Source organism: Lithobates pipiens, unplaced genomic scaffold (genome assembly GCF_037356315.1).
Source record: "Lithobates pipiens isolate NorthernLeopardFrog02 unplaced genomic scaffold, aLitPip1_a1.2 Scaffold_28, whole genome shotgun sequence".
Taxonomy (NCBI): Eukaryota; Metazoa; Chordata; class Amphibia; order Anura; family Ranidae; genus Lithobates; species Lithobates pipiens.
Window position 1 is genome coordinate 45,581,501 of NW_027507789.1, and position 62,769 is coordinate 45,644,269.

A 62,769-nucleotide genomic window follows, 5' to 3' on the forward strand; every position below is an offset into this window, starting at 1 on the left:
GTGGGGGGCTCTCTGGGGATATATACACACACGTATATTACTGTATATACATGTGTATGCCCGCCCAAGAGTATGACTTTCTTTACTATGCTGCTATGGGCTCTAGCCTCAGATCTTTTGTAGACCCAGCAACACCACTGTCTTGAACTACAAAACAGCTACCATATATGCTGTGAAGATTCTGTAGCTCAGCAAAAGACAACTAGGCAGGGCTGACACCATTTCTTTTTATTTTAATCCACATAATGATGGATTTTTAATATTTTTTTGTACTTACAGGGTCTAAAGGAATAAAACATTGTAAAATGCGTATCTGTCTAAGATATACTGGATATGAGTTTTTTGTTTGCCCAGACTTATACCTGACGGAGTATTACTATTTTGAGGGTAGAAGGACTATGGCAAATGTGTGTAGTTTATATAGGTATTAGGCTCATGTTTACAGCTGAACTCTATCAATATAAGAAACAAATTATTGCGACTCTGTAATCATTAGTACATCATTAAATCACCCCAGCAATACGGTACTTGGGGGAAAGGTAGGTATTTTACTCCCAGTGTTTTTTTTTTTCTTATTGTAATGCAGCTTCATGGCACATGGGATTGGGTCCTAAGTAAATAAGTAGACCTCACTTGCTGGCTTTAAGTGGTTTGGGCTTGTGGATAAAATGGAAAAGATTGCATGATATAATGGTATGGTATAATATACATATAATATATATATATATATATATATATATATATATATATACACACAGTTAGGTCCGTATATGTTTGGACACAGGCACAATTTTCATACTTTTGGGCTCTGTATGCCACCAGAATAATAAAGATTCCAAATGCAAATACCAAACTTAGGATCAACTCAGTCTACCTGACCTTGGCTTGGTATCAAAAGAGCCCCTAATTTTCCACTTCTTAATAGGTGATTGAAAAATCCTGACCGGCATATTCAAGGCTTTGGATATCTTTTTATATCCTTTTCCATTTTTGTAAAGTTTCATTACCTAGTTACGCAGGTCTTTTGAATGTTCTTTTCTACCTCCTCATTGCTCAGTGTCTAGCCTGCTTAGTGCATCCACATGAGAGCTAACAAACTCATTGACTATTTATATACAGACACTAATTGTGATTTAAAAAGCCACAAATGTGGGAAATGAACCTTTAAATTGCCATTTTAACCTGTGTGTGTCACCTTCTGTGTCTGTACCAAGGCCAAACAGTCCAGGGTATGTAAACTTTTTATCAGGGCCATTTGGGTGATTTCTGTTATCATTATGATTTAAAAAGGATCCAAAAAAGCAATCTGATAATAAATGGCTTCATGTGATTGCTATCCTTAACCACTGAAGCCACGGACCAATTTTCAGCCAAAGGACCAGGCCCCTTTTTGCTATTTGGCACTGCGTCACTTTAACTGACAATTGCGCGGTCGTGCGACGTGGCTCCCTTTTTTTCCTACAAATAGAGCTTTCTTTTGGTGGTATTTGATCACCCCTGCGTTTTTAATTTTTTGTGCTATAAACAAAAAGAGTGACAATTTTGAAAAAAATGCAATATTTTTTACTTTTTGCTATAATAAATATCCCCAAAAAAATCAAAAAAATTTTTTTTCCTCAGGTTAGGCCAAATACGTATTTTTCTACATATTTTTGGTAAAAAAAAAAAAAAAATCAACAATTAGCGATTATTGATTGGTTTGCGCAAAAGTTATAGCGTTTACAAAATAGGGGATAGTTTTATAGCGTTTTATTAATATTTTTATTTTTTTACTAGTAATGGCGGCGATCAGCGATTTTTATTGTGACTGCAACATTATGGCGGACATTTTTTACACATTTTTGTGACCATTGTCATTTATACAGCAACCAGTGCTAATTAAATGCACTGATTCCGGTGTAAATGACACTGACAGTGAAGGAGTTAACCACTAGGGGGCAGTGTAGGTGTTATGTATGACATTATGTCTTTTTCTTTATTGTAGGGGTGTGGCCGGGCATGTGACATCACCGATCGTTCTTCCCTATAAAAGGGAACAGACGATCGGTGACAGCCACACAGGGAAGCACGGGGAGAGGTTTGTTTACACAGACCTCTCCTCGTTCTTCAGCTCTGTGACCCGATCGCGGGACACCAGCTGCGATCGGGTCCGCTGGTCCCGCGGTCACAGTCACGGAGCTCAGGACCGGGTCGGGAGCACGCCGGCGGCCGCGCGCTCCCGACCCACGGGTGGGCGCTTAAAAAGCAACGTACAGGTACGTGCTTGTGCCCAGCTGTACCATTCTGCCGACGTACATTGGCGTGAGGCGGTCCTTAAGTGGTTAAATAAAATACTTTTTTGGCATGATCAGTCATATTTTCAATATTAATGACAAAATTTCACAATTTCTGCCAGGGTATGCAAACTTTTGAGCATGACTGTATATACACATATATACGGTAGCTACACACACACACACACACACACACACACATATATATACAATTATATATATATATATATATCTGTTTAAAGGTAACCGGGACACTTTCTGCGAAGTAAAAAAATGCTTCCTAGAAATCTAATGCTGAAATTAACATAAATGTATGTGTGCAGAGCACAGGTTGGTGTTGTTGTATCACCTAAATGCTGTTCACTTCTATACAGCACATCTTTATTAAATCAGAATCAATCCTCCAGCTCACATTCTATAGATCCCTTTCCTAGTAACTGCGGCGCAACAGCACCCCCTAATGACGCGTAATAATGAGCGCAGCGCTCACCGTCTGTCATGTTAAAATCACCGGGGACAGGCGCTGACACTAAACATACGAAGTTATTCCTGCCTGTCAATCCAAAAAGCAACAGGGGTTATAGAGAAGGTGAGGTGCCGCGCTCTCGTATTGGAATGCTACACATCTCTTCAATCTCAGATCCAGCGTTTTCTTGGAATATTCTTTTAAGGGGAAAAAATGGCATTGACTCTGTAAGATGTAAAGCAATATAAAGAACTAGGAAAATAGTCAAGGAATACTCCCGCGCTATCACTATTACAACAACAAAAAAAATCTAAAACGGAAAAACTGCTGCAGACACCGATAGGTGAATCCGTGACCAATGTAGCGTGTGTATAATGACTGGTGCTGCACTGTTATAGGACTGTAGTGTGACCTATGCGCCACAGGTTATAAAGTAGAAAGTGATACTAAAACTGTGCACAAGATGGCAGTAGAAACCAAACGGGCAAAAAAACAAAAACAGCCTTCAAAATGCAATTGTGAAAAACGATATACATAGCGAATAAAAATCTTTTATAACAAATAATGATAAATCAATCAGCGCTCATAGGAATAAACATCAACATCTCAATAAATAAATAATGTATCTAATATAATCCTGGGATGTAGCTGTGAGGAGTGAAAAGTGGTGCTCCAATCTTACCCACTTGCTTACCGGGCACTTAAACCCCCCCTCCTGTCCAGACCAATTTTCAGCTTTCAGCTCAGACGCACTTTGAATGACAATTGCGTGGTTATGTAACACTCTACCCAAATTAAAATTTTATCATTTTTTTTCCACAAATAGAGCTTTCTTTTGGTGGTCACCTCTGTGGTATTTATTTTTTGTTAAAAAAAATGTAAAAAGTATTTTTTTTTTAAATATTTTGTCATAACATTTTAAAACAGGTAATTTTTCTCCTTCATTGATGTACGCTGATGAGGCGGCACTGATGGGCACCGATAGGTGGCAGTGATGGGTACTGATGGGTGGCAATAATGGGCACTGATCGGTTACACTGATTGCCAGCACTGCTAGGTGGCACTGATTGGCTCAACTGGTGGGCATTGATAGGTGGCACTCATGGGCAATGATAGGTGGCACTGGTGGGCACTCTGGGCACTGGCAGGTGGCAATGGCAGGTGCCATTGGCAGGGGGTACTAGTGTGCACACGAGGCATAATTGCCGTTTCGTCTTCAGGACCGATGCCCATTGCAGATGAGCCGGTGATTGGCTTTTTTTTATCCTCACGCTGAAAAAAAAAACATTACCAAGCTTTTGTTTACATCGTGTGATCAGCTGTCACTGGCTGACAGCTGATCACATGGTAAGGGTCCGGGACCAGCCCCTTACTCGGTTCGTTGATCACCCGAGTCTCAAGTGATGCACGGAGCGTGTACAGGGGAGGCCATCATATGACGGCCTCCTGGAAATTCAGGTCTGTGCTGTGGAGGTCATTCAGCTATAGATTGGACGTCAAGCGGTTAACCATGGAAACTATGAAGTAAGTAACATGTGTCTCTTCATTCCATGCAGTGATACCTCTATGTGAAGTGGCCTCTCACCTTACTGCTGTAAGGTAACACCATGTGAAAAATCAGTAATTCCAAAATCCTCTGTAGGCCTTTGCATGGATAGCTGGTGGCTTCTATATGCTCTCTATTTCTTTTAAGGGTCTTCCTCCCACTAAAGCAAGAATCAGTGCTCGGTGGTGGATGGTGGCTCCTCTATACTGGACTTTCACATTCACCCCAAGAGGAATGCAGAGGAAAGAAGGGGAAGACCAATAGTGTAGTACTTAGTGTAAAATTTATTGATAAAACCAACACAGAATGACAGTCACATTAAGCAACATGAGACACGGTATGTCATCCACGACACGAGCGCTGAGTTTGTCTCCCGCGTCACTTCCAGTGCGCCTGTAAGCCAATCCCGATGCGTATCATTATGGGTCACCTCTCTTTCTCAAAAATTATAGAGCTGGGTTTGCTGTGTGATCTCTGCTGTATATAGATCAGTGTAATATTTAGCAATACATCCCGGTATTCTCCACTTCAAGTTTGAAGTTTGGGGCAATTTCAGACATTTTCTTACTGGTTTGGGTTTTACATTTTGTCAAGTTCTTTCACATCTGACAGCATCAGCAAACGTTTAAAGTGGTATTACAGTGCGGTCGCAGATGGGCTGTCACATCATCCTCATATAACACGAGATCAAAGTACAGCCACGCAACAAGTCATAGGAAAACAAGGATGGATTAAGAAAGATGATTGGTTCCTATGCAGAGCCCGTACACACAATAAGAAGATCGGGAAAAAAATGTCATACGACGAACGATTGGCTGATTACCCAATCGTTAGTATAGTGCTTTCGACAAATGAGTCCGACTTTTCGGACAACAAAAACTGAAGGTGCAGGCTAGAAAAATCTTATAGTACGTGAACACAACAACCCGAAGTAGTACAGTGTCGCCCGAATAAAATTGGAAGAGCAAGACTACACATGCTCGGAAACTAAAGAATACAACACAATACATGACATCACTTCCGAAGTAGTATTCTGTCGTATGAGAATTTTCATAAGTTGAGTAATCCCTTCATTTTCAATATGAGACTAGCATGCTAAAAAAAAAACGGACAATCGTTCATCCGATATTCTCTTCGCGTGTACCAGGCTTTAGTACATCAACCTGTATCTGCTCAGGCTCAAAATTCTCTACTGGTGGGCCAGCAATGTAATAAGAGGGCATGTTCCATTTCAGGATGTTGCATATGACAGCTAAAAGCCACGTGAAAGAAAACTCAACCAATGACTCTGCACACCTAATGGTCGAGGTTGCACCCCGCTGCAGTTGCAGTGGCCAATTAAAGTGACTACGGCATGAGAAAATTCTGGGGGCTATCTTTGCTGATCTTGCTTTGAAACATTTAGCAGCCATGGTGTCAAGCTAAGTTTGGGTTCGGCTTCAACGTTTTTCCAGACTCTTGCCTGGAACAAGTACAGAGATCAGGAATTTTGACACTCAAGAAAGGCAGGCACGCTATTCAAAAGTATAGAAGAAAGGCAGCCATGCAACTAGGATTTTAAAGTAGTCTACCAATGTCAGTCCTATACTATTTTCCCTTCATGCACTGCCAATGTAAGCCCTTGTACACACGGTCGGAGATTCCGACAACCAAATCCGTCGGATTTTGTCTGTCGGATTTTGTCCGACGGATCTTGTCCGAAACTGTTGCATGCACACGGTCGGACAAAGTGGTCGGAAAATCCGATAGTTCAGAACGTGATGACGTAATTTCGTTACGATGGGACTACGTTCAGGCTAGTAGCCAATAGCTTTGATGTAGGAATTTGATCTGAGCATGCGTGGCACTTGGTCCGATCAGAATTCTCTACACATGATCGGAGTATGTCCGACCAGACCAGTTTGTCGGAAAATATTTCCAGCAAGTTGGAAAGTTTGGTCTGACGGATATTCCGACGGAAACAGTCCGATGCATACCACACACAGTCGGATTATCCGACAAAACGGTCCGATAGGACACATTCCGACGGATTCTCCGACCGCGTGTACAAGGGCTTAGTCTGAACAAGGCATAAATTTCCCAACTGTTTGCGTTCACCCAGCACACATTTAGGGAAGGCCACCTGACCAAACTGAGCGATTGGCGGAGAAGGGCCTTAGTCAGGGAGGTTGCCAAGAACCCCAGATGGTCACTCTGACAGAGCTCCAGTGCTTCTCTGTGGAGAGAGGAGAACCTTCCAAAAGAACAGCCATCTCTGCAGCACTCCACCAATCAGGTCTGTATGGTAGAGCGGTCAGGTGGAAGCCACTCCTCAGTAAAAGGCACATGACAGCCTGTCTGGAATTTGCCAAAAGGCACCTAAAAGACTCTCAGACCATGAGAAACAAAATTTTCTGGTCTGATGAAACAAAGATTGAACTCTTTGGCCTGAATAGCAAGCGTCATGTCTGGAGGAAACAAGGCTCCGCTCATCACCCGGCCAATATCATCCCTACAGTGAAGCATGGTGGTGGCAGCATCATGTTGTGGGGATGGTTTTCAGCGGCAAGAACTGGGAGACTAGTCAGGATTGGGGAAAAGATTAATGCAGCAATGTACAGAGACATCCTTGTCCTTGATGAAAACCTGCTCCAGAGCACTCTGGACCTCAGACTGGGGCAAAAGTTAATCTTCCAACAATATAACAACCCTAAGCACACAGTCAAGATAACAAATGAGTGGCTACTGGAAAACTCTGCGTGAATGATCTTGAGTGGCCCAGCCAGAGCCCAGATTTGAACCTGATTGATCACTGGATAGATCCAAAAATGGCTGTGCACCGACGCTTCCCATCCAATCTGATGGAGCTTGAGAGGTCCTGCAAAGAAGAATGGGACAAACTGCCAGTGTCCATTAGGGGCTCCAGGTGCCGCTCCCTCTCTCCATGCCACCCTCTATATGAAAAATGGATAGATTAATGCATAGCGGGCACTCCCAATTCATGCGTCCGGCCCTTTTCAGGATGCCAGGCGCCTGAATTACAGCAGTGGGGGTGTTTTTTTGAAACACCTGATTAGAGCCATAGGCTCTCATAGGCTTTAAAATAGGGTGGGCTCAGAACACAGAGCATTGCACCATGAGCTCACCCAGGTGTTACAGCAGAGAATTAATATTTTTTTCCGCCCCCCCCCTCCCCCCCCAAAAAAAAATGACCACCAGTTGCCACTGGAAACTGAACAAAAATAGATGTGCCAAGCTTGTAGCATCATTCTTAAAAATATTTGAGGCTGTAATTGGTGCCAAAGATGCTTCAACAAAGTATTGAGCAAAGGCTGTGAATACTTATGTACATGGGATTTTTTTCGTTTGTTTGAAATCTTTGCAAATTTATTAAAAATGAACTTCTTTCACGTTGTCATTATGGGGTATTGTTTGTAGGATTTTAAAGGAAAATAATATATTTAATCCATTTTGGAATAAGGCTGTAACATAACAAAATGTGGAAAAAGTGAAGCACTGTGAATGCTTTCGGGATGCACTGTATATGCACATAATTGCATACTAGGGAATGAGATTGAGTTTGGTTCAAACCTGGATGTTAGCTGTCAGGCTGATTAATTATTTTGTACATATTGATGAATTGGTTAGAGTTTTATCATAGATATTTTTATATACTAGGTGCAATATATAATTTATTGTTTTTACATTATTAATGAATATGCATAATGCGAGCACGGCATCTATCAGGCCAATATTGCTACATGTTTTCTGGATTTACTATAAGACAGCGCATCCTTTTTTTTTAAAGTGGGAGTTTTAAAATAAGGATACTTACCCGCCCAGCGCATCCGCGATGTCGGCACCCGAAGCCGATCTCTCAATCGTCTCTCGGGTGCTGCCACCGCCATCTTGGGTATGGGAATCAGGAAGTGGAGCCTTGCGGCTTCATTTCCCGGTTCCCTACTGCGCATGCGGGAGTCGCGCTGCGCAATAAGGATGGTCCCCACTGTCTCTGTGATCCGTGTGTTTCCCAGCAGACAGCGGGGGACCCGCAGGAAGTGACGTAAATATCCGCAGATTCTGCGGATATCTATGCCGGAAGTGGGTGCAAATACCTGTACTGTACAGGTATCTGCACCCCCCTCCCCCCTGAAAGGTGCCAATTATGGCGCCGGAGGGGGGGGGGTTCCAATGAGCGGAAGTTCCACTTTAGGGTGGAGCTCTGCCAATTTCATATTAGTTTTAAATCCAGATTCAGGGTTGATTTTAGCAGTCTGAGTTTCCCTTAGTTTAAATAGTGTAAATAAACTAATGTGCAAACCAATATGGTGTCATTTCAGTGAGTAGCTGCCAACATGAAATAAGTGTTCCCAAACAATTACAATGTAATAAATAAATAACGTGGCACTTCCTCAGGCTCGGTTCACACAGGGGGCGACACGACTTGCCGCGCCGCGACCTGACAAGTCGCCCCCGTTCTGTACTACGGAACCGTTCTAAGAGGAGTGACTCGAGTCGCTCCGACTTAGAAAAAAGGTTCCTGTACTACTTTTGGGCGACCTCGGGCGACTTGCATTGACTTCTATACAGAAGTCGTTTGCAAGTCGCCGCTGAGGTCGCGGCAGGTCGCGGCGCGGCAAGTCGTGTCGCCCCCTGTGTGAACCGAGCCTCAATATGTAAATAAAGTGAAAACAAAACTAAAATAAATGCCTGAGAATATACTGTGCATATTGTGAATAAAGTGCAAATATCATTGTCATAAACTAGATGTGACCAGAACTGTGTGACTGCGACAGAGTGAACCAGACATAAATAGGTGAAGGTAAATTTATTAAAGTAAATGCATATAAATGTGAACACGCCACCAATACAGACTGAGTGAACAAACCAAACAACGAGACAGTGAAGATAAACAAACCAGCATATGTAGCAAAAGGGAGTACCAGAATCGTAGTCAAGCCAGGCCTGGGTCATAAATAGGAGGTCAGCAGATGGGGGGACAAGGAGAAAGGGATCAGGCTGCAACAGGTTCAGGATGCAGGATGCAGGATGCAGGATGCAGGATGCGGTAAACAGGTCAGGGCACAAGGACAATACCAGGGCAAGGTGTGTGTGCACTTGCCGAGTATTTATACTATGGCTGCTATCAGTCATGTGATGCCTGGCTGCAGAAGGTAATACCTGCTCCACACTGCCAGGATCCCTCCACTGGTGGACGCCAGTACTGCGGACCAAAGATTACATAATTCCAGCAGGAGACACCTGCTGGTGGATCTCAGTACTGTACGCCAAATGATTGATATTACCAGCAGAGGGAACCTTTCCTGGCAGTACCCCCCCTCGAAGGAGCGACCTCCGGATGCTCCAACTAGCGGTTGCTGGGCAAAGTCCATTGCGTCAAGCTGGGCCATGAGCAAAGTCACATCAGGTTGGTTAATAAGTACGTCAAGCTGGATATCAGGCACAGGAACCTCAAGCTGAGTAGCAGGCACATCAAACTGGGCAACAGGCACATTAAGCTGGGCAGCCAGCATGGGCACATCAAGCGGGGCAGGTGGCACATCAAGTGGAGCAGCAGGCACTTCAAGCTGGGAAGCAGGCACTTTAAGCTGGGAAGCAGCCACAGGCACATCATGCTGGGAAGCAGGCACATCATGCTGGGCAGCAGGCACGGGCACATCAGGTTGGGAAGCGGGCACTTCAAGCTGGGCAGCAGACAGGAACACCTCAGGCTGGACAGCAGACAGAAGCACATCGGACCGGGAAGCTGGCAAAGCTGACCAGGAAGCTGGCACATCGGACTGGAAGGCAGGCAGCGGCACGTCAGGCTGGAAGGCAGGCAGCAGCACGTCAGGCTGGAAGGCAGGCACTAGGACGTCAGGCTGGAAGGCAGGCACTGGGACGTCAGGCTGGAAGGCAGGCACTGGGACGTCAGGCTGGAAGGCAGGCACTGGGACGTCAGGCTGGACAGCAGGCACATCAGACTGGAAGGCATCGGACTGCTAGGCCGGGACATAAATAGGTAAAGGTAAATTTATTAAAGTAAATGCATATAAATGTGAACACACCACCAATACAGACTGAGTGAACAAACCAAACAACGAGACAGTGAAGATAAACAAATAAACCAGCATATGTAGCAAAAGGGAGTACCAGAATCGTTGTCAAGCCAGGCAAGGGTCATAAATAGGAGATCAGCAGATGGGGGGACAAGGAGAGAGGGATCAGGTTGCAACAGGTTCAGGATGCAGGATGCAGGATGCAGGATGCAAGATGCAAGATGCAGGATCAGGTAAACAGGTCAGGGCACAAGGACATTAGGACAATACCAGGGCAAGGTGTGTGTGCACTTGCCGGGTATTTATACTATGGCTGCTATCAGTCATGTGATGCCTGGCTGCAGAAGGTAATACCTGCTCCACACTGCCAGGATCCCTCCGCTGGTGGACGCCAGTACTGCGGACCAAAGATTACATAGATTACATAATTCCAGCAGGAGACACCTGCTGGTGGATCTCAGTACTGCCCGCCAAATGATTGATATTACCAGCGGAGGGAACCTTTCCTGACAATCATCCAATGACTAATGATATAATAAAGTGCAAGAAATGATGAAGTGACGTGATCATTGACGCAACGTGTCAGGAGGAGCCGGGTGACATCACTTCCGGTCGCAGCTCCGATGGAAAGTCTCTGCTTTATATGAAGCTAAACAGTTTAATTTTAAGTGTAAGTTCTTGCACTCAAGTTTTGCATGGAGCACTTTATGAATTTTTCCGGAACTTTACTCATGTTCAAAACATACATATATTGTTTGTATGTTATTTGGTTTGAGCATCTGCACTTTAATATATCATTAGTCATTGGATGATATTTGCACTTTATTCACAATATATTCTCAGGCATTTATTGTAGTTTTTTTTTGTTACATATTGAGGAAGCGCCACATTGAGGAATACCGCTGCTAAAACAACGGTAAAGTGGCACTAAAAATAGCACCGCTTTACCGCCGACGCCGCTCCCACCCCAGTGTGAAAGGGGCCTAAAAGCGACCCAGTGCAGTATCGCAAAAAATGGCCTGGTCAGTAAGGGAGCAAATCCTTCCAGGGCTGAAGTGGCTAAACATTATGCACAATTAAAGGAACAAGATAAATTCTACAATACATCTGGATAAAATTAATGTGCGATTATGTATTGGTTGCATATCTGAAGGCATAGATGAATCCAAAGGATTGTAGATACCCCCATATATAAAAGGGCCAATGTACTCGCACAGTAAGGAAGAGTCAGTGGATTCAATGAGGTAATAAAACAATATACTGCAATGGGTACATTGTACACATATATGGGGATGAAAGACTGTGCATCAATCGCATATATGCGACTTAATATACATGCAGGCATAGTTATACTGAGCCTAAAAGAACGGAAAGGATTATATATACCAACATATTTAACCACTACAATACAGGGCACTTTCACCCCCTTCCTTCCCAGCCCAATTTTCAGCTTTCAGCGCTCTAGCGTTTTCAGTGACAATTGCGCGGTCATGCTACACTGTACCCAAATGAAATTGTTATCATTTTGTTCGCACAAATAGAGCTTTATTTTGGTGTTATTTATTCACGACTCCGTTTTTTTTTTTTTGCGATATAAGCGCAAAAATAGCGGAAATTTGGAAAAAAAACAATATTTTCTTTTTTCTATTTGAAAAGAAATCCAATAAAATCAAATTTTGTCATAAATTTAAGCCAAAATGTATTCTGCTACATGTTTTTGGTAAAAAAAATTCCGTTAAGTGTATAATAATTGGTTTGTGTGATCACGGACATATGTACGCAAATGATCATGTACATATGTGTGCAGGTGATCACGTACATATGTGTGCAGATAATCATTGGGACATGTGATTTTAGTGGGACATATGTGGGGGACATGTTTTTATTATTAGGGACATGTGTTTTTATTATTTGGGGACATGTATGTTTTGGGGACATGTGTGTTTTGGGGACATATGTGGGGACTGGGTTTGTACTGTGTGGTGTGTTGTGTGTTTACACTACACTGATGATCAGTGAGTAAAAAGCTGTAAAAAGCAGCCCATACTCACTGATCATCAGCCGGCTGCAGCGTTCTGCTCTCCTCTCCTCAGCGGTGACTTCTGTGTGAGGAGAGGAGAGCCGATTGCCTAGCAACCGGCTGTTTGTTTACATCACATGACGGCCGTGATTGGACACGGCCGTCATGTGATCAGGAGGGCCAATCACAGAGCCCTCCTGCCGATCTGAGATGTGCCGTGTCCGGGTGACACGAGCACATCGGGATCGTGCCGCTGCGCGGGCGCGCGCGCGCGCGATCCCGCTACTCCTGAATGACGTTCCTGAACGTCCTATCAGGAGTAGACGGCTCCCACCCGGCCGTATATATGCATCGGCCGGGTGGGAAGTGGTTAAAGGGCCAGTACCTTGGCCTTGTAGTAAGTGAGAAAAGGGGAGGGTGTTAACTGGCTGCCTCTTACACAATAGGGAAAGCCTGTTAGGAGTAGACATCAAAGATTAATAATAGCCGGGCATAATGTTACAGTTGTAAATAGCTATATATGGCTATAAAGGAGTTACGGTATCATGCTAATCTCCAACTCCTCATTCTTACCTCCTGGAGATAGCACATGGAGGGCAAATATCCAATACGTCTCCCTTTAGCAGAGACGCTGGAATCTTTCTGCCTCAGGAAGGCTACCCGGAACAGCTTCAATGATCCAGACTTTGAGGCCTACTGTAGATTTATTGTGATATTCGGCAAAGTGCCTGGGGACACTATGCTTGTCCTTCTCAAGGAACCAACGGTGTTCTCCAAATTGTTTGTGCAATGTGCGTATGGTTCTGCCAACATAATAAAGGCCGCAGGGACAAGATAAGCAGTATACCACATATTCAGTTGAACATATGTAAAATTCTTTGATCTTATAGGTAGAGCAAACTATTTTTGTCCATGTTGGACAAAGCCACAAGTGAGACATAGGGGTTGATTTACTAAAGGGAAATCCACTCTGCAAGTGCACTCGCTGTAGATCTGAGGGGAAGCTCTGCTGATTTTATCATCCAATCATGTGCAAGCAAAAATGCTGTTTTTTTTTATTTTCCTTGCATGTCCCCCTCATATCTACAGCAACTTCACTTGAAAGTGCACTTGCAGTGAACTTGGAGTGCAAAGTGGATTTGCCTTTTGTAAATAACCCCCATATTTGGCTTGTGACATTGATACATGGCGACAATGGAAAAGAACTTTAGAGATGGTGTTATGTGACTGTCTGTTTTGAGTTTGCTGGGAGCTATTTTCCCTTTTATATTAGGTGCTTTCCTGTAGGAGAACTTGTGTTTAGTAGATATACATTCCTTCAAGTGGGGGTCTTGTAGTATGGCCCAATATTTACATACAATATGTTCCATATGTCTGTACTGGTTATGGAGCTGGGTAGTGAAACGGATACTATTCTGCTTATTCTTGGTGATACTCCTGGAGGTATTAATAGCAGTGATGTATGTGGTATGAGCTTCATTAAACCATTGGGTAGCCTTTTTCAAGGAATTTCGAGTTTCCCCATGGATCTTATACTCAGCCTCTTGTGTGCAATTGTGTCTTAGCCTACAAAACTGGCTTTCTGGGATATTGCTAAGCCAGAGAGGACGGTGGCAGCTTTTATAATGTAAGAACGAATTTCCAGCAGTGGGGTTAGTGTCATTTCTCGCATGTATCCAGCCACTTTCATGATATAGGTCCAAGTTCAAAAAGGCTCTGTGTACAGAGGTGAAAGATAACCCCATGCAGTTTTGGTTACAATGGGAAACAAAATGATCTATATTGGCAACATCAATCCCAGACGATTATAAAATCATTAATGTACCGGCCACAGAAAACTATATTGGATGTGAATGGATTGTTGTTCTAAATAGGTTGCGTTTCCCAATGGCCCATCATCAGGTTTGCATAAGAGGGGGCAAAGCTAGGTCCCATGGCAGTGCCATAAAGTTGAAGGTAATAGTCATTGTTAAACTGAAAACAATTATGTGTTAAGCAAAAAAATGTGGCATCAAAGATAAATTGGGCCTGTTTCAGGTGGATTGATGAGCCCTCTAGTAGAAGGGATTGTCAGGCAATCATGCCAGTATTATGAGGATCTGAAGTGTATAGTGACTGCAGATCTAAAGATAGCCAGGAGTAGGTGGATTCTCATCACTATGGATTGACTAATTCAAGTAAATATATGCTGTCTCTGATATACGATGGTAGGTTTTGTACTAATGGCTGTAAAAAGTAGTCCATATATTGTGAAAATCCACTTGTAATGCTGTTCATAGAGGCAACAATAGGTCTGCCAGGAGGGTTGGTATTATTTTTATGCACCTTAGGAAGGTGGTAAAAGTAAAGTGTATGATGGTAATCTTTAACTAAGAAGGATGCTTCTTGTTTAGTAATAATATTGTCCCTAAGGGCCAGGTTGACCAATGTGGTGACTTCGTGGTGAAGTCGGTGAGTGGGTCATCTCTCAAATTCATTATAATGCATTACCACACATCCACTTTATCTACCCAGATGTATTTTATTGTAGAATTTATCTTGTTCCAATAAGGGTCGGATCATACAGGGGCAACACGACTTTTGGAGGCAACTTGGATATGACTTGGGGCGACTTACAACACGACTTTAAGTCGCCCCAGGCCAGGCGACTTTTGCCGTGGCCAATCAGAGAATGAGCTCTCAAGGGGGAACTCCACGCCAAATTTATTTTAAAAATTTGGCGTGGGTTCCCCCTCCGAGAGCATACAGGCCCTTCGGTCTGGTATGGATTTTAAGGGGAACCCCTACGCCGAAAAAATGGCGTGGGGGTTTCCCCCAGATCCATACCAGAACGTATCCGGCACGCTACCCAGCCGGCCAGGAAAGGGGGTGGGGACGAGCGAGCGCCCCCCCCCCCCCTCCTGAGCCGTACCAGGTCGCGTGCCCTCAACATGGGGGGTGCCTTGGTGCCGCGCGGCCCCCCCACCCCAAAGCACCTTGTCCCCATGTTGATGAGGACAAGGGCCTCTTCCCAACAACCCTGGCCATTGCTATCTTCTGCTAGCTCTTTTACTAGTGGAAGAGCCCAGCTTTCTTCTTTGCCGCCGCCCTCTTTTTCCGACTTCGGGGGTCTTGTCCTCCTCTTTGGTTCTTCTTGCCGGGCCACCGCGCCTTCTTCTAGCTCTTTTACAAGCGTTGGCCCGGTCTTCTGTCGCCACTGCCGCTGTCTTCTGTTCTTCTCTTCAGGAGCTGTTGCCTCGTCGCTGTCTCTGCTCACAATGACAGGGACGCGGCGTGCGGCGACATATATAGGGACATCCCGGATGATGTCCCCGCCCATTATGATGTCCCAGTCCCAGAGGATGCTGGGACTGTGACATCATAAGGGGTGGGGACATCATCCGGCGATGTCCCTATATAAGTCGCCACATGCCGCGTCCCTGCCATTGTGACCGGAGACAGCGAAGAGGCAACATCTCCAGAAGAGGAGAAGAGAAGAGAAGAACAGAAGACAGCAGTGACAGAAGACTGGGCCACCGCTTGTAAAAGAGCTAGAAGAAGGTGCGGTGGCCCGGCAAGAAGAACTGAAGAGGGGGACAATCCCCCCGAAGTCGGAAGTAGAGGGCGGCGGCGAAGTAGAAGAAAGCCGGGCTCCTCCGCTAGTAAAAGAGCTAGCAGAAGATAGCGGAGGAGTCCGGCGAGAAGACCCCTGAAGACGGAAGAAGACCCCCGGAGCTGTGCAATAAACTATTTTAACCCTTGTGTGTTGTTTTTTTTTTTACATTTTTTTCTACAGGTGAATGGGTAGGGGTACATTGTACCCCATACTCATTCACATAGGGTGGGGGGCCGGGATCCGAGGGCCCCCTTATTAAAGGGGGCTCACGGATTCCGATAAGCCCCTCGCCCACAGACCCCAACAACCAACGGCCAGGGTTGTCGGGAAGAGGCCCTTGTCCTCATCAACATGGGGACAAGGTGCTTTGGGGTGGGGGGGCCACGCCGCCCCCATTCCTCAAGGCACCCACCATGTTGAGGGCACGCGGCCTGGTACAGCTCAGGGGGGCGCTCGCTCGTCCCCACCCCCTTTCCTGGCCAGGTAGCGTGCTCGGATAAGGGTCTGGTATGAATCTGGGGGGACCCCCATGCCGTTTTTTCGGCGTAGGGGGTTCCCCTTAGAATCCATACCAAACCTAAGGGCCTGGTATGCTCTCGGAGGGGGAACCCACGCCAAATTTTTTAACTAAATTTGGCATGGAGTTCCCTTTTGAGAGCTGATAATTCTGTGAGATTCGCCTCCGTATAGACGGAGATCCGACTTGGTGGCGACTTCCATTGAAATCAATGGGTACCAGCCGCCTACAAGTCGGATTGAAGTAGTACAGGAACCTTTTCTGAAGGAGCGACTACAGTAGTGTGCATTAAGACGGCTCTCATTCACTTACATTGATTTCTACATGTTGTGCGACCTGAGGCGACTTGAAGTCGGATCTGAGTTGCCCCTGTGTGAATGGACCCTAATTGTGCAGAACGTTTAAATGTTCTTAGATATATGCATGTGTAACTATACCAGTGGACACACTTCATACTCAGAACTCAGATTTTTTTATATAGTTATTTCTATTATTATTATTTTGTCAATACCTGCTTTTATTTTCACTATCACTGATACCTGAGCCAAAAGCAAACAATTCCTTTCCTCTTTTGGTAAAAGTTAGATCCAACAATGTATTCAGACCGCTGGCTTTTGTAATATATGCCTTCAGACTGATTTCTGGCTCTGTGACATATAGACAGGCAGAGTTTACTAATTAGACCTCCCATTTAGTCCACCCTCCTCCTCTCGATTCCATACACTGGGGCATAGAGGTCTGATGAAGGAGGGAATTGCTCGTGCTCCAAAACAGGTTTCGCCTCCTTGACGTCCACTCCGGCCTATACGTTCCAGCGAGCTTCCAGAACTCCATCGGCTATCTTACTTCCCCCTCTCCTGTCACAGGTGCGGGCCAGCTCTCTGTTTTTAACCGCTTTTTAAGAATAAATACTTGTTTACTGCTTTGGCAATGACAGCTGATCACATGACATAAACCAAAAAAAAATCTGTAATCCGCTATTTTTCTGCTCGCACTGACAGTTAGCCGATCAAGAGCTTTTGTCAGAGGGACAGTGGTCCTGAAGTGGGTAAGACATCGCTCAAGTATCTGCGCCTGCCAGTGACACCCATCAGTGCTACCTCATCAGTGATACCCGTCAGTGTCGCCTCATCAGCGCACATCAATGAAGGAAAAAAATCACCCGTTTGCAAAATCTTATAACAAACTATAAAACGGTTGTTTTTTTTGTTTTGTTTTGTTTTTAAACGGTGTAAAAATAAAAAAGTTAAATAAATTAGAAAAATACATTTTTAAATGCACCCCGTCCTGCCGAGCTCACGTGCAAAAGCGAACGCATATGTGTGTAGTGCTCACATAGAAAAACTGTGTTCAAACCACACATGTGAGGTATGGCCACGATCGCTAGAGCAAGAGCAATAATTCTAGCCCTAGACCTCATCTGTAACTTAAAACCTGCAACCTGTAGAATCTTTTTAAATGTAAAACAAAAAATTACATAAGTATTCCCAGCATTTGCCATGACACTCAAAATTTAGTTCAGGTTCATCCTGTTTCCACTGACCATCCTTAGATTGATTCTACAACTTAATTGGCGTGAACCTGTGGTAAATTCAGTTGATTGGACAGGATTTGGAAAGGCACACACCTGTCTATATAGGGCCCACAGTTAACAGTGCATGTCAGATGCAAATTAAGTCCAAGGAATTGTCTGTAGACCTCCGAGACAGGATTGCATCAAGGCACAGATCTGGGGAAGGGTACAGAAAAATTTCTGCAGCATTGAAGGTCCCAATAAGCACAGTGGCCTCCATGATCTATAAATGGAAGACGTTTGGAACCAGTAGATTTCTACCTAGAGTGTGCCGCCTGGCCAAACTGAGCGATCGGGGGAGAAGGGTCTTAGTCAGGGAGGTTACCAAGAACCCGATGGTCACTCTAACAGAGCTACGGCATTTCTCTGTGGAGAGAGTAGAACCTTCCAGAAGAACAACCAGCACTCCACCAATCAGGCCTGTATGGGGAAGCCACTCCTCAGTAAAAGGCACATGACAGCACACTTGGAGTCTGCTGAAAGGACTCAGAAATTCTCCAGAGTATTGAATAGCAAGTCATGCCTGGAGGAAACCAGGCATCGCTCATCACCTGGCCATTACCATCCCTAAATTATAAATCAAAACCAAAAACACTGCACTATCTTAAACAAAAAAGCCGCTAACACACTAAAAATTGATATTTTAGTTCAAATAACATATAGGGAAAAAAAAAGTGTTGCGCTAAAAATAAAAAATAAATGTGTACAGATCCGAAATAGTGTCTATCTCCTATATAACAGATCCGAAATAGTGTCTATCTCCTATATAACAGATCCGAAATAGTGTCTATCTCCTATATAACCTGTGTGAGTATGAAATTATCAACATACAACCCAGATAATAATTACACCATTTCCATTGTGCATATATACATAGAAGAGGAAAATATGCAAAAATAAGTCCCTTAGTGAATGCTAGTACAGTCTTTCACAGAAGGTCAATCAGAAGTCCCCTTTAGTGTAATGAAAAGATGAAAATATCCTCCAATCCTCCGATATGTAGAGTATATACACCCTTGTGTCGACACCACCACCTGAGACAGATGTAGGCTTACCGATTGGTTCTTTGGGCACGTTATATAGACAATATCCTCCTCCTGTGGATTTTTTGAATATCAATGATAGGGGCATAGTGTTAACATATAAAATGAGTACCAGCAGAATTAACTTTTTGGATCTCGAAATAGAGTTGGTCAATAATAAATTTGAATTTAAGACACACTTCAAGCGCACAGACCACAATGGTTTTATTCCCATAGACAGTTGCCATCATGTCGTGGCTAGGCTCGTTTCCACGAAACCAATTTTCTAGGCTCCACAGAAATTGCACCCAGATAGATTCATTTATGACACAAGCTGAGACCTTAAAACAGTGGTTTATGGATAAAGGTTATGATACTAGGAGTTTGGAACTTGAATTACAGAAGGCCACTCTAGTAAGTAGGAATTCGCTTTTAGCTATTAAGCCCCCACGGGAGCCCAATGAAAGTTTTAAATTGGCCATGTTGACATCCTTCTCGATGCAACATGGACAAATTAGGGCTATAGTAAATAGACACTGGGACATTCTTAAGAATGATTCTGTACTGGGCTCTAAATTACCAGAAAAAGCAAAGGTGCTTTTCAAAGGAGCTCCTTCCTTACAAGGCCGTATTGCACCCAATACTATAAATCCACCGGTTCGACCTTAGTTTTTTCATAACTTGATTGTTTTTTTTCCCTGCAAAAGATGTGTAGTGTGTCAACACAACACAATAAGTAGACACAAAACCATGGAGTTTAGGTCAATTGTTACGAATAAGACATATAACATCAAAACATTCTGCACGTGTGGTAGTCGCCATGTGGTGTATTTATTCACCTGCCCCTGTGGCAAACAATACGTGGGACGAACCACAAGGACTTTCTCGATCAGAGTGGGCAAACATATTGCTCTAATCAAAGCGAGAGATACCAAACACACTGTCCCTAGGCATTACAAAGAGTTTCACGACAGCAATCCAAGGGGAACACAGTTTGTTGTCAGACAGGTATGTGCCCCCTTGGAGAGGAGGAGCCATGACAAGAGGGGTGTCTCGTTTGGAGACATATTGGATATATGAGCTCCAGTCCTACTCCCCGTACGGTTTGAACGTGGAGTAGGACATCAATGCCTTTATCAACGAGGCTTGATAACATAGGGTAGTGATGGCCAACCTTGGCACCCCTGATGTTTTGGAACTACATTTCCCATGATGCTCATGCATTCTGCAGTGTAGTGTAGCATCATGGGAAATGTAGTTCCAAAACATCTGGAGTGCCAAGGTTCGCCATCACTGACATAGGGGGTTAATATTCCAGTATGTGATCTTTTTGATCACAAGCACATTTCTGCCATATTTTTTGTCTCGTATATGTTCTGAGTCTGTTTTTACTATTGGTGCAATTTTTATTTAATTTGTATAGCTTATCAACAAATATGTTTCTTGTATGTTGTGTTCTGGTGGGTCTAGTCGCACTTCCCGTGTCAAAACGAGTTACATCTATATAAAGGAATTAAATAGGGGTTTGGGAGATAGGTCCTTTGGGGGAATATAATGGGTACGTGAAGTATAGGTTGTACTTTACATAGATTGTGATGGGCAATGTACATTTAAGCATTTCTTTGTTCGGTACCATTTGATGGCATTATAAAGCCGTCGATTACGTCACGTCCGTTATTGTGGTTATTTGTTTTGCATTCCATCTAAGGTCCGGAAGTGGCGCAACTTCCCACTCAGCGTCACGTCCGGGAGCGCGGACGGACGTTCTGCTATTTGCGTTCCATGTTAATGGGATCCGGAAGTGACGACGAACGGTGAGTCGCATCACTTCCGGGTTAACATATGAAAGGCGGGACATGTTTCTTTCTCTCCCGTTATGCGGTCCAATATACTATTACGTGTCTGATATGAGGAATCACCGTGCAATTAGAATTACTAATATATAGTTAATGAGGGACATTAGGTATTACATGGGAAATTTGGATCATAACTGAGGATATAAAATTCCAATAGGAGAAATTTAGTATGAAGCTCCAAACAGAGGCTTGAAACACACGCCACGCGGCCATTTTGGCCTAAACCGGAAGTGACACTGGAAGGCGGAATTCTGACCCATGGGGCTCATTTGTTTATAAAAGTGAGTATTGCAGCAGTGAAGGGACACCCCAGACAACATCTAAGGAGATGAAACGCGTCGGGCGGACTCCACTGCTGCCATTTTTATGTGAAAGCTCTTAATCAACTGCTTGAATGTAAGTTTAATAATCCTTTTAATAAATAGAATTGTCTTACAGAATTACACTATTTGGCCCTATTCTTCTATCCCATATGTTCTCCCTGGGGAGTGTGACCTGTTCTTTGATCGGTGTATACTGGTTCCGTGCGATTTGGCTTCGGAAGAGATTTACATCATTTAGTTCCAGTGTTTGTTGGCTTGAGTGCTCTACAGTCACCTTCGATTAAAGCCTTTTTGACCCTTCGGGCGTATGTTTGCTTGGGGCAGAGATGTTCGGTAAGCCTACATCTGTCTCAGGTGGTGGTGTCGACACAAGGGTGTATATACTCTACATATCGGCGGATTGGAGGATATTTTCATCTTTTCATTACACTAAAGGGGACTTCTGATTGACCTTCTGTGAAAGACTGTACTAGCGTTCACTAAGGGACTCTTATTTTTGCATATTTTCCTCTACTATGTATATATGCACAATGGAAATGGTGTAATTATTATCTGGGTTGTATGTCGATAATTTCATACTCACACAGGTTATATAGGAGATAGACACTCTTTCGGATCTGTACACTTTTTTTTCCTATACATTACCATCCCTCCAGTGAAGCGTGGTGGAAGCATCATGCTGTGGGGATGGTTTTCATTGGCAGGAACTGAGAGGCATCCTTAATGGAAACCTGCTCCAGAGTGTTCTAGACCTCAGACTAGGACGAAGGTTCATCTTCCAACAAGACAACGACCCTAATGACACAGCCAAAATAACAAACAAGTGGGTACAGGACAACTTTGTGAATGGCCTTGAGCAGCCCAGCCAGCGCCCAGGACTTTTTAATAAGTTTGCAAAGATTTCAAACAAACTTCTTTCACATTGTCATTATGGGGTATGGTTTGTAGACATTTGTGGAAAATAATGAATTTAATACATTTTGGAATAAGGCTGTAACATGACAAAATGTGAAGAGCTGTGAATACTTTTCGTACTGTATTTTGCCCCATCCATTTTTTACAAGTGCTCCAGCCCCTGCTGCAGAGAAACACCCCCCATAACAAGATATTAGCACCTCCATGCTTTACTGTAGGAATGGTGTTATTTTGATGGTTAGCTGTATTGGATTTCTGCCAGACATCGTTTGGTGATCAGGCCAAATAATTAAATTTCAGTCTCATATGACCAGAACACCTTTTTCCCTGTGGTCTCAGAATCTTCAACGTGCGTTTTTGGCAAAGCTCAGTTGTGACTGTAGGTGGCCTTTTTTTTTGAAGAGTAGTTTTTTTTCTTGCAACCCTCCTATACAAGCCACATTTGTGGAGAATTTTTGATAGTGTTGTCACATGCACAAAATGACCACTGTTTGTCATAAATTCCTGCAACTGCTCCAAAGTTGCTGTAGGCCTCTTAGTAGCCTCTGTGACCAGTTTCCTACTGTCTTTCATTAAATTTGGAGCGTCGTCCTTATCCAGGGAGGGTCTGTGTTGTACAAATACCTTCCACCTCTTTGTGGACTTCACTGTGCTTCTAAGGTGTTGATAAAGCCTTTGACTTTCTTTTTTTTTTTTTTTTTACCCATCTCCTGACTCGGGCCCATTCACAACTTTCTCTGTTCATTTACTCTAGGGGGATATAACAGAGTACAATTTACCTTATAATGCATGTATTATTAGGTTACATTCCCATAGACCTGGGGAGGGTGCACATCCAAATATAAGTTTCATAGGATAACTGGATTTCAGCTTTAAATAAATCAAAACAGGGCTCACCACTACACAGATTCAAGTTTCTTAAAATTGTTACATCTTCCTGTTTTCCACAATCTTGCACCACAGATGGCCTTGTGTATTCTAGTAGGCACTTGTTTCTTGCCAGAATTACTGGTCACTGTTGCCTGCTTCCTAGGAGCCCGGAGACTGGTCACTGTTGCCTGCTGCCTTCTTCCTAGGAGCCCGGAGACTGGTCACTGTTGCCTGCTGCCTTCTTCCTAGGAGCCCGGAGACTGGTCACTGTTGCCTGCTGCCTTCTTCCTAGGAGCCCGGAGACTGGTCACTGTTGCCTGCTGCCTTCTTCCTACAAATCTGTGGACCAGATGGTCAATGCAGGCTGCTTCCCAGCCGCATGGACGCGGCCCACCGCCGACAGCTTCCCAGCCGCATGGACGCGGCCCACCGCCGACAGCTTCATTCTTGCACCACTGACATAACCATGTATTTCAACTGTCTCTAAATCGGTTATTTCTTTTTTCACAGCATAACAAGGACGTTACAAAAAGAAAATCACATTTCGAAATATACTTTATTTCATAGGTGAGAGCGAACGTGGTTTCAAATTAATTGGAAATGTTATATAAACAGGACATACAGGACTGCAAAATACATTCACTCCATGAACATAGCTAAGAGTTGTGCAGCCATTCACTGTATTGTATGTCTATAGTCTAGAAGTTACACGCATAGCTTTCAGACAAGGCCTGTACATCCTATAGGATCAACCATTAAAAGGGGTTTCTTGGCTAAGCAAAAAAGAGGGGCAATGGTTCCATAAAAATAATAGGAATATAGAGACTTTTTATTAGAAAGTGCAAACTATTACTGACTGTAGACATAAAATTTGAAAAACAAAACACATTATTTCAAACTAAACAGTAACATCACTGACCTGAAGGAAGTGAAGCTTTATTATTATACTAATTTACCACTTTCACTGCCAACAAACTATAAAGAGCCTCATTTATCAGTGTGTGTGGGGTCAGAATGCTCCCATGCTGCACCAGGACAGTCTGCTTGTCCCTAGGAACCAGATTTTCCAAAACCATTATGAAGCATAAATGGAAGAATAAGGTTGCTATAGGTGGCAACAGTCTGAGGCACACTGATAAATAGGACCTCAGTTATGGTTTCACCATGGCAGCGCCAAGCACAAGGTAGAGTGCAGTGATTGGTAAAGGCTCCCAAATGCTTGTAAACACGGTATGAAGGTTCAAGATATGACTTTGATCAGCGTCTGTGCTGCAGTCTCACGACAGGCCTCGATTTCCTCAAAGTGTGTGCTCTCATGACCACCAACCAGACACTTGTTTTATCTAACCTGCACCCGAAAAAAAAAAAAAACGGATGCTGGTTGGCTGGAGAACACAGTGTAGTGTGAAGAGAAAAAATAAAAAATAAGACAGGAAATGCATATTACAGAAAATTGGAGTCTTCATGCTCTGGGATGTGAACACAGCAGTAGCCCATCTGACTCCTGCTAGATACAAGTTCAAGAAAAGACAAATCAAATCAATGACAGTGAAGCTGATAAAAACTCAGCTTCACAGCCCCTGAACTAGTATCTAGCTTGCGATTTAAAGAACGGTTGCTGTTGTGGTAGGTGGGACTGAAGCCACCTCTTCCCTACATAAAAGAAATTGAGTCTCTGCCAGGAGGGGGAATTAAAAGGCCATTGATGACCACATCTACTTTGAAATTGCACAAAAAGTTTTATCTATGAAAATGGAGGCAAAAGTGGTGCTATTACCCACAGCAACCAAATTTCCAATTAAAAAATTGACTGTTTCTACAGTCAACAGCTCTATTTTGCTTTCATGAATAGGCCTCAAAACCTGTTGAGTTGACCAAACTTAAGCTAGCTTATTTCACAGAAGTAAATGATAAAGAACCCAGAGGCTACTGCAAAAAACACACATGCGGTGCAAACAGTAAATGGAACAACCAATCAGATACCAATGCCATTTAAATAGTGCAGGTGAAAAAAAAAAAAAAAGGACAGGACAGAAGAACCTTATTGACTGCCATAGACTTTTGATGGACCCAGTGACTAATACAGCTGTTGGTTTTGTCCTCCTGCGTAGCCTGTGAGGAAATAACCCACTTAGAGGCCTGTGCAATATATTACACTCCAACTGGAATATGTACATCTAGATTTTATATACTGATAGAGGAATACATAGGTGAGAACACAAGATGTAACGTGTAAGATCTGCATGTAGACTTCAGAATCTGTATAAATATAGCCACATGACATACTGACTACATATTATACACGGATATCACTGCAGTTCAGATGAATTGCATTCTATAGTTTGGATACAGCAGAGTAACAATAAAAGCAGAGTGCCATAATTTAACTGCACTTTATGAGAACTGAGCTAGCTGTGCCACAAGGGGGAGCAGTTCAGGACTATCAGACCAATATATGTGACATTTGTGGGATCCTCACATAATAGATGGCTACACTGTACTGAAAAGCTGGCATATTACAGAGATAGAAGGCATCTGTTTGACAGGAGAATCAATGTATACGAATGCAGGGAAGGAACAGAGTTCGATATTTATAGAGAGCGTAGGCATTTGAGGCCAAAGCAGCTATAAGACGACGTGATCCGGGAGTCATCAATGATGGGCAGTCTGACTTGGATTAGCCAGATGCGGGGGCTTTACAGATCTGACATTGTACTGAAAAGAAAACTAGTTGTCATTTCTTAATCAGGCTGAACCTAAGCACCGGCTCTGTTCAGTTTGTTTATCCGAATGCGCATTCCAGGCTTTAGGCGTTAGAAAGAGAAAGGGGGAGAGAAAGAGACATGGAGTCCTTTTCTGTATCCCCTCCCCCTTTCTTCCCAGGTATGTGTACACCCAATGCAGACAGGTGTCCAGTCTATATACATGTGACATCTACACAGCAGCCCAGTTCTCCAGTTCTCGCATGTCATCATCATCCTCCTCTTGCTTCTTCTTGGCTAGAAAAAAAAAAACAGAATGTGTTATTTGATGCAAGTACTTTAATAATAAAGACTTTACTGTTCAGTCTTGCAAACGCCCCCCCCCCCCCCCCCCCACCCCCTACCCAAACATCAGTCATACAAGTGAAAAGCTGAATATACACAAAAAAAAAAAAAATTCTTCAGATTCTTTGCTTTAGATTTACCAAAACCATCTGAGGGTGTAACGGAAATTTGTACGTTCTGTATATAATTGTATTCTATTTTGTATGTATTGCACACATGGCACTAATAATGTTTTCATTACATCAGGGGTTGACAAATTTGCTTGGAATCTAGGAGCCAGCTAAAAAAGTTAGGAGCCAGGTCCGTGACGGCGATCTGGACCTGTCCCTGGCCTGACATGGAGACGAGTGAGGGGAAGATAGCAGCGCCGCCGCCCACCTGTCTCCAAGTCATTGCCCATAGCTCTTAGAGGGACATTTTTAAATTGCATTTTAGTGTAAATATGAGATGTGAGGTCTCTCTGACCCCAGATCTCATATATAAAAGAGGACCTGTCATGCTTTTTTCTATTACAAGGGATTTTTACATTCCTTGTAATAGGAATAAAAGTGACACACATTTTTTTTTTTTAAAAGAACAGTGAAAAAAATTAAAATAAAAGTTAAAATAAGAAAGAAAAATGTTTTAAATGCGCCCTGTCTCGCCAAGCTTGCGTGCAGAAGCGAACGCATATATGAAAGCGGTGTTCAAACCACACATGTGAGGTATCGCTGTGATCGGTAGAGTAAGAGCAATAATTCTAGCCCCAGACCTCCTTTGTAACTCAAAACGTGCAACCTATAGAATTTTTTAAACGTCGCCTATGGAGATTTTAAAGGGTAAAAGTTTGTCGCCATTCCAAGAGCGGGCGCAATTTTGAAGCGTGACATGTTGGGTATCGATTTACTCGACGTAACATTATCTTTCACAATATAAAAAAAAAAAATTAGGCTAACTTTACTGTTGTCTTTTTTTTTTATTAAATAAAAAATTTTTCCCCAAAAAAAGTGCGCTTGTAAGTCCGCTGTGCAAATACGGTGTGACAGACAGTATTGCAACGACCACCATTTTACTCTCTAGGGTGTTAGAATAAATAATAAAAAAAATGTATATATATATATATATATATATATATATATATATATATATATATATATATATATATATATATATATATATATTTTTTTTTTGTTTGTTTTGTTTAGGGGTTCTAAGTAAAGGGATGGAGAAAGACTGGCAGGCAATCCGATTAGCATTGTTGGTTGTAATTCCAACGGCCACCACAAGAGGGCGCCAGATTCCAGAAGGAACCATAGGATCACAGAAGGCCTCAAAGCCGGGGGCTCAATTACCGGCCACCTGCGGCGCGGCCCGACGCGATCGCGCGGGGGGGGGGGGTCCACGGAGACGGGATACCCCCAGCTATGCTGCCCCAGGCGCAAGGTCGCTGATTCTAGTCGCCAATGCGACCTGGCGACCGGGTTTTGTCGAGCACTGCATTACATGTTTGCATTCTTTCGAGTCCTGATTAGAATTAGCCTGCCTATGTAACGCCCCTTGTTACCATAAATGTACAATTGTAATATTAATGTGCTACCTACATAATCATGTGTATAAAAACCTTAACATGCGTCATAATAAAGAAGAACAGTTATTTGGAAAGATGCTGAGCGTATCTTTTGTGTTTGTTCCTTATTGTAGTAGTTATTAATTTGGAACCACTAATCAATATGAGGATAGGAGTTGCCTATCTATAAATATCCAAGTCAAGGGCAAAGCCAAACACTTTAATTTGTATGCAAATCAGGCAGGTCCTTGCACTACATAGTTGAAGGTAAATCTAAAGGAAATCTAACAACAAAAGTTGTATAGTGTGTATCCAGCTAGGAGTGCTGATAGAAAATAAAAAAAAAATACTAACTATTATTAAATGATACATTGTGGATGGGATGTTAACCCATTGAAAAGAGAAAAAAAAAAAAAAAACCTTGAAACTGGTATGTGTATAAATATACATAAACCACACATACAATCGTAAAAGTCATAAAAAAAAACAAAAAAAAATAAAAAAATTTAAAAAAAAAAAATTAAAAAAAAAATCTATTTATACACATACCAGTTTCAAAAGTCCCCCCCCCCTTATTTCATTAGGTTCACATCCCGTTCACAATGTATCATTTTAATAATAGTTAATGGTGTTATAATTTTTTTTTCTTTCAGCACCCATATTCTTATTCTTTGTTCAGCACTAATTTTTTTATGTAAATATTATGACACTCATTACTATTGACTGTTTGGTTTTAATTATGACCCCATGGTGGGGGCATTGCATTGATGTCAGATCGACATGATAATCTTATGTCCTTTCTAGCTCTGATGAAGGGGGAACATAGACCACTGAAACACGTTGGCTATTTCTTGATTTGTACCCCTGGCCTTTAACGAAATAAAGTTGTATCTGGCCCTTTGAGCAGTGGCGTGGCGCTTACATTACACTACAAGCCGAGGAGATTGTGGAGATCCTCTGGGGCGTAGAAATAACCTGCCCAGAAACCAAATCATTCACAGCAACATTAATACATAAAAATAAATAAAAATTGGCAGTTAATCAGAATTTTTACCACCCCACAACTGCCCATCTACAGAATTACACGGTGCCAGAGGGGCAAGTTCATATCGGTTGCAATGCTTTAAAGCAGGTTTCTCAAACTGGTAGCCCTCCAGCTGTTGAGAAACTACAAGTCCCATCATGCCTCTGCCTGTGGGAGTCCTGCTTGTAACTGTCAGCCATGCAATGCCTCATGGGACTTGTTTCGCAACAGCTGGAGGGTCGCCAGTTTGAGACCCCTGCTTTAAAGTTTGGCAAAATTTAACACTGCAAGTAATGGGATAGTGCTGCAGCCATGTGCCAAACACAGCTTTGGCATTTGGGGTGCAGTATTTCAATGTAAAATCCCCACTGGGATAAAAAAAAAAAAAAAAAAAAAAAAAAAAAAGAAAGAATGGAAAGAAAAGAGGGCGCAGCAGCCTAGTGCATTATTCCACACATATATTGAAGATAAAAAGTATTAAAAACTACTCACAAACTTGTGATACACGTATGCTACAAACAGCCATCCATCCATGGCTCGAAAGCCCTGGAATCAACAGTCTCCAGACCCTGGGAGGACCACGAAGGGGACCCTGCTAGCTGACACATGTCAAAGGATTGTCCTTCCTCAGATCCTTAGGCAGGGACGGACCCCTGCGTGGTCCTCCCAGGGTCTGGAGACTGTTGACTCCAGGACTTTGGACCCACGGATGGATGGCTGTTTGTAGCATACTTGCATCACAAGTTTGTGAGTAGTTTTTAATACTTTTTATCTTCAATAAATGTATGTGGATGGCCTTCTTTTCTTACCAGTCTCCAGATATGTCAAGGACACCTTGAGTCCTAGAGGGCAGAAAAGCCTGAAGCACTACCCCTGGCAAAGTGGACCTCCGCTTCCACATGAGCTAGGACATCATATTTATTCGCAAGAGTTTTTTTTCCATTTTGTATAGAAAAAATAAAAAATAACCCTGGGCATTAGAGCTGTACAATTAATCGTTAAAGAATCAATATCGTGATTCTACCCCCTTCCAATCTTAAAAAAGCATTTCCTCGATTCAGTTCTGTCCAAGCGGACAGCTGTCAATATTTACAAAAAAAAAAAAAAAAAAAGTTTCTCACAATATTCTCAGGCAAGATAAAGAGAAACATTATTTACGAAAGGCAAATCTACTTTGCACTGCAAGTGCACTTGGAAGTAAAGTCGCTGTAGATCCGAGGGGGACATGCAAAGAAAATAGAAAACAGCATTTTAGCTTGCACAAGATTGGATGATAAAATCAGCAGAGCTTCCCCTCATTTCAGATCTACCCCTTAGATTTACAGCAACTGCACTTCCAGTGCAAAGTGGCTTTGTCTTTCGTAAATAACCACAATTGTAACAGTTCTTTTAGATCAAAGGGATAAACTTCTGTCTGTAAATTAGGTGAGTTTAACCACTTAAAGACTAAACCTTTGACACTTGTTGCTTACAAATTAAAATCAGTATTTTTGCTAGAAAATTACTTAGAACCCCAAAATATATATATATATATATATATATATATATATATATATATTTATTTATATTTTTTTTTTAGGAGAGACCCTAGAGAATAAAATTGTGGCTGTTGCAATATTTTATGTCACATTGTATTTGCGCAGCGGTCTTTCAAACGCAATTTTTGTTTGTGGAAAAAATATACTTTAATGGAAAAAAACAAAACAAAAAACTAAACAGTAACATTAACCTAATTTTTTTGTATAATGTGAAAGATGTTACGCTGCGAGATTTGTGATATTTATTCTAAGCAAAAAAATTATGGTTCTAATTTTAGCTAGAATCGTGCAGCTCTACTGGGCATCAAAAAAAACAAAAACAAAAAAAAACCCACGTGCAGGAGGAAGTAGTATAACCTCTTGAACTTCTAAAAACTGGCCGTCAACTAAGGTTTGAAAAGCAATCCACCTCGGATTGATATTTAGAGGGCAGTAAATCTGCCACCCATGTGAATGAGACCTAATGAAAACCCCTAAAGCCAGGTGCTCTTTAAGTTCTATGGTCCAGGGACCCAACGTCCACAACTTAACCTGCCAAAGTCATCACATTAAAAGGACTGTCACATAACAAAATACTGCTGCAGGTATGAAGTGGAGCCACCTAGGAGCAGATATTTGCAGCAGACTAGCCATGCTGTTTTTTACTACCAGCCCCCAATCTGATGGGCAATGCATTGGCACTTTCTGCCTAGTCCTACTGGTCAATGAGGCAGCCAATAGAAATGAAAGGGTGGGGGCAGCTTACCAGCAAGCTCCAACAATACCGGGAAGTTGCCTAATTTCCACCCCTTTCCACAATGGCATAAAACTAGTCCCCATCTCCCTGCGATGACCTCCTGGATCCTAGGCTATGGCTGTACATGTGGCCTCAACATCTGGCTAAGTCAGTGATAACTCACCACTCCAAGTGCTGTGCCCAACTACGCTCATTTCTAAATAAAAGAATTTCTGTGGACAGTAAAGGAAACTTGAAAGAGAAACAAAACTGTTGATCATCTAATTGACTGGTGGACGGTGTGTTTAATCTTCTCTTGCAGAGTTACAGAAGCTGCTGTTATCCGATGCTACCAGGTGTGCCAGATAGTATGTCCCCAGCTGGGTACTTTGGTTCCTCCTGCCATCCAGTAGAGGACACCGAATAATTTAAAAGCCAGCAGCTGAAATATCAGCATAAAGTGGGGGAAACACTTTCCAACACACCCAAAAGAGTTGGACAGAAGCTGCACTTTGAAAAGCATTGAAGATTGGACTCACCACTAACTGGACAAATAAGTATTTAACCATCTTTTAGAGGGCAGCCCCTACTCAATTCCTTTATTCTAGTGACAGGGTCCCATTAATTTCCTCTTAGAATTTAATGTACATGTACAGCCTGGGCACCTAGGATCCAAGTGGGCTCCATGTGGATTGATTTGGAGACCAACATGAACATACATACACTTCAGCATGGTTGCTCACTTAAAGAGTATCTTCCATCGCTTTGCAAACTAAAAGTCAGCAGCTGCAAGTACCGCAGCTGATAACTTTTAATAAAAGGACACTTGTCTGTACAGGGAACCTGCACGGTCCTCACCTGGGCCAGTTCTTTGCCATTCTTCAGGTCTCCCGCATGTTTTCTGTGGGAAGCCAGCTGTGATCCCTTGCAGCGTCATAGCTGGCTTCCTGCTGCACTTTGTGAATGGTCCCATAGCTTCCTGGGACCTCCGACATGTCCGAGGGGCAGGGGGGAGAACATCCGGAGGAATCGTATAGGTGATTCCAGAAGGGGGAGCATATACTTGCCAAAACTAGGCACCCTCTCACAAAAAAAAAAAAAAAAAAAAAAAATTACCAAAATACCAGTTGCCCTGATGAAGTCACGTGATTTGTGAAGATACGCATTGGAATAGATGGGCACTGGAAGGGACGTCAGGCCGCGAGCTCGCTGCTCGTTTTGTTTTTACTTGCTTTTATGTGAGTACCTTACTTTGGATGTAAGCAAATACATTTCTAGTTTATACATACTTCAACTATTGGGGTCCCCCGTTTTCTTTTCTCTATATCGCTGAAGTGTCCACCTGTGAAGGTCTCCTCCACTACTAATTTATATAAAAGAGACACATACAAAGCACCCACCAGGATATGGGGCTCCATATAGGATTGTCATCTATAAATAAACCCTTAAGCCCCATACACACTATCAGTTTTTCTGCTGAGTTTTTTCCTTCAGATTTACCAAAACCATATAATATGGGGTCAAACATTAGGAGTTTCAATGTGTATGCAATCAGGCAGGCCCTTCTACTACATGGTTTTAGTAAATCTAAAGGAAAAACATAGCAAAAAAACTGATAGTGTGTATGGGGCTTTAGGATGACCTACTGCAGGATCCTGGAATTCCAGATTACCCCTGGTTATCTTTACGTTATTACCTTACAGCGCACTGAAGAAAAGATCACCAATTCACACAACACAGTGCGTCAGTTGGAATCCAGCACTTTACACTGTATCCACCAGCATCTGCTTGAAAATATATGTTTACTTTGAACTTTTGTCACTAGCACTTTATTCCACTCAGGATATCATTTTGGATGATATCCTTTGACTATTTGCACTTATTGCACATTGAAAGTTTCACTCATCCCTTTGATTTAACACTTTAGATTTTGTATTTATATTGTGTTTTTAGTGTATAAATTCAAATCATTTTTTTGAGTCTATTATCCTGTACGCTTAGCACTTTATATGAATCACTGAGCACTTTTCTTATTACTTGGAACGCAGCACCATCTATTTATTTTCATTATAAAATATACCAATAATGGTGGAGGGCATAAAATTAAACTTCCACTTTAGGGTGAAGTTTCGCTTTAAAATTATCAAATAAATAAACAGCACATGGGAAAACCTTTAGAATAAGGAACACTCTATGGACTTTGCACACAGTTAAGTCTTTGAAGATAAAATGCTTACCTGGCTTTGCAGGCAGAGAAGCTGCAGGCACATTTGGGAGCGGCACAGTTTCTGGACCATGAACCTCCAAAAGATTCTTATCTAGTTCTTCTTGTTCTAGTTCTTCCAATTCTGCCAAGAGTTCATCCTGGAAACAAAGACAGACAGTAAGGAAGTACTCCTATAAAAGGGGCAGCTGTGAAAGTTAAATGGAACGTCCTTTGTGCCCTTTTTTTAAAATCATTCAAGTATAGGAGGAGCATTTGTGTTTTATAACTTGTGTAAACAGGCAAATGGAGCATGAAAGGGGGAATGCAATGTGGAAAGGGGACTTTACATTTGGCTGTTGTAGGGCGTCGGGGGGAGAGCAGTTATACTTGCCTCCTCCTGTGCTTTCATTTAACCCTTAAAGGACAAGTTCACCTTTGCATTCGCTGCCGCCCCCTTCCCGTGGCAGCAGTATGGGGAGAAGTTCCTTGTACTACCGGTCACTATTTGAAAAAGCGAGGGTCAGCTCACACGGCGGCATCATTCATACACACAGCTATCTGAACCAACTACAAGCCCCAACATTTTAGCAGCCGTCGGCTTGTCGTTCTCAATGTGCTACCACAGCGCTTTAGTTTGAGTCTTCCGGTCAGCGAGTATCGTCTTACCCACTGACTGTGTGCAGGAGACCTGCATAGCATCAGCGATCTGCTGATCACTGGTGCGATGCTTTCCAGGCTCCTGCCAACAAAAAATAAATGCACATTTTTTTGTAATGCTCTATAATGTCCAGTTCCTGCAGACTCAGGATAGCTGTCTGCTGTACCTCCAATATGGGCAAGCAGGTACTTGACAGCAGGAAGAACATTGAACTATGAGGACACTCACCAGCACTCTCGTAATTCACTGGGAAATACAAGCCGTCAGCTGCAAAGGATGAAGGTACTTGTAGTCTATTCATTCGTAAGGAACTGTGAATGAATGATGCAGATGTGCGGGTGCTGTTTTCAAATACCGACAGTGGGTTTGGGGAGAGGATCCCCCACCAGTTGTCACAGGGAAAGCAGAAACTGGGACATGTAACATGTTCCAAAAGGTGAATTTATCCTGTAAATCTTTCATAATATATTTAAACACCGCTTGATAAAAAAAAAAAAAAAAAAAAGATCCATTAAGAGTAAAAATAAAAGTACTGAAATAAGGAAACTATAATGGTCTCTTCATGTTCACCTTTGGGCCAGCAGTTGCTCAAGTGAGAATGCTGAAAACATGGCTCTCACCACCCTATGCCTTAAACTTTTGTTCTAAGAGCCATGTTTGAATGGCAAATGTCAATCCCCTAAAGCCTATAGAGAAGATCTAGGTCTACTGACCTACAACAAGACTGATAAACTACATGCTTGTTCCAGATCTGTGCCTCAAAAAGTAGTATTTTCAGAAGGAGATCAGTAATGGTATCCTTTGTATTACACTATACTAAATACAAGTTTTCTTGAAGCCCTAAGCTTAGGTAGGCTGTGTGACCGATACGGATTCTAAAAATAAAATGACTAAAAGGGCACATTTTTAAACCCAAAAGCAAAAAACATAGGGGAGTACTTAAGTGCACATTTGTGCGAACTGCCTGTTTGCCCGCACGGGATGCACAGGTGTTCTGTATATTTCATGCAAGCAGTCCCATTCATGTGTACTGGGAGCAAACGCCAATTATATTCTGACACAGGTGGGTGCTTGTCCCTGAATGCAGACACAGTGAATTCAAGCACTCAAATGGATGTCAAACTGGAAGCAGCATCTGTATCTGTGCAGCTGCTGTATCCCATAGACATGACGCAGCTCAAGGCCAGAAGTATGTTACTGGCCGGATCACCAAAATGAAAATAAAACCACATCTAAAGCCCGTACACATGATGAGAATTTTGGTTGAAAAAAAGCTCTGATGGTTTTCATGACGGAATTCCGACGGTATTTTGCTCAAGCTGTCTTGCATACCCACGGTCACACCAAATTGCGATCATCAAGAACGTGGTGATGTACAATTGGACTAGAAAAAGGAAGTTCAATAGCCAAAAGCTTCCGTCTCATAGTTGAATCTGAACATGCCTGAGTTTTTGCGTGCCGGAGTGCATACACACGAAATAAATTTCTGATAGAAACTTCTTCCGTTAGAAAAATTGAGAACCTGCTCTCAATTTTTTGCTGGCGAAAATTCAGCCAGCAAAATTTCCGATGGAGCATACACACGGTCCCATTTTCTGGCAAGAAGCTCTCGCTGGTCTTTTGCTGGCCGAAAATCTGACCGCGTGAGCCCCTGATAAATACTTGCCCTTTCCGATCATGTGAACGCTGTGGCAGCCAATTACAACAGTCACATGACCCGAATGCCCACCTCCCGGCTTTTAGAATGCTTAAAGAGCTGAGAGGCTGTCCGCATGAAAGGGTTACGTTTTGACAAAAAAATAAATAATAAAAAAAAACCTGGAAGCCGTTTGGTTTCTATGCAGAGCTGCACCAGATTTTGCACGCTCCAGTTTTAGTGAACCAACCCCGTGTTTGCCACTTTGTGAGCTAAAAAGAAAGCACATAAAATACTGATCCCACCAAATCCAGCTTGTGACACAACCATGGCTAATTCCCTATATACAGTGGATAGGTGAGTGTAGACTTGAAGGGACAGGAAGAAGTGTGTTATTCACAGCATTACCAGGTAAAAATATAAGGAAAAAAGCCTGAAGACGTTGTCAACTAATCCAACACTGCATGTCTTTTTACATTTGCTATCCTTTTAGCGATTTCAACATCTACATTTTTAATTTTTTTAGATGAGCCCAGTGAATCATTATAGAATATGTGCCTTCCACAGTGCCCAACGGCATTTACACCACAGCCCATATTACTGTACTGTTCTAATCCGTGTTCCAGCACTGTGTGGGGTTATCCTGGGCTTTCACTGCATAATTTAATATGACAAATGGCTGCTAACACAATGAGCTTTCTAGAGCAGCGTGCTAGCACAGCGTTACAGGAGACCTGACAATGAAGTCTGTAGTCTGCTCTCATGTAATGCTTTCACAATGCAAATGCCTGCTAGTGTTTGGTGTGAAGTGTTGGAAATGATAAGCAGCAAAATCCTGGAAGAGGATTTTAATTGGGTTTATAGAAGGTCAGATGGGTTCATTTGGCTTATGGAATCAGGGCCGAGGAAGGTCTTTCAAAAACTCATAAAGGCATTCTATGCAGGAAGGTAAAAAAAAAAAAAAAAAAAAAAAAAAAAGCTTTAGTATCACTTGAAGCCCCGCCACAGTAAAAGAGGTAGTAGAAATCAGGAGAAACAGTTAAAAAGCCTGATTTGAACTCAATCACCAAAAAAACGCATAGAATAGATGTTACTCACTAGACTAATAAATTCACATTGTATTAATCAAAAAAACAAAACAAAAAAAAATAATAATTGTATAATGCATTAAAAAATGGTACCAAATCCACATCACACACACCTAAAAACACGCATCCACCTCTCTCACTACATATACATACTCAATAAGCCCCAAACAGGTATCAATACATAATCATTTAGTAGACAAAAATCAAATAAATCTAAAAATGCAAAAAAGATACAAAAAAAAAAATAAAATCAAGTGATAATGGTGATATCATTCATGGTGGACAAATGGAACTATGGAAACAGAGTTGAAGATTTTGTGAGGAAAAAGAAAAACAAGCCAGTAGCCATTCAATCCTTGTGAAAAGTGATGACAAGTATCAACACTTTAATGTGCCAGGTACAAGGACAAACGGAGAGGCATGGATCTCTGGTTGACTCATATTGTGAAACCTCCCATAATGGTAAGGAAGAGATGAAATTGCGTGGTCCAGAGGAGGACGAGTTCATCAAAACAAAGTCAATAACAGTCTAGACTCTAGAGCAGTGATGGCGAACCTTGGCACCCCAGATGTTTTGGAACTACATTTCCCATGATGCTCTGGCACTCTGCAGTGTACTGGAGCATCATGGGAAATGTAGTTCCAAAACATCTGGGGTGCCAAGGTTCGCCATCACTGCTCTAGAGCATATGGCTGTATGGTTCCAAGACTGATTCTATGAACACAACCTCCCCAGCACATCAGTGTACATTCAAGTAATTTCCCTACTTCCCCCATTGGTGATCCATTGGTGTATAGCTACGTACAGTCAAGAGGTGTATTCTCCTGCATGAGAACTATGGTCCTATGAACTATTGGATGGATAAGTATCCAAAAAAACCTACATGCATATATTTATAAGCACAGCCATTCACTCTGACCTGTGGGTCTCGTCCAAATACTTTGAGGACACTCTTCCGAGGTAGCCAATGGAACAGTTTACTTGAATGTACACTGATGTGCGAGGGAGGTTATGTTCACAGAATCTATCTTGGAACCATACAGACATATGCTCTAGACCAGTGATGGCGAACCTTGGCACCCCAGATGTTTTGGAACTACATTTCCCATGATGCTCATGCACTCTGCAGTGTAGTGGAGCATCATGGGAAATGTAGTTTCAAAACATCAGGAGTGCCAAGGTTCGCCATCACTGCTCTAGACCAAGGGTCACAAACTGGCGGCCCTCTAGCTGTTGAGGAACTACAAGTCCCATCATGCCTCTGCCTGAGGGAGTCATGCTTGTAACTGTCAGCCTTGCAATATCTCATGGGACTTGTAGTTCCTCAACAGCTGGAGGGCCGCCACTTTGAGACCCCTGCTCTAGACCTTTATTGTCTTTGGTTTGGTGAACACTCATCCTCCTCTGGAGCACACAATTTCATCACTTTCTTACCATTATGGGACGTTTCACAATATGAGCCAACAAGAGATCCAGGCCTCTCCATTTATTGTACCTGGCACCTTGGAGTATTGACACTTGCCATCCCCTTTCACAAGGATACCACGTCATTGAATGTCTACTGGCTTGTTTTTCCTTTGCCTCACAAAATCTTGAACTCTGTCTCTATAGTTCAATTTATCCACCATGCATGAAATCACCATGATCACCTTTGATCTTTTTGAATTATTTTATTCTTGTCTACTAAATCATTATATATTGATACCTGTTAGAGAGGTGGATGTTTTTTTTTTTTGTGTGTGCGTATGATGTGGGTTTAGTAGCATTTTAATGCATTATACAATTTGCATATATCAATTTTTTGTTATATTTTTGGATTAATAAATTGTGAATTTATTAGTCTAGCGAGTAACATGTTATGCAGCTCTTTGGTGAGTTCAAATCAGATTTTTTTTAACTCAGAGATTTATCTTTATTTTCATTTTTTTATTATAATATATGTAGGGGATTTTTAGGTTAATCTTGGAGCAACTATTCTAGTATTTATATATAGTAGTACAATCAGGCTTTGGGTTTCCTGCCATCTAGAAAGCTTACCAAAATTGGTGAGGACCCTGCCGGCACACTGCAATCCTGTGTTAAGTTTCACATAAAGCATAAAGAAAACCTGTTTCTGATTTTAGTATGCTTACTTTGGCTATTCCATACATATGCAAATTCTAGGTTTAGGCATTTTTTTTTTCACTTACCTCATCAAACTCCTCTCCAAAACCAATGGGTTTGGAAATGGCATCTGAGATTTCATGTGCAACCTCATGCTGGTCAGCGATGTCCTGCATTAGTTCATCAACCTTATCAATATCCCTGTGGACAAACACATAGCATTTTTATAAATGGATAAACCTGATGAACAAAACAGCCCATCTATTAAGAATTATACACAACCAGATACAATAATAAAAAAAAAAAATAAAAAAAGTAGGCACTGCTGTTAAATAACAATTCTCTATATAAAAAAGGTAGGTACCCTACAGTGGAATCCAGAAAGCAAATGGACTTAAACTACACTTAAATTAGTTCTAACGCCTAAATGTATTTAAGCTTAATGCAATTCATTCAGTTAGGTAAAAAACACCCCTCCAACTGTCCTAACCCCCTTGGTGCATAAATATTACCCTGGCTCCTGTCATTGCTCCAAGCACTGTCTTCAGCTCCAGCACCTCTCCTCATTTCCTGCTTTCACAGGAGAAATTGGGGGCAGCGGAGCCATAGGTTTTTGATGCCGTCAAATTTCTGTGAGGAGGGAGTGGGGGCGTGGCTTCCCTGCGTTGTATGTGTCCTTAGACGCACAGCCCAACTTGGGACCCTAGGGGAAACTGCACGCTCGGGTGCTTTAGCACCCGGCTTGCTACAGGTGGCACCCAAAAGGAGGGAGGGGGCTGACAGCACCACGGGGACTGCAAGAACAGGAAGTGACCTTTCTGTGCAATATGGTTGCACAAAGCAGGTAGTTATAACCCCTCTTATTTAACAAAAATAAATAAAAAATCCCTGTGGTATCACTTTAAGCAGTTCCATCCACTTAAAGTGGTTGTAAAGGCTGAAGGTTGTTTTTACCTCCATGCATTCTATTCTGCATACCTTGGTTGTAACAAGTGGTTACTTGTGTTACTGTTGCTTTTATATCATCTCAAACCAGTCCGCCCATTCTCCTCTGACATCAACAAGGCATTTTCGTCTAAACATCTGCCGCTCACTGCCCATTTTCTCTTTATCGGACCATTCTCTGTATACCCTAGAGATGGTTGAGCGTGAAAATCCCAGATGATCAGCAGTTTTTGAAATACTCAGACCAGCCCGCCTGGCACCAACAACCATGCTACGTTCAAAGTCACTTAAATCCCCTTTCTGATGCTCAGTTGAACTTCAGAAAGTCGTCTTCACCAGAACAGCCAGTAGAGGGAGCAAACACTCGATTTGCAATTGGCTGGCAGGTTGTTTCTGGGATGAGCACAACTCATATGTGACAATACTTACATGTTATCGTGAGCGGCCTTCATAGCTTTAGCTGCAAATCCCATGTTCTTGAGGACTTCAGTGTTTGTGTTGGCATTTTCTAAGGCTTCCCTCTGGAATTCGATAGTAGACAACGTTCCGTCAATCTGTGCCAATTGTTTCTCGTACCGCTTCTTCCGCTTCAGTGCCAGAAGAGCAACTATGGGCAAAACATAAAAATCAGTATGTGGAAGCTTTGAGAAACTACGGTGAGATATACTGTACATCTAAGGTGATATCATTGCAACAGGACTTAAAGAGAAACAGTCATGACTGGGCTTATGCAACAATCTAAACATTTTTAATTCTGAATACTTCAATGAAACATGTATATTTACTGAATTATGCAACATTATATAGGTGGTGTTGAGGTTCACTTTGGAGCCAAGAGTCAGAGGTCCTTGGTGTCAGTTAACACCCTGCCCACTGTGAATGTAATGCAGTCTTCCAGCTCCCAAGTAGCCATAACAGAATCAAACACAGAGCCATGTAGCTGTTTATACTGCGCTTAATGTGAACCTGGTCTGGCATAGAGTGTAAGGGGAACAAAAGTGCTGAAGTACAATTGTGACCGGTTCTCTTCTTAGTGGAACTCCATTAAAGAGGAACTGCAGTCAGCTCACATAAATTTGTAATAAAAACATCTTTACCATTCTGAAGCTTCCCTCTAACCACTTTGCTTATTTTATATATACAGCGATTCTGTACTTGCCAAAAATGCTGCAGAAATCTCCCTCCACTACGTCTCGCTGCAATCATTTTAACTGTGGGCAGATAAAGCTGCTGCCTGTTCACTTCCTGGATTTACACAAAGGCACACCTCCAGCTCTGATTGGCCCTCTTAGGACTCATCCCCTCCCCCTTCCTGGCAAACTCTCGTGAGAGAGCTGTGCGTGACATCATAAGCCTAGGCTACTGACCAGACAAGAAACAGGATAGAGGTTTGGGAGCCTGGACCCCAACCAGAAAAGCAAGCGGACTCTCTCGGTACAAAGTATAAAGATGCAAATAAAGTGTATAGGCAATCAATAGGCAGTTACAACAATTAGTACAAAAAACAAAGCAAAAAGATTCTTAAAAACACAGACAACATGGTATTTCGACTAGTTTCGCGGATTTACCACTTCAACAGGAAATACATCTGTAAATAGATAAAAATTACATTTATCTATTTACAGATTTATTTCCTGATGAAACAGTAAAGCTGCAAAACTAGTCAAAATACCACGTCATCTGTGTGTTTAAGAATCGTTTTGCTTTGTTTTTTGTACTAATAAATTGTTGTAAAATTTTCATGATTGTCTATACAATTTATTTGCAACTTTGTACCGAGAGAGTCCGCTTGCTTTTCTGCCTCTGATGAGTTCTGGCTGGGGTCCAGGCTCCCAAACCTCCATCCCATTTAACTCAAATGATACCGTGTTTCCCCGATAGTAAGACACCCCCGATTGTAAGACGTATCGGGAGTTTCAGAGGGGTCGGCTAATATAAGCCGTACCCCGAAAGTAAGACATATGTCTTACTTTCGGGGAAACACGGGGGTATTGCCGCCTCCAGTGGCGTACTAAGAGTGGGGCGGGGGGTGCGGGCCGCACCGGGTGCCACACCCTGGGGGGGTGCCAGGCCAGCGCCCTCCCCCTCCGACTGAAGAGACAGCGCCGTTCTGATCAGTCTCGGGCAGCAGCTGTCACTCACAGCCAAGCAGAGTGAAGCCGCCTCCCCCTCCTCTTCTATGGCTACACAGTGCTGTCCATGAAGGAGAAGGAGGGGGAGGCGGCTTCACTGAAGCCGCCTCCTCCTCCATACACAGCACTGTGTAGCCATACAAGAGGAGGGGGAGGTGGCTTCACTCTGCTCGGCTGTGAGTGACAGCCGCTGCCCGAGACTGATCAGAACGGCGCGACGCAACCACAGAGAAGGGGATTATTGCGCCAGGTCCCGGATCACTGCCGACAGGTGTCACTGGCTCTGTGTCCTCCTGGTACAGGTCAGTGCTGGTCATACAGAGAGAGACCAAGGAGGGGGAGGGGGAGGGGGGTGTGAAGAGATTCTCTGCAGCTCTTATTATGTAACCGCAAGATGCAGCTGAGGAGGACTACAAGTCCCAACATACCGGGCTGTGTGGGCTTACAGTTCTCCTCTGCTGAGGATAGCAGCTTTGTATGCTTGGACTTGTAGTCCTCCATAGTGCAGCCTTGCATGCTGGGACTTGTAGGCCTCCTCTGTAGTACAGTGCAGCCTTGCATGCTGGGACTTGTAGTCCTCTGTAATGCAGTGCAGCCTTGCTTGCTGGGACTTGTAGTCCTCTTCTGTAGCGCAGTGCAGCTCTGAATGCTGGGATTTTTTTCCAATATAAGACATACCCCGAAAGTAAGACATAGTGGGGCTTTTGGGGATAAAAAGAAAGTAAGACACTGTCTTACTTTCGGGGAAACACGGTAGTACATATATATATGTTAACATTTTTTATATCATATCGTGAGGTCACCCATTCTCTCCAGACAAGAAACAGGAAGTGGGCTGTATAAGGTATTTAGTGGCAGAAAAAAATAAAAAATAAAAAGGGCAGAAGATTTAATAGATGGAAAGATGAAATAATCACTGAAGGTCCACTTAAAATTTGTTTTCTTCTGCGGGGTTATTATTGCTGGTCCCTGCTGTCAACAACACAAGTTCATCAGAGAACCACTTATTTTTCATTCCAGTTGCACAAAATGCTTAGGATGATAAATGCTAAATAGAATTTTCCAGTATTCCACCCTTGATAATTCTGCGTATTGCAATGGATCTGGAATATACAAAACAGTGTGGACCATGACCCCCCCCCGCCAGGGAGATAGGGCGTGGACTATGATCGCCGCCCCCCCGCCAGGGAGATAGTCCGTGGACTGTGATCGCCGCCCCCCCGCCAGGGAGATAGTCCGTGGACTGTGATCGCCGCCCCCCCGCCAGGGAGATAGTCCACGGACTGTGATCGCCGCCCCCCCGCCAGGGAGATAGTCCACGGACTGTGATCGCCGCCCCCCCGCCAGGGAGATAGTCCACGGACTGTGATCGCCGCCCCCCCGCCAGGGAGATAGTCCACGGACTGTGATCGCCGCCCCCCCGCCAGGGAGATAGTCCACGGACTGTGATCGCCGCCCCCCCGCCAGGGAGATAGTCCACGGACTGTGATCACCGCCCCCCCGCCAGGGAGATAGTCCACGGACTGTGATCGCCGCCCCCCCGCCAGGGAGATAGTCCACGGACTGTGATCACCGCCCCCCCGCCAGGGAGATAGTCCACGGACTGTGATCGCCGCCCCCCCGCCAGGGAGATAGTCCACGGACTGTGATCGCCGCCCCCCCGCCAGGGAGATAGTCCACGGACTGTGATCGCCGCCCCCCCGCCAGGGAGATAGTCCACGGACTGTGATCGCCGCCCCCCCGCCAGGGAGATAGTCCACGGACTGTGATCGCCGCCCCCCCGCCAGGGAGATAGTCCACGGACTGTGATCGCCGCCCCCCCGCCAGGGAGATAGTCCACGGACTGTGATCGCCGCCCCCCCGCCAGGGAGATAGTCCACGGACTGTGATCGCCGCCCCCCCGCCAGGGAGATAGTCCACGGACTATGATCGCCGCCCCCCCGCCAGGGAGATAGTCCGTGGACTATGATCGCCGCCCCCCCCGCCAGGGAGATAGTCCGTGGACTATGATCGCCCCCCCCCCGCCAGGGAGATAGGGCGTGGACTATGATCGCCCCCCCCCCCGCCAGGGAGATAGGGCGTGGACTATGATTCCCCCCCCAGGGATATGGGGTGTGGACCTAGAACCACTGGGATATACTATAAGGTCCATGAATCCCAGGATGTACAATGCGTTTATCTGCTCCCACACCATGCCGCATAGCCTGCACAGTACACTACACATATCTCTTATTTAATGAAGGTTATCCGCTCAGATATAACACTCTAAGGTCCCTTTTTTTCCCCCCCCACATACCCGAGGAAGGAACTGCAAGGGTTTTTCTTTATTCACAACACGAACGCACAGAGATTATGGCATGCAAACAGTTTATATGTAAAACAGATTGCATCAGGGTTGACCTCATTTAGCCCTCGTTACTTCCTTAACCAAATTACAGACTGTAATAGGCCCTTGAGAAAGCGATGCTCTGCAAAAAAAAAAAAAAAGTGCAAGTTGGGGCCCTGGCCATGCCATCTAGCAGGGGTGCCTAAATCACACAGTTCTCATACGGATTAAAAATGTAACTACAACTGGCAGCAGTGAGCAGCCCAATTTCTCATCACTTCTATTGGGCACATGCCCTGGCCTCATTGCAAAAAGCAATACAACCAGCAGCTATGGGCATGGTCACGTGGGTGGATATACCTACATAGATGTAACTATCAGAAAGTGTATTTTTTTTTTTTTATAGACATTTCCAGAGCCTTAAGACTAAACTGACTAATGAATGTTGCAGGGCCGGGGCTGCTTGTTCTGCTGCAAAATGTTTAATTGTTAAAATAATAGTCACCCGACCATCAGGAGGTTTTGTCTATGTCTGCTGCAGTAATAGATTCTTCCTAGAAGGAGTTTTTTTTATAGAAGTCCTGCCTGGCATTTAGCAAGGAATTCAGTAATCTCTCAGCAATGCCAAAACAAGCACATTCTATCAGATCCCTAAAAAGGAAACAAACTCCGGAGACGCAATGCTGCCTTAAAGTAGTGACTAGTGTCCCTAGACACCTGGAGCGAATACGAACGTTTCTTACAAGTGGAACGTATTCTTACAAAGCTGGACATGTTTAGTAAGCTGTGGCAGGTTTTCACTTGTTGCACTCAAAGCTTTAAGGAAAAAAAAAAAAAAAAACACACACACACACACACACCACAGTACAGTACAGCGACATGAAAGGCTGGAGCCTCGTAAACGCCATGATCGATGTGTACAGCTCTTTGTCACTTTGTACTCTGACGAGCTGCTACACACCTAGCAACCGCCCTGGTGACAGTCAGCCCCCTCCTTCTACTCACAGTGATCATGTAATAGCTACTACAGGTTTTCCTTACTACAGCTGTCAAACGCAAGCTCAGTTATTACAAAGCGAGTACAAGAAAACTTCAGTGTGAATTGCTCAAGTCTGATCGTTCCCTTCCTAGCTGCACATACCCATCTTCCATTGGCCTCCCTCTGTTTTAGGCACCAATGTGTGTTGACACTGGATCAATAAGGGTGGGAATTGGTCCTAAAGGGTATAAAGTGGAATGCGTTTCCTTCAAGAAAAAACAGATCTGCAGTCAAAGTATAGTTCATGCCAGTAGTTCCCAACCTCAGTCCTCAAATACCCTCAACGGGCCATGTTTTCAGGTTTTCTTTTACTTTGCATGGCTGCTTTAAAATCAATATCAATGACATGGTATTGATAAGAGCTATTTTATCTAAGCAAAATTTCCCAAAACATGACCCGTTGGTGGTACTTGAGGACTGAGGTTGAGAACCACTCGTGTATGCGGTCCTTGTTCTGGTCCTAGGCCTCTAGGACTTCTCCAATCATGATAAATGGGTCACTCATTGGACAATCAACTCTTAGGATGTGCACCAAGAGGCACCTAGTACAAATGATTGGATGTGTATAGAGGTACACCTACACATAGGAGGGCGCAACTGGCTAGTGCATCAGCACAATACAACTTTAATACTAAAAGACAATTGCTTACTCAAACATAAATGACAACAGCCATGCCACAAAAACTCCGGCCATAGGCGATGTCATCTAGCAATGTAGAGCATAGTTGGAAGCCTGATGCATTTCGTGGGACATGCCCCCTCCCTCAGTTCTGAAGAAAAGGGCATGTCCCCTGAAACACTCCAGCCATAGATGATGTCTTCTAGCCATGTAGTGCAGGGTGTGAAAGAAAATTGTTTGATTCTCCCTTCAACACTATTGAATTCTGCCAGCAGGGAGCTTTTCGTGCCGGCAGAACACGCTGATCCCTGCTATATCGCTTGTGTTACACAAGTATGAATTGGGCGCAGCCAATAACGAGGTCCCACACACCTGGACTGTTTTATAACATACTGGAAACAGTTCAAATTAAATATTGAGTGGACCTCAAAACAGAAAACCCATACCTGGAGGTGACAAACTAATTTATTGAACAGTAACAGAAGCCATAAGAAAAGTTGCTGTAGTCAGGAGCGCCATGAATCATTTCCTTTTCTGACCAATTTGCCAAAGTGGAAAAGGCCAGATTAGCACTCGAAGATTTTTGCAGCTGAGCCTGCGAGTTGTCACTCACCTCGAGTGGTATACATTTCTATTTGTGAAACCCAAACTTGGGGGGCTAAGGGGAGAAAAAAAAAAAAGGGTCAAGAACGATGGTAAGAAGGTCTCACCAATAACGTCAGAAAAGACGGTGACCAATCTATACATCTCTATATATCGAGAGAGAAACACAAGATATTATGTCGTTTGTAGACCGTGTGACATTTTCCTCAGTACACAAATGTCTAGCCTAAGACAAGAACCCGGACTTCATTGGCAGGAAATAGAAACTGGGAAGAAGTCCAAAAACCATAATAAGCAGTTAGGAAAAAAGTCTCGGTGATTATCAAAAACAACTTCTATAGAGAAGTACACAGAGGACACAAGAGTCACACAAAATACAACTTTAAATCATTAGTATCGGGTAAGAAGGGTTCAAGTTTAGCTCTTGATGGCCCACTCCATCCCACATGAGCTTCCTACAGGGACCTCTGCAACAGTCTTGTTTGGGACAAGATCCGTGACTGGTCGAAAAAAAAAAAAAATATATATATAAAAAAAATTTTTTTCGACCAGTCACGGATTATTATATTATTCCAAATTCATAATTCACCATTTATAGGTATTATAATATATTTATGGCAAGCTTGCAAAACATATTTGGTTTTATGATTAATCATAATAAATAGTATGTGTGAATGACCTTGATCAGGTGTTCAGTGAAACATATCCTCATCTAAAGCTGAGTTAGTAATAAGTTTCTGATGTAGCCAATTTGAGTATGACATATATGGTATCTTGGTACAGAATGTCATGAGAAGACAAAAATAGACATGTGTCTACGTAGCTAAAGCAATGATACATTGTGGATTATATCTTGTTAAAATAAGTTTAGAGTAGTCTCAGTCATGTTAATACATATTAGTATAAAGTTACTTAATGTAAAATTGTTAATATGTGTTCATATTATGTAAATGTTTGGTTATATGATATTACATGAACAGCACATGATGTCAAGTATGGAGTGTTACATGTGAGCTTGTCAATCAAGCTCCATATGACTCTCTGAGTTAGTATCTACTTTTGGATCGCACATTGCGGAAGTTAGCAGAAATGAATGTGTGCCATACAAGGTTCTAAGTTTGTGAGGTTATGACGTTCACATGTAATATATAAAACCAATGTTTCGAGATTGAAGGAGAGCACTCGCAGACACTCACACGGGCACTCACTCACACTCCCACTAAAGATATGATACTGACATATTCACACAGAGACTGATGACTTGGGACAGCTGAATTCTGCCAGAAGTCTAAGAACGTCATTTCCTGTTTCTTCTTGAAGGACACACAAGACAGCGAGGCAGCAACCTTTGAAACACACATGCTTTCATAAGCTTATTACAGCTTTATAATTATTCTATTTCATATATTTTTACCTACACTGAACTCAACTATTATTCTTTTTATATTGCATTTATGATGCCAACTGTGTGACAAATAAACTCACACTTTCTTTTAAGTCAGTTTGACTATCAATGCTATTGATTCGGAAACGCCTCTGAGATACAGAATATTAGATATTTTTAATATTCTCCAAAAAAAATAAAAAATGAATAAATATATATAATTTTTTATTTTATTTTTATTTATTAACCATATGGTTTATTATTGGTAGTCTCCAAACTGCGGCCCTTTTCTTGCCTTTATCCAGCCCTTGTGGCATCATTCCTCCCACCGCCGCCAACGACGGGACACTACACCTCCCGCCGCCAACGACGGGACACTACACCTCCCGCCGCCAACGACGGGACACTACACCTCCCACTGACTGATTTTCTAGCCCTACTGGCCACGGTCCTCTAAAGTCTGAAGGGCATTAAACTGGCCCTTTGTTTAGAAAGTTTGCAGACCCCTGATTTATAGAATTAGAATATGAAAAAGATTACAGTGAGGAAAAAAAGAGGAAGCCTTTACAACCAAAAAACTAAACAGAATATAGTTGGGAGTTTGGCAGTTGGGGGTGGGTGTTCGCGCTTCAGTCATCCCGACATGGTGGATATGGTGTCAGGGTGATTGAAAGCAATTATTTCTACCATTAAAATTGTAATTTATGCTGAAATGCCACCGCAGCCACCAGATGTGGCCCGTCACTTTGTAAGGGTTTTGTGTGGTGAAAGAACTTACTAATAGTAAAGCCGCTTCCCAGCACTACAGCCACACAAGGAATCTGTACGGAGTGGGAACCATGTAGTTGATTACAGGGTTCCACTCCTAAGAGCTGAGAATCTCATGGAGGCGGACCCAACAGCGGTGATGTGAGCGGCGATGCGAGCAATGATGCTCTGGTCTCTGCTCACCTCATTCAGTGTAGCTTGTGTGGTCTTACTTCAAGCAGGGCATGGACAGGCACTGATCCGCAGCCCGGGGGTTGAGGACCCCTGCTTAACATAACTCCAGGCTGGATATTTTATGACCAACCTTACTTTAAAAAGCAATCTGCAGCAACTAAGAACTAAGAAGCAATAATAAACTGCATTCATTAAAGTGCTGAAATCTCATCACCTTGGTATTATGTAACCCCCCAATATTTTAGATCCAATCTTGTCAGTTATAGTACATCAGACAAGCCCTTTGTATTCCTAATTGAACTGCTCTGTGTCAGCTGAAAAGCAGTTAAAGGTCTGCACCATTATTGCAGTTGCTGGAACACTAATCCATTTATGTTGTTAACCGTTTCTATCCAATCTCTCTTATGTTTTGTTTAATAACACTGTTCTAAGGACTAAATACTATTTCTGCACTCGTATAGGACTTGTAATTGGGATGAATAGGACTTGTATCTACAGGGATTTTCCTTAAACAGAATGAACCTGTGTTATATAACTTTATAAAGTAAAATAATGAGATAGTGCTGTATAAACACACAAGAAAATGTAATTAGAAGGCATTGTGACATGACACCTAACATGCCAAGTCCTCCCCCATTAAAGTGTAACTGAATTTAACTAGTGAAAAACTGCAAGCAGGCAGCTCTTTATTGCAGAATAGCCTTGCCATGTCTCTTCTGTAATAAAACTTACAGTGTTACTAAACCCGCAACAGTAAAATCAGTCTGTATATGCAGTAAAGCATGCTTGTTATTCTCACTGTGGAACCAAAGGGATTAATCCCTTGCGTTGTGTAAAAAGGCTGTTTGATCCTGTCTTTTCTGATCCTTACCTTCTTCCACTGTCCCCTAATAATTTTCAGATAACAGAGCCTATGGAGTCAGGTTGCACATGCTCAGTTTGGTGTGCATTGCTAGAGAGCTTTTTTACTTCTTGGGACAGTACATGTGATCAGCACAGGGCCAATCAGCGCTGCTCGGACAGAGGGTTAGGGATCATGTAGCCTCATAGGATAGTCAGAAAACTCCTCCTACAAGCTTTAGCCAGTGCTTGACTGGGCACTGATAGAAGTCACAAGACTGCTATATACTGCTGATGAAAAAAAGGTATTTATCAGTTTAAAGTTACTAAAATAATTGCATTCCAATGCATTGGGTTTAGTTTAGTAACACTAACTGCCTGCTCGTAGTCTTCTACTGAATTTACACCGAGCTGCACATGCCTGGAGTGGTATCATTTCCCCACCAGCCAATCAAAAGGCCAAAAATCTGGCATGTGGAAGTAGCCAGAAAAGATGACAGCATCCAATGAGAGATGTGACCACTGCGTTGCTGGAAGGTGGAGGTGCATATTTCTGGAGGGTTAGTTCCCCCTTAAGGAGTATACTAGCGTTGCACCAGTGCCAATACTATGCATTGAATTAATGCAAATGGTCAGATACTAAAACTGATATCTTCAAGAGTCCAGTGCGATTTCATTCAGCACCTGAGCAGGCCTCAGTGCGATTTCAAAAAGTCTGTCACAATTGTCAGCCCGGTTCAAGTCCCACCTGAATCACTGAACAAAGTCGCAGCGCACGGGGCTTGAAATCACGCTGCAAACCAGCCCCACGCAGTATGTGAACTTAGGCAAGGTATCGCCAAGTACTTCAGAAAAAGTATCGGTACTCGGTGTTAAAACAAAAACTTATTGGTGCATCCATAGGGTACACAAACAGCTACACAGCGTACATGTTCCCTTGTATTATCTGCTAACCACTTTAGGACACTTGCAGTTAAAGGATAAGTTCACCTTTACAGAAGAAATAAGTGAACATATTTCTGCACAAAAAAAAAATATTTCCTGCGAGAGCCTGGAAAGCATTACACCAATGATCAGTAGATCATGACTGCAATGTGGGCCCCTGCAGATACATCCTCCGGCTTTTGTCCCACACACTTCTGTACAGGCTGCTTGAAAATTGGAGGACATGTAAGTGAACTAAGAGCGCTCATTAGGGAAAAACTGAAACTGCAAGTCTTTCTGCTGCAGTGCCAGACAGTACTTGTAGTTTATTAATTCACAAAGAATCTGTAAATGAACAACGCGGTTGTGTGGGACAGTGGGTGCAGAAAGCAAAACCCCTGTCTGCTGTCACAGGGAAAAGGGGAATCGGGAAGAAGAGGCAGGAGCTGGGACATGTGGCATGTTTCCAAGATGAACTTATCCTTTAAGAGCCCATTCACATCAGATGCAGTAGGGCTGAGCTGGCAGTTATTTCTAATGTAACCCCAAAGCAGACTAGGAAAAAGCCTAGTTTCTAATGTCACTTCACATCGCAGCATTGCTCTGCTGAATTAAAGTACTGTATGCACTTTTTTTTTCTTTTTTTTTTTTTTAAGTGCAACAGGTTGAGACTAGAACCATCACACAAAAATACCGTCATGGTGAAGAACCAGAATGAAATGTCACTCATTACATTTTAATAAAGTTCCTGGTAAGAAAAAAAGTAAACGATGCTTCATGATCGACACTGCATCACACAGCATATTATACTGTGCTCCCATCGCTGCTCACTGGTGTGACCGGCACTAAGAAATTCTGGGATGTCACCAGAACTAATTTCCTCGCTGGAAGATTTTTTCCCCTCTATTCCACTTCAAAAGTTGGGATTTACTTTTACTCTCAATGATAAGTGCAAACAGGATTCAATAGGATTCTGGAATTGTGGCATTTAATTTCCACCTATAAGGTGTCTGTTGCTTTGCAGGATCTCCCTGGAGGTCACATGAAGCCACCCTGATGTGCACTCCCAGGCAGGACTACATCTTCACAATGCCACCTGGTGCCCTGCTCAGGGGGACACATTGCATTGGGCACAGCGTGCAGGGAATTGCCATCAGGTGCTTTAGTACTGCGTTTGGGGGGGGGGGGGGGGGTCATGCTCATTACAGGCAGCACACAAAAATATAAAAAATAAAAATCAGGGACCCAATGCGTTAGATCACCCCAACAGCCAGTAAAGCTGAGCCAGATGATGAAACAGAATTTTGCACTTTGGATTTAAGACTACTATAGAGATCATTTACACACTGAGCAGCGACTTGTGTCTTTCTGCCCTGGATAAAAGCAGGTCATCATTAGGACATACAGAACAATGATTTTCTATGTGCCCCATTCACACTAGTGTGATGTGTGCAGAAAAAAAAATGCAGCATATCAGCATTTTCCCTCAGGGCACTCGATGGCCCTAAATATCACACATGCCGTTCTGTGGAATCTCAATGGTCACCATGTGACACTTCAAATAAAGTTAAAAAGTAAAACTAAGGATGGGTAGTTGGGTTCGTGAGCGGCGGCTGCCTCTGGATTAGGTTCAGAATGCAGCATTATAGATGCTCTATGATATGTAGAACTACGCAAAGTGTTCAAAGATGGTTACCGGCATTCTGAATACTGTGGAAGTGGAACCCCCCCCAGGTATACAGTGCTGTCCTCCCTGCCCCCCCCCCCAGGTATACAGTGCTGTCCTCCCTGCCCCCCCCCCCAGGTATACAGTGCTGTCCTCCCTGCCCCCCCCAGGTATACAGTGCTGTCCTCCCTGCTCCCCCCCGGTATACAGTGCTGACCTCCCTGGCCCCCCCACGGTATACAGTGCTGTCCTCCCTGCCCCCCCCCCCCAGGTATACAGTGCTGTCCTCCCTGCCCCCCCCCCCCCCCAGGTATACAGTGCTGTCCTCCCTGCCCCCCCCCCCCCAGGTATACAGTGCTGTCCTCCCTGCCCCCCCCCCCCCCAGGTATACAGTGCTGTCCTCCCTGCCCCCCCCCCCCAGGTATACAGTGCTGTCCTCCCTGCCCCCCCCCCAGGTATACAGTGCTGTCCTCCCTGCCCCCCACCCAGGTATACAGTGCTGTCCTCCCTGCTCCCCCCCCCAGGTATACAGTGCTGTCCTCCCTGCCCCCCCCCCCAGGTATACAGTGCTGTCCTCCAAGCCCCCCCCCCGGTATACAGTGCTGTCCTCCAAGCCCCCCCCGGTATACAGTGCTGTCCTCCAAGCCCCCCCCGGTATACAGTGCTGTCCTCCAAGCCCCCCCCGGTATACAGTGCTGTCCTCCAAGCCCCCCCCGGTATACAGTGCTGTCCTCCAAGCCCCCCCCCCCGGTATACAGTGCTGTCCTCCAAGCCCCCCCCCCGGTATACAGTGCTGTCCTCCAAGCCCCCCCCCCGGTATACAGTGCTGTCCTCCAAGCCCCCCCCCCCCGGTATACAGTGCTGTCCTCCAAGCCCCCCCCCCGGTATACAGTGCTGTCCTCCAAGCCCCCCCCGGTATACAGTGCTGTCCTCCAAGCCCCCCCCGGTATACAGTGCTGTCCTCCAAGCCCCCCCCGGTATACAGTGCTGTCCTCCAAGCCCCCCCGGTATACAGTGCTGTCCTCCAAGCCCCCCCGGTATACAGTGCTGTCCTCCAAGCCCCCCCCCCCCCGGTATACAGTGCTGTCCTCCAAGCCCCCCCGGTATACAGTGCTGTCCTCCAAGCCCCCCCGGTATACAGTGCTGTCCTCCAAGCCCCCCCGGTATACAGTGCTGTCCTCCAAGCCCCCCCCCCCCGGTATACAGTGCTGTCCTCCAAGCCCCCCCCCCCGGTATACAGTGCTGTCCTCCAAGCCCCCCCCCCCCCGGTATACAGTGCTGTCCTCCCTGCTCCCCCCCCCGGTATACAGTGCTGTCCTCCCTGCTCCCCCCCCCCCCCCGGTATACAGTGCTGTCCTCCCTGCTCCCCCCCCCCCCCCGGTATACAGTGCTGTCCTCCCTGCTCCCTTGCACTCCTAATTCTACTCTTGTCTGCTCCTGATGGTGGTTTCCCTTCTGGATACTTAAATAAAGTGTCACACAACTACTACTGCTTGGATTATGTTTTATATGGGTGCTCTATGTATGGTCGATGAGATTGTATCACCGCTTTTATATGTTTATTTTGAAACTTAAATAAACTATGTTAAAAAAAAAAAAGTTAAAAAGTATGCAGTGTGACGTGATGAAGCTGCCCGCACGGTAAATTGCTGCATTTTACCCCGTGGGCTAGTGTGAACATAGCTTTAGAAGTTTGGGGTTCACAAAAAAAAAAAAAAAAAAAAAACAAACGTCTATACTTACCAGGGGTCAACAAATATTGTTTTTTCGGCCACCTCTCAGGCCGATATTCTAAAAATATTTACACTTTTTTTTTTAATCACCATTACTGCTGTCACAAGGAATATAAACATCCCTTGTGACAGTAATAGGCAGTGACAGGTACTCTTTATGGAGGGATGGGGGGGGGGGTCTATAAGACACCAAACCCCTCCTCTGCACTTGAAAGTATTCAAAACTTCAAGATCTGCATTTTTGAAAACTTTATATGTTTTAAAACTGGAGCCTTTAAGATGGATGTCATGACATCACTTCCGGGTTACTACTATAGATCCGACACCTGAAAGAAGCATCGGCTTTGTTTGGGTCTTCGGCCAGCCGGCGGACGTCCCGACTGGTTACTCTGGTGGACGGGAGAGCCTGGGCGACCGGCGGGAGTGTCCCCTCCTGCTGCTTGTAATAGCAGCTGAGCCGCATCGGTTGTTGACACAGTAAAGCCGACCATCCGCTCTAAAGAACGGTACTGGGGTGATACCTGAAGCTACGTGCATCACCCCGGTAAAACCCTTTGAAGCAATATCGGGTACGTTTGTGCCCAATACCAATACTTAAAAAAAAAAAAAAAAAAAAAGTGAATTATCAGCTGCTGATAACCGGCCTCACCGATAATCGGTTGAGCCCTATAACTTACCTCCATGCTGCAGCAGTCCTGACCGGCACTAAGCTGTCAGATTTTCAGGTGGACCTGATGGGACCCTCCATTTAACCCTATGGAACGGCGGATGCCAGCGATGTCCGCTGACAATTGCTGCTATCCGATCCTCTCCGCCAAAAACCAGACGGATGGTGACCTTAATGTTCCATCCCTCTGGCAGATGGGATCAGATGAAAAGACAGACAGGCGGTCTGTTTTCATCCGATCTCCCCATAGAGGAAAGCGGGGGGGGGCTCTGACAGGTCCATCTCAGCACATTGAGCGGAGACGGACCTATCATCTGCCCGTTCAGCAGAGTGATTCCCCCCGCTGAGCAAACAGAGTCCGCCGGGTGGACAGCCCGTGTGAAAGGACCCTTACTGCACAAGTTGATTGGTTGCTATGCACAACTTCCCAGTTTTAGTAAATATCTCCTGTGTGCTACTTGCAACACAGGGGCTGAAATTGGATTGCACAACTATTGTCACACACACACAAAAAAAAGAGAAAAAAAGCCAATTAGTAATCGGCAGCTATCAGTATAAAGTCTGTTGCAGATCTGGTTGGATTGCTGTAGGACTTGCACTTAGATTTCCTTGATGGTTGTACAGACATGCATGAGTAGCAGTGATGAATGAGAATTTCCAAACAAACCATCGCTACATCATGCTTCCTTTTCTTTTTTTACTTCTATGTGGTCACGAGACCACAAAGCTCCATCTCATGAAGTCACAGCTACAGGAGATTCACCCCCACCATGAGACCCTCTACAGTGCAGTCTAGCCGGAGTTTTGTGGTCATGTGACTATAGAAAAGCTTTAAAAAAACATTATTCAGGAAGTGATTACACTGAGGGGTTGTTTTACTAAAACTGGAGAGCGCAAAATCTGGTGCAGCTCTGCTTAGAAAGAAACCAATCAGCTTCCAGGTTTTTTTTTTGGTCAAAGTTTAAAGTGGTTGTAAACCCTTACAAACCACTTTGACCTACAGGTAAGCCTAGATTAAGGCTTACCTGTAGGTCCAAGCAATATCTCCTAAACCTATATGGTTTAGGAGATATTTGCCCGAAAACGGGCACCGCTGTCTACGGCGCATGCGCCGTAGACAGCGGCACGCAGGCGCACTGAGCGCGGCATTTCCAAGAATGGAGCTGCCGAGCGTGTCGACTCCCGTGCGCATGCGCGGGAGTGACGTCATCGCGGCTTCACCGAATGACAGCGGCGGAGCTGCGAGACCCCACCAACAAGATGGATGCGGCGGACTACAGGGGACAGCGGCGACTTCGCTGGCTCCTGTGTCAGGTAAGTGACACATAATGGGCTACTATGCGATGCATAGTAGTCCATTATGCTTTGCCTTTGCAGGGAATGAAAGAGGAAGTAAACTCATAAGGGTTTACTTCCTCTTTAAACAAACTGAAGTTAGAAGCCGATTGGCTACCATAGAAAACTGCACCAGATTTTGCACACTCCAGTTTTAGTAAATCAACCTCATTGTACGCAGAGGACCATGATTTACAGCTGGGTTATCATGTAGCCTTTAGCCCGGGTTCACACTGATGTGGGTTAGAAATCATGTGAGCTCAGCTGAACTCGCATGATTTCAAACCGGTGTTCTGCCGTATAGTGTCCGGCCATCATATAGCGTCCGCCCCGTACTGCGCATGTGCAGTACGGAGCAGACGAAGCTTCGGAAAATTTCCGAAGCTGAACGGCGCCTGCGCCGTGAGTGGAGGTGGTAGCCCCACCATCCAAGCGGACATAGGGTTGTGAGTATTAAAGGGCCCCTCGCGGGCGAGCTTCGCTCGCCACGCTTCGGGCTCGGCCTCGCTGCGCTCGGCTCTTTTTTATTCCTACTCTATGTCCACTTGGATAGTGGGGATAGAACCTGGACTCACGGCGCAGGCGCCGTTCATCCTGGGCAATTTTCGGAATCTGTGTTGCTGTGTACTGGGCAGTACACAGCGGACACTATCCGATGGAGGACGTTATTAGACAAGACACCGGCAATGCAGTCTGACTTCGGGGGGGGGGGGGGGGGGGGGATTTGACAGACATCTGTGCGGGTTCATGCAGAGACGTCTATTCAAATCATTGCCAAAAGTAGAACAAGAACTATTTTTGGGAATCCGCGCGTCACTCCGATTCGGACAGTGCAATAGCTGCCATTTGGCATGCAATTTTGCATGTCAAATCGCATGCCAAATCAGTCCAATGTAAATGCGGGCTCCCTTCCACTTGAATCTGTCCCTTTAAGTAGTTATAATGGTGGGCCCTCCCCGCCCCACCACTGATTTACTTAAAGTGAAGCTATGCTTTGTTGTGCATGGAGCGGCATTGAGTTCACACTCCATGCAAAACTTGTTTTTTCAGTTCTGAATACAAAAAAGGAAGAGGAATTTATATTGCTGCCTGAGGTCTCCTTAGGGACACTTTGTGTTTTCATGACAAGATGGAGGCACAGACAAGTAGTAGAGAAAAATCTAACATGGCAAAGGAGACAGAAACATAAAACTTAGGGGCTCATTCACACAAGGGGATGATTTACTAAAACTGGTGCAGCTCTGCATAGAAACCAGCTTCCAGGTTTTATTATCAAAGCTTAAAGAAGCTGAAGTTAGAAGCCGATTGGCTACCATACACAGCTGCACCAGATTTTACACTCCCTAGGTTTAGTAAAATGAACCCAATTGGGGCATACACCGCCACAATTCTGCAGATTTATGCACCCAGGAGTCAAAGGTATTTGGCATACAGCTGCAGCAGCCTGTACAAATGAGAAGCTGCCATACACCGCGGCTGTACACCTGTATCCGCACACTGGAGTGTGTACATGAGCGGCCCTGGATGCAGACATTTTGTGTTCCCTCATCTGTGAGACCACTTGGCCGTGACATTTGCTGGCATATCATTGGTTTATAGAGGCTGCCGGCCATGGCAGTGTGCCAACACCCATGCCTTCTAAAAGCGATACTTTCAAGTGCACAGACTAAGCCCTGGTTCACACCAGATAAGTTTGTCATGTGATTTGACAGTTGGCACCCCATTGTCCTGTCGGATAGTGTCCCCCGTCGGATAGTGTCCGCTGTGTACTGCGCATAGGACAAGCAGATTCTGAAACTATCCAAAGATGAACGGCGCCTGCGCCGTGAGTCCAGGTTCTAGCCCCACCATCCAAGTGGACATAGATTTTGAATAAAAAGAGCCGAGCGAAGCGAGGCCATGCCTGAAGCATGGCGAGCGAAGCAAGCCCACGAGGGGCCCTCTAATATGTGCAGCCCTATGTCCACTTGGATGGTGGTGCTTCCACCTCGACTCACGGCGCAGGTGCCATTCATCTTCGGAAATTTTCCAAATCTCCCTCTGCTCCGTAGAGAGCAAGCGCTGCGCCTGTGCAGTACGGGGCGGACACTTTTAGATGGCCGGACTCTATATGTCACAACACAGGCAATGGAACCGTGCAAATCATAGTGACTTTGAAACAGATTCCTGCACTACTTTTTTTTAGATTTCATTGCGACTTGCATTGATTTCTGTTAAATGAGAGCACAAGTCGCAATAAAATTGGAGGTCCAAATTGCACTGATCTGTGGTTTAGAAATAACCCTAAAAAAAAGTGCAATATCAAAGCCGTACTGGTGTGAACAAGGGAAGCATCCAAGAGCAAAATAGGTATTGGTGAGTATTTGAGAAAAAGTATTGGTACTCTTACTTGGTCTAAAATAAATCATCAGTGCATCCCTAGCCCAAAGGCATTTGTGTGTATGAGCCCTTTAGGGGTTGTAGCAGTCCCCTTTTCCAAGGTGTTGTCAGCATGCCACTTGGAGATCTCTCCTCACTTCCTGTCCTGGTGACATATTGTCACCAGGACAGGAAGTGAGTGGAATTCTCCCCAAAGGGCCAAAGACAACAATTGGCTTTTTTCCCCAGAGATGAGCAGCACGGAGAAGCGCAGGATCTGAAGGAGGAGTTCTGTGCTCCTTTGCTGCTGACACAAGGTGGGGGTGCTGTGGCAGCACAGAGAGGAACAGGACCTGTAGAAGGAGTTCTGACCTCTGCTGCCCCCTCCCCCACAGGCTCCACAGTCATCAGCAGCAGACAGAACTTGTTGTACCAATGCTATTCCTCTATGTGAAGCCGCAGTGCCCCTCATCTCCTCCTCCCCTAGTCTCAGCAGACAACTCCAGCCCTCCTCCAAACCCTGCACTGCCCCCCCCCCCCCCCCCAGCTTCTTCCCAGCAGCAGCACAAGGTAGAGGGGGTGTATTGTCATGTAAGGTAGGGTGTGCGCGACTCTTGATTTCTGATGGTGGACGGCTCTTGCTATCTGATGTAAGGGTGGTGGGGGGCTATTGATATCCAAAAGTGGGTGGCTCTTGATATCTGACATAAGCGTGGTGGGGGCCCTTGACATCTGACGCAAGCGTGGGGGGCTTTGGACATCTAGCCTTACAGATACAGCTGCCCCTTTGAGGGCAACCATAACGCTGATGCGGCTTGCAATGAACTGGAATTTGACACCTCCGTTTTAGCCAATAGCAAGCACTAGGGGGCGAAGGTTAGGGGGTGGAGCGATGCTGTGAGGCTCGGATCACATCGGTGCGACGTGGGAACCTCCACAATTCATGTGCGGTTTCTCACATCGCATCTGAATCGCAGGAAGTTCACATTGATATCTGCGAACCTTTGTGGGGTGTCAATATGAAGTTAAAATCAGTTTGCAGACCGCAGTGTGAGCTGTAGAATCGGATCACGTGGGTCTGAACACCTATCCAATCCGATTCCAGTGCGGACCAAAATTGGGGTCCTGCCCTACACTGGTGCAAATCTGATGCAACTTCAGGGAGAATTAGGCCTCATGCACACGAGACGCAGATGAAACCTCTGTTAAAAAAAAGCTGAAACGCGCGTTTTGCCGCGTTTGCATGCCGCGTTTAGACGCGTTTGCGTTTAAACGCGTTTATAAAGATAACATCATGTAGACCCTCCCCAAGCTCTCAAAGCATTTTTTTTAACTATTTCTGCTATTTTGATCAGAGTGAGCAGCAGCAGCATAGAGAGCAGTTGTACACTTGCATTTGCCGTGTCACTTGCCACGGCACCTGCCACAAGTTGTGGATTGTCCACTTGCAATTGCAATTGTTTAAAATATTTTTCTAATGGTTTTTCATCATTTGCAATCATTTTTGAGATTTTTAATGTAAAAAAAAAGGTCACCTTTAAAAACGCATATAAACGCAAACGCGGCTAAACGCGGTAGCGGCGTTTTGCCGCGTTTTACCGCGTTTTGCGTCTGAAACGCAGAAATTTTTGTTTCTGAACGCATTTTTTTGCTTCTGGAAAAACGAGATTAAACGCAACTGCATATAAACGGAAAAAAACGAGACTGTGTGCATGGACACATAGGATAACATTGAATGAGTTCAGGTGCAGTTGAAAAAACTGTCCAACTGCATCTGAACGCGCGTTTAACTGCGTCTCGTGTGCATGAGGCCTAAGCGTCACACAGACCCTGCATGTGATGTGCACAGCAATACGGTGCGAATCACATGCGATATCTGCGATCCCAGCCTGAAATGTGTACACCGTCTTTTGGGCAAAAACACTCCAATCACCCTAAAAGATTGTGTACTATCTAGTGAGCACGAGCGACAAAACGCCTGGATGTGAGCGATCAGCGACCACTGATATAAAGGGGATGTGACTTTGCTGAGTGTGCTGGGACTGGGAGAGGGAATACTCTGATCAGGCGTTGAACGGGTGTGTGGATGAGCCCCTCAGCAATAAAACCCTGACAGAGGGTCTAGCCCTCCCCCACCAGGTAGAAGTGTGGGGTCCCTTTAAACTCTTTACAGTCACGTGATTCGGGAGGAGGCGTGGCCGCATCTCCTCCGGTTGCTATGAGTTACAGCTGAGGGAAGGAGGGAGCAGTTGTCTATGACAACCAGGTGTTGTAGTTGCCATGGGTAACAGGTGAGTTGTACCTCTCTTGTTCTTGGTGCCGTGTTTCCTGGCGGCGGTCAGCTCCTGCTCGATCTTCTTCTCCAGGAACTCTTGCTTCTTGGTGAGCATCTCCTCGGTGTCCCGCAGCTTCTGGATAGCCTCTTGGGGGCTCGGGCCTTTGGAGCCCTTACCCCCGGTGCCGAACAGCTTCCCAAACACCGACATCTCCCCCCGGTGTGTCCGCACTGCCGAGCCGCCCTCACTTGTGTGACCGACCTACTCCTTCCTCCACTGCGACGACAGCAACCGGACCCGTCCCGTCAGACCCTGCGAGCTGACGTCATCTCATCACGCGTTCTACGGGCAGTGACTGGGAGATGAGTCACGCTCTCGTGCGCCTGAGTGCGGAGTGGCCATTTTGGAAAAGGGCTCCTCATTATTTACATTGCCAAAAACTTTACGAAAGAAAAAAAACTCTGCTCTCCAAACAGCATCACGTTCTTGTATGACAGTGAGAGTTCTGCAATAAATAAAAATCCCGTATGAGTCAACTTTATAATATACGTGTTTGCAAAATACTTGCATCAAAATGCATGCAGCAGCACGCCATTATATTATGAGTCAATTACGCTGTGATGAATTAAACAGCGGGAAATAATAAAAAGCTAGTGCCGACGTGGTTAATGTGGGTTTGCCAATATCAAAGATGGCCGCCGCCGTGGGGCGACGAAGGGCATACGGCGCAAGTCCGTCCTGGCGGTGGCACGTCACGTCACGGTAGGGCTGGCAGGCGTTGGGTGCGCATGCGCAGCTGAGGCAGGGTGGGAACTGGGCGGGAGTTTGACGTAGATAGAGTTAGTTACACCTGGAAACAGTATCTGTCAGGAGGTGATGAAGTCATAGCGGTGATTTCACTGGAAGTTTTTATCTGACTCGTGATCAGAGCTGTTAAATTAAGTCTATAATCTCATATATATTTATAAATGAAAGCTGAGGAAGGTGGGGCTACTAAATCTCCCCAAAGTGAGAAAATTCCCCTCATATACTGTTGTCACCAGAAGAGATATTTCCTGTTCCATAGACAAAACCAGACGTGAGAGAAAATCCCTCCGAAATGAGGGGAATTTCCTTGTTATACATTTATCCCCAGAACAGATACTTCCTGTTCCAAAGACACAACAGGAAGTGGAGGAAAATCTGCCAGACTTTAGAAAAATCCTCCTCTTATACTGTTGTCACCAGAATAGATAATTCCTGTTCTACAGACAAAACAGGAAGTGAGATAAAATCCCCCCAAATGAGGAGAATTTCCTTCTTATACATTTGTCCCCAGAACAGATACTTCTTGTTCCACCGACAAAAGAGGAAGTGGGAGAAAATTCCTCCAAAGTGAGAAAAGTCCCCCTCTTCTACTGTTATCACCAGAATAGATACTTCCTGTTCCACAGACAAAACAGGAAGTGAGAGAAAATCCTCCCAAATTGAGGAGAATTTCCTTGTTATACATTTGTCCCCAGAATAGATAATTCTTGTTCCACCAACAAAACAGGAAGTGGGAGAAAATCTCCCCAAAAGGAGAACAACCCCTTCTTATACTGTTGTCACCAGAATAGATACTTCCTGTTCCACACACAAAACAGGAAGTGAGAGAAAATCCTCCCAAATTGAGGAGAATTTCCTTGTTATACATTTGTCCCCAGAATAGATAATTCTTGTTCCACCAACAAAACAGGAAGTGGGAGAAAATCTCCCCAAAAGGAGAACAACCCCTTCTTATACTGTTGTCACCAGAAAAGATACTTCCTGTTCCACAGACAAAACAGGAAGTGGGAGAAAATCTCCCTAGAGTACGAAAAATCCTCCTCTTATACTGGTGTCACCAGAATAGATATTTCCTGTTCCACAGACAAAACAGGATGTGAGAGAAAATCCCCCCAAAGTGAGGAGAATTTCCTTGTTATACATTTGTCCCCAGAATAGATACTTCTTGTTCCACTGACAAAACAGGACAAATCTCCCCAAAGTGAGAAAAATCCCCCTCTTATACTGTTGTCACCAGAAAAGATACTTCCTGTTCCACAGACAAAACAGGGAGTGAGAGAAAATCCCCCCAACGTGAGGAGAATTTCCCTGTTATAAATTTGTCTCCTGAAGAGATATTTCCTGTTCCACAGACAAAACAGGAAGTGGGAGAAAATCCCCCCAAAGTGAGGGGAATTTCCTTGTTATACATTTGTCTCCTGAAGAGATATTTCCTGTTCCACAGACAAAACAGGAAGTGGGAGAAAATCCCCCCAAAGTGAGGGGAATTTCCTTGTTATACATTTGTCCCCAGAACAGATACTTCTTGTTCCACCAACACGACAGGGAGTGGGAGAAAATCTTCCCAAAGTGAGAAAAATCCCCCTCTTATACTGTT

General features: G+C 44.1%; 1 protein-coding gene across 1 annotated transcript; it reads right to left on the reverse strand.

Annotated features, from left to right (window-relative positions):
• Positions 1–23,551: 23,551 nt before the first annotated feature.
• On the reverse strand, positions 23,552–60,698 carry CHMP4B (charged multivesicular body protein 4B). The gene is made up of 5 exons (XM_077459159.1): positions 60,392–60,698; positions 39,951–40,128; positions 38,663–38,777; positions 33,122–33,248; positions 23,552–26,013 (listed from the first exon to the last, which is right to left on the reverse strand). Exons 1-5 carry the CDS (start codon positions 60,573–60,575, stop codon positions 25,949–25,951), a joined length of 669 nt encoding a protein of 222 aa, XP_077315285.1. The 5' UTR covers positions 60,576–60,698; the 3' UTR covers positions 23,552–25,948.
• Between the last annotated feature and the right edge of the window lie 2,071 nt (positions 60,699–62,769).

Excerpts from the sequence above, each read along its gene's own strand:
- CHMP4B (XM_077459159.1), bottom strand. The coding sequence starts at position 60,575 with ATGTCGGTGTTTGGGAAGCTGTTCGGCACCGGGGGTAAGGGCTCCAAA. Across the intron at positions 38,778-39,950 it reads AAGGCCGCTCACGATAACAT|GGATATTGATAAGGTTGATG; the intron begins GTAAGTATTGTC and ends GTTTGTCCACAG. Across the intron at positions 26,014-33,121 it reads TTCTCTGCCTGCAAAGCCAG|CCAAGAAGAAGCAAGAGGAG; the intron begins GTAAGCATTTTA and ends TTTTTTTTCTAG.